At 37.2% G+C, this 72,089-nt stretch overlaps 2 protein-coding genes, 3 non-coding genes and 1 pseudogene across 6 annotated transcripts; 3 read left to right on the top strand and 3 right to left on the bottom strand.

The window, feature by feature from the left end:
- The first annotated feature begins 7,326 nt into the window (after positions 1 to 7,326).
- On the top strand, positions 7,327 to 7,433 carry LOC125578736. Its single transcript, XR_007316819.1, has one exon. It is a non-coding gene; the product is annotated as a small nucleolar RNA R71 (small nucleolar RNA).
- A 4,268-nt stretch (positions 7,434 to 11,701) lies between these two features.
- Positions 11,702 to 11,808, top strand: LOC125578700. The gene has a single exon (XR_007316783.1). It is a non-coding gene; the product is annotated as a small nucleolar RNA R71 (small nucleolar RNA).
- An 8,906-nt stretch (positions 11,809 to 20,714) lies between these two features.
- On the top strand, positions 20,715 to 24,727 carry LOC106359885 (protein indeterminate-domain 5, chloroplastic). The gene is made up of 3 exons (XM_048740702.1): positions 20,715 to 21,038; positions 21,329 to 21,725; positions 23,342 to 24,727. The coding sequence occupies exons 1-3, from the start codon at positions 20,852 to 20,854 to the stop codon at positions 24,525 to 24,527; spliced, it is 1,770 nt and encodes a 589-aa protein (XP_048596659.1). The 5' UTR covers positions 20,715 to 20,851; the 3' UTR covers positions 24,528 to 24,727.
- Positions 24,728 to 38,177: 13,450 nt separating this feature from the next.
- Positions 38,178 to 38,284, bottom strand: LOC125578722. The gene has a single exon (XR_007316805.1). It is a non-coding gene; the product is annotated as a small nucleolar RNA R71 (small nucleolar RNA).
- A 14,236-nt stretch (positions 38,285 to 52,520) lies between these two features.
- LOC106391298 (protein indeterminate-domain 4, chloroplastic) lies at positions 52,521 to 57,595 on the bottom strand. Of its 2 annotated transcripts, none has more exons than XM_048740704.1 (4): positions 57,550 to 57,595; positions 55,470 to 55,693; positions 54,778 to 55,174; positions 52,521 to 53,687 (listed from the first exon to the last, which is right to left on the bottom strand). In XM_048740704.1, exons 2-4 carry the CDS (start codon positions 55,657 to 55,659, stop codon positions 52,772 to 52,774), a joined length of 1,503 nt encoding a protein of 500 aa, XP_048596661.1. In that variant the 5' UTR covers positions 55,660 to 55,693; positions 57,550 to 57,595; the 3' UTR covers positions 52,521 to 52,771. The 2 variants fall into 2 exon arrangements, with proteins under 2 accessions (XP_048596661.1, XP_048596660.1); XM_048740703.1 differs by lacking the exon at positions 57,550 to 57,595 and adding an exon at positions 57,361 to 57,497.
- A 9,206-nt stretch (positions 57,596 to 66,801) lies between these two features.
- On the bottom strand, positions 66,802 to 68,048 carry LOC106393996 (annotated as a pseudogene).
- Positions 68,049 to 72,089: the final 4,041 nt, after the last annotated feature.

Genomic DNA, 72,089 nt, shown 5'->3' on the forward strand with positions numbered 1-72,089 from the left:
GGTCCATTGGTATGTCTGAAGTGAGGCCATGATGTTAAGAGTTTTCAAGGTTCCTAAGACAAATGTTGTAGTATAAAAGATTGTCGAACCAGTTCTGAGGGATATCAAAGCACTGAGAATGCAAGTACTCACTTAATCTAAGTGCAACCAATGATTTAGATGGGTTTTAAAACTATGACTAATTAAAAGGAATAACTAAATGATACTTTCTTGACTAAGGGAAAAGAGAACTCATGGGCATAGGGATTAGACCTTGGGTGATCAAGTATCAAACTAAGGATGGCAAATGATCAATCAAACTATCAACCTTAAGCATAGACACAATTCTAAGCAAGCTCTATGTCTAGATGAATGCTCATTTGCTAACACATCTCAAACATCAAATGTCTTTGGTTGAATAATATGAAAGCAATCATTACCAACAAGTCTATTAGCTATCTTAGCACCTTTAACAACAAATGTCTTTGGCAAAGTATACTAAAAGCCTAGGAGAGTTGTCTCGGGCATTTCATCGAACACCTTTCGGGTGAGAAATGCCTAAGGATCAACAACTGAGTGGCCAACTCAGAAGATGCATTATGATTACTCTACTAGCAGGGAAATATGAATGATCTACACTAAAACATCCTAGCTCTAACCTAATCACCCTTAATCTCTTTAACCCATGAGTTCAAAAGGTGATTACTCACTAATCTCCATGATTCCTCTTAAACCCATATTGGATTTTAGATTAACCATGTAGAGAAATAGATAAGAAATCAACAAGAACACAAGAACATCACAAATCAAAATCCAAGAGATGAACTTCTCAAGAGAGTTCTTGTGTATTTCTCAATAGATCAAAAGATAAAAGATAATCTGCCTCTGGTGGCTACAAAAGATGTTTAAAACATAGGTTTTAGAAATGTAAAACGTGCATAATGAAATGACCAAAAGGCCCTTAAGTAAAATAGAAATCGAGCAGATAATAGGCGCGGAGCGACCTCGGCATGTCATTCCGGCAAGTCGCTCCGGCCTTCGGGAGCGACCTCAGTGGGTCGCTCTAAGAGGTCTCTCCAGGCTTCGCTTCGTGTCGTCTCGCCATAGAGACGCGAGCGACCTCGGGGTGTCGCTTTGGGAGGTCGCTCCGAGAGGGGTGTGAGATGCGAGCGACTTCGTGGTGTCGCTCCGGGAGGTCGCTCCGGGCTCGTTCTCGCGTCTCCGAGTGATGAAACCGCGAGCGACTTCTCCCTGTCGCTCTGGTAAGGTCGCTCCAATAGGGAGGTCAGAGCGACTTGGTGGTGTCGCTTTGGGAGGTCGCTCCGAGAGGGGTGTGAGATGCGAGCGACTTCGTGGTGTCGCTCCGGGAGGTCGCTCCGGGCTCGTTCTCGCGTCTCCGAGTGATGAAACCGCGAGCGACTTCTCCCTGTCGCTCTGGTAAGGTCGCTCCAATAGGGAGGTCAGAGCGACTTGGTGGTGTCGCTCCGGACTGGTCGCTCCATGCCTTGCTCGCCCAATGACCACTCTAAACACTCCTTTTTGAGCTCCAAATGCACCCAAATGTCTCCAGAAACTCCATGTGGTACTCAAATACCTGATAGAGACATATGTATGCAAAATGCAACCTAAAAATGTCTAAATCCTAATCTATATGATGAAAATGTTTATGAATGAATGGATAAAACAATGTAAATATGCAAGATATCAACTCCCCCAAACTTGTTCTTTTACTTGTCCACAAGTGAACTTTCTAGAACTCATAGGGAGAGATGTTGAAGGTGGGAGCACATAGCCAAAAGAAACACAACTAGCACACTCTCTTATTACACTCTAGCTTCTCTAGGCCTATCTTAACTCTTTTTGTTCTTACACTCATCATCAAGCATCCACACATTCAAATCAACCAACTCTCACATTCATTAAGCACAAAACATCAGGTGAATTCTTGCAAATGGTCAGTTGGTCCAAGTCATTTGGTTGGGTAAGGGAAGGCTTTTATTCAAGTGATTCAAGAGGTTCAAAACATATGATCTTTAAGGTGGTTTACTCTCAAAACAAGTAGCCTTGACATTGCACATAATATATCTAAGAAAGGGACCAACTCATGCATACAATGCTCAATCTCCATTGTTCTACCCTTTTCCCAAACATACAATTACACAATCATTCCCAAATGTCAAACCCAACTCACATCTCTCACCAAAAGATCCTAAGAACTTTAACTCCTTCTCTTTGAAATCTACAAGGGATTTTTCACAACCTCAAAACATTTCTTAGCTCCTAACAACTTTGCTAGCCCTCTTTTTCTTTTCTTTTTCTTTTTTTTTCTTTTCTCTTTTTTTTTTCGTTTTTCTTTTTCCCTTTTTTTTTTAGGCTGGGGGCCAAGACTTTTCAAAACTTGAGCTAGAGGCTTCTATACTGGTCCCAGTAAAACAATTCACTTAAGCACAAAGAGTCTATTCTTTTCCTTTTTCATTTCTCCTAAATCATAATCACAACACTCACCCCCACCTATAGCTAGACAATAGAGTGTCCAATCTAGCAAGAATGAAGATCAAGCATTGTCGTTCCCGATACTCTCAACATTATGCACATGTAAGACTTTCCGAAAAAGGCCTCACTCATCAAACAATGAAAGCTTAAAAGGAGGAAAAGGTTTTGGGAGTGGTCTACCACTAGAGTTTTGATATTACGTGTATACGCACACCAAATAACCTAATGTGCACACTACCACAATCGAATGGTATGTCGATGTAGCACTTTAGGATCGAATCCACAGAGACCAACTGTTACACTTTATTTCTGTAGGATCAATATTAAGCTAAAACAATATGGGGGTTTTAAGATTGAGGTATTATAACATAAAATAAAAGACTAGTTAAAAGGTTTTCAGATGATTAAAAGAGCTAGGTTCAGGGTGATTCATTGGGATACTTAGGATCATGAGCTACACAACTATTCAGGAAAACAATACGAGCCAATCTAGAACTTGAACAACAAGAATAGATAAACCCACTGTCGTGGTGTCTACCAATTTATCAAGCAATCCTAATGCCTAAACTGTCGTTTGGATCAGAGAATGATGACAAGCATTAAGTTCAGATTCAATTGGTTCACGATTCGCCTTAACATCAGCTTTCGTTGGCTAAGGACAAATCGCCTATCTATGCTATTTCCAGTAACCTAAAACACTTTTGATGAATAGATTAAACTTGTGATCATATGCTAAATGGCCAGTTTAACATAAGCAATAAGCATAACAATAGACAGAGATATCAAAGAATAACAATCCTATTTGTGTCTAGCTCATTGATCCATGATCCTTAACACCCTAAACCTAACAAGCGACTACTCAGACATGGACAAAGAAATCACGGAGACAAAGACTGAATAAAACATCATGCAATTCAATAGAATAAGAATAGGGTTCAGGATAATCTTCTCTATGGTGAGAGAGATGGAGCCTTCTCCCTTTACAATAAGCAAATCCTCAAATTCTAAAGTCTCCAATGGTTTTCTTCTGTCTAGAATAGCGTAGTATGATAAAGAGAAACAGAAAATATGATATATCAAAGCCACAGGCGGCTGGGAGAGAAAATATGGATAACTAGGGGAAATCCCGTAATGATTGTAGTTTCCTAAAAAATCTCTGCCGCTGGAACACTCACTCGGAACAGTCATCAAGACTGTTCTGCGTGAAAACCACCAAATTGCATTGTTTTCTGCCTCTTTTGTTCCAGCTGATCCATCTCCCATCAAATGCAACTCCAGACCTGTAATGACTCCAAAAAGACTAGGAAGACTCGATAAAGACTTGAAAACTAATTTAAAAGCATATATACAAGATGTATAAAACACCATATATCAATTCCCCCAGACTTAGATCCTTGTTTGTCCTCAAACAATGTCAAGTATCAAGAACATGGAGAAAGGTTTGAAAGTGTGGGAACTCTCCTATTCTCAGCAACCATACTTTAACCACGAATCTCTGAACCATACAAGCAGTAAAACTAGGACAACACACCCTTACCGGAACCCCACTGACTGCTGTTCAAAAATCGGCTCCATACTCTTCATCTCAAACCTGAAAAAGCAACACTATCGAGACAGAACTCCCTACATTCATTTAAGAGTAGCGTGAGCTTCTCATCACAGGCATCATTCAGGGTAGACGGTCTAAATGTGGAACAGGCTATTTAATGGTGGAGTTAAGAGTGTTTAGGGGCTACCATTTCATTTAAGAGGATGCAGGATATCACACAAAATGGCAAGAGAGGATAGATCCATTGATGTCCACAGCCTCTACTCGTTTTTGCTCTATCTGGTGCGACTGTTCTGATGACGGAACAGGCAACTGATTGTTCTGCTTTCCACTTTCCTCTACACACTCTTCAATACTTGGTACCAACTTCTTGCTCGACCTTTCCAGTGGCTCCATGTTTCTTTTCTTTCTTCTCCTTCTCCATCACATTAATCTCGTTTTTTTTTTTTTTTTTTTTTTTGAAGACTGATATGGTGATGTGACGAAGAAGGAGGTAACACATGATCGTTCTGAGTGCCACTGGTGGTTTTGATTTCGCGACCATTCTGGTTCTCCACCCCTGCTCTTGCGCAGTTCATTGGTTATAGAGCGGTTGCTCCCATAATCTGCTTGTTCTCCGTTCTGACATAATTTCTGCAGCAGTAACGAGTAGGAGGCTGCGTTGATCCTTTCCTCTCCGACCTTTTTGCACATATCTGCACATATGACACTGAAAAACAAATGCATGAAGGTGGAATAAAGGCTAAGGTGCAGGGTGGGAACTAGCTAAAGATGAGCTAGCCACTCAGGATCAGCAAGATGGATAAAAAGGATAAGAAGTCCTGAGTGTGTTCTCGTTTCCCTGATCTAATGCCCATAACAAGAAGAATTTCAGTCAAGATTAGGTTCAAGTAAGGTGGAGTTAAGTCTACCCAGTGTAACCTGATCGGCTGAGAACTTCTGGAGAATCAAGTGAGATATGTCAGGGTGTTCCAGGTCCACATGTGTGTCTTTCGCCACTGCTAAGGTCACTGAATAAGATAACTAAAGCACGAGGTGGTCAGTGATCAACACAGAATAAGGTCCTAATTCCCACAAAGTTTTGACTGACTCAATAAAAACTGACTCAAATTGACCCAAAAGAAAAACAAAAGAAAGAAACGAGTTAGTAAACGACGAAAACCCTCTCCCAGACTTACTTCACAACGTCCCTGGTGTGAAAATAAATCAGAGAGAAGGAGAAAACAAGAATAATTTTTTTTTTTGTTCGAGATACTTACCTGGCGCGGAGCAGCCTGACAGAGCAAGACGCGGTTGCTCCAGCAAAGGATGCTCTGGAATGAGAGCTGCCAGCTGCTTGCTCCAGTCAAGGGTCTCGGATTTTCTGATTTATGACCTGAGACTCAACAAACTAAAAACAAAAATAAGTGAAAAAGAAAATCCTAATGTTAATGACACTCACCAGTGGGTTGCCTCCCACCAAGCGCTTGGTTTAAGTCTCTAGCTTGACTTGGTGACTGGGATCAGTCGGGTTGAGCAGGAGGGCTTGTTCCAAAACAAGCTCCACAATCAGACATGTTCAGCTCCAGAACTTTGCTCAACAACCCTTTCACAGCAGCTTCCCCTTTCTCCTTCAGCTCATGTGTGAGAATAGCTCTGACTTTAGAGAACGGTTTAGAGGTACCTTTGCACTTTACCTCATACTCAATGGAGTTCTCATCACACTTGAGAGGTATCAAAGTCAATGTAGGATCTCCCTTGACCTTTTCTTATGGACTTTCTGTTTCACCCTTGAATTCCCTCTGATTTTAGTAGGATCAGTGCATGGATCTTCATCAGATAACAGCCTGCTTTCACCCTTGTCACCATGCTCCTTCTCTGGAACAACCTTCAGCTTTTCCACATCAAACACTGAGATGCGAGAGGCGTGTGATGAGGAAGATCTGGTGGGTACAGCCTTGTAGAAAACTTTCTTGTTGATGTTGGAGAAGCAGACTCTCTTGTTGGGCATATCGATGGTTGCTCCAACAGTAGCCATGAATGTCCTTCCAAATATCAAAGGCATCTCATGATCCTTGTTCATCTCAACAACTTGAAACTCAGCAGGAACAATGCATTCTCCTACTTGAACATGAAGGCTGCGGATGGTTCCATATGGGACTGCTCTGGAAGAGTTTGCAAAGGTCAGGGTCAGCTGAGAACGCTCAACATCAGCAATACCCAAATCGTCTACAATAGCCTTTGAGACGAGATTCACACAAGAACCAGAGTCACAAAGAGCATCCTTGAAGGTTGTTCCTGCGATGGAACATGGGAAAACAAACTTTCCAGGATCATCAACCTTAGGCAATACCTTCAGTGCTGGTGTAGACAGTGCTTTGGTATAGAGGACCTTGATCTCCTCTTGAGTCTCTCTACAGTGTTTAAAGAACTGGAGCAATGGACGAATCTGCAGAGCATCTTCGAATGCAAGTTCTTTAGGAAGCCTTCTCACCATCTTGTTAAAACCTATCAGCTGCTCTTCACTAATGGGATCCATCAGATGTCTAGGTGGAATTGGATAGGGAACCTTAGGAACATAGACTCGGACTGGTGGAGTTTCAGCAGGTTCACTAGGAGCAATCACTTCAGAGCTAGCAGACTGCTCTGTGTTCTCTTCTGCGACTAGAATAGTCTCAGCAAACGACTGCTCTACTGCATTACAGTGCTCAGTCCTTGGATTTTTATCAGTTCTTCCAGGGAGCGTCTCTTGTTGCCTCTTGACACTCTCAACTGTTTGAGCAAGCTGAACATCGATCTTTCTCATATGGATCGCAAGATTGTCATACTTGTTATTCAGCTCAGTGAACATGTTGCCCATCCTGGTGTCTATTTCCGTGGTTACCTGATTCAACGCCTTGGCCTGAACCTGCTGACCCTGCAACAGCTGTTGCATCATCATACCCAGACCCATCAGCTCATCTGGTTGACTGTTCCCGGTAGCTGGAACAGCATGCGGATTGCTCTGCGGTTGTCGCTGGTTCTGGTTCTGAATATGCCCGGTCGTAGGTTGTTCCATGCTGAAAACGTGTCCTTGGTTGTTTTTCAGTAGCTGATCAACCTTGGCAGTCAGCTCATCTATTTTCTGGGCGTCGGAACTGTTTCCTTTCTTGGAGCAATCACTCTCCTCTTTCTTATTAGCTGAGCTAGCAGCCATGTTCTCAATCAGCTTAAACGCTCCATCAGTGGTTTGAGTCATGAAGTCTCCATTGCTCGCAGAGTTTAGAGCACCTTGGTATTTCCAGTCCACTCCATCATAGAAAATGTCCAGGAGGTAATCATCATCAAATCCATGGTGAGGACATTCTCTGCGATAGTCATTGAAGCGCTCCCATGTGTCGCAGAAAGGCTCATCAGTGAGCTGTTTGAAGGAGGTGATCTTGTTCCTCAATGCAGCTGTTCTCGCCTTAGAGTAGAAATAGCTGAGGAACGCTGATCGGACCTGTTCCCATGAAGTGAGAGAGCCGGTAGGGAGAGAGTTCAACCACCGTGCAGCTTTTCCATCAAGAGAGAATGGGAATAGCATGCACCTGATGTAATCTGGTGGAACACCATTCGCGCGAGTGAAACTGCAGACTTTTTCGAAACTCCCAATATGCTCCATTGGAATTTCTGTAGAGAGACCAGAGAACACCTTTCTCTGTACTAGACCAATCAAAGCAGGCTTGATCTCGAAGTCCTGCCTGGTGCAGAGTGGAGGAACAATGGCAGAGCGCGTAGTAGGGATGTTACGCGGAAGGTTTCTCTGCCCGATTGGGACAGTCTGCGCCTGTTGTTCTTGCTGCGCGAGAGCAGCCTGTTCAGCAGCATCCTGCTGAGCTTGGATGGTCTGCTGCATTTGTAGCATCTGCTGCTGCATGAGTGCCATAGCCGCAGCGAGATCATCCTGATTGGCGTGATCACCCATAGTGGTGTCAGTTTGCCTTGGCTGTTGACGATTTGTTCTTTCTAACCTTGCTAGCTCGTGGTTGGTAAATGTAACTAACTCTCCTTGTGCGTTTCTCCGAGTATGTCTACTGGTCATGCACCTGGAACATTAGCTGCAACAAAAAGGATAAGGCAAGTTAGAGGTCTTAGACTAAATAAATAACCGAAAAATAAAGGTAAAAAGATGGTCCCCGGCAACGGCGCCAATTTGATATTACGTGTATACGCACACCAAATAACCTAATGTGCACACTACCACAATCGAATGGTATGTCGATGTAGCACTTTAGGATCGAATCCACAGAGACCAACTGTTACACTTTATTTCTGTAGGATCAATATTAAGCTAAAACAATATGGGGGTTTTAAGATTGAGGTATTATAACATAAAATAAAAGACTAGTTAAAAGGTTTTCATATGATTAAAAGAGCTAGGTTCAGGGTGATTCATTGGGATACTTAGGATCATGAGCTACACAACTATTCAGGAAAACAATACGAGCCAATCTAGAACTTGAACAACAAGAATAGATAAACCCACTGTCGTGGTGTCTACCAATTTATCAAGCAATCCTAATGCCTAAACTGTCGTTTGGATCAGAGAATGATGACAAGCATTAAGTTCAGATTCAATTGGTTCACGATTCGCCTTAACATCAGCTTTCGTTGGCTAAGGACAAATCGCCTATCTATGCTATTTCCAGTAACCTAAAACACTTTTGATGAATAGATTAAACTTGTGATCAGATGCTAAATGGCCAGTTTAACATAAGCAATAAGCATAACAATAGACAGAGATATCAAAGAATAACAATCCTATTTGTGTCTAGCTCATTGATCCATGATCCTTAACACCCTAAACCTAACAAGCGACTACTCAGACATGGACAAAGAAATCACAGAGACAAAGACTGAATAAAACATCATGCAATTCAATAGAATAAGAATAGGGTTCAGGATAATCTTCTCTATGGTGAGAGAGATGGAGCCTTCTCCCTTTACAATAAGCAAATCCTCAAATTCTAAAGTCTCCAATGGTTTTCTTCTGTCTAGAATAGCGTAGTATGATAAAGAGAAACAGAAAATATGATATATCAAAGCCACAGGCGGCTGGGAGAGAAAATATGGATAACTAGGGCAAATCCCGTAATGATTGTAGTTTCCTAAAAAATCTCTGCCGCTGGAACACTCACTCGGAACAGTCATCAAGACTGTTCTGCGTGAAAACCACCAAATTGCATTGTTTTCTGCCTCTTTTGTTCCAGCTGATCCATCTCCCATCAAAATGCAACTCCAGACTTGTAATGACTCCAAAAAGACTAGGAAGACTCGATAAAGACTTGAAAACTAATTTAAAAGCATATATACAAGATGTATAAAACACCATATATCAAGTTTGTCAAAAAAGATTGGTATAAAAGATGTGACAACTCAAGTGTGTATAGCCATGACTCAGTACACAAGGGACCATGAGCAAGAAGCATTAAGTTCGTTCAGTTCAAATAAGGTTGTAGTTGGCTTCAAAGACTGAGTTTCAGCAATCAACAAGTTTCAGGAAGAGTTTTCAAGGCTCGAAACATACAAGTCTTTTTGAGAGGTGCAAAAGCTAGTCAAGTGCAACGTAGTGTTCTTTACAATGCATTCAAAATCATTGCTCCCAATGCAAGTGAATGCAACCTATATGCTCTAGACTCTCCTAGAAATGCAAATGATGCAAACTAAATGATTGATTTTTTTTTTATTGCAAATAGGTATGCCATGCATGACTCAATGAAACAACATCAAAGCAAACATGATCAAATACTTGGTACCTCCCCCAAACTTGAGTTACACAGTCTCTGTGTTGTCAAGTAGAGAGAGAGATACCGAAAAGAAGACTAATATGCAAAAATAAAATGGTATATACAGGGGAGTGTGGTGGGTTACCTTCTATGGGGAATGAGTAGAGGGAGATGCTCCCTCCTCGTCGTCTTCAGGTGGTAACTCTTCAAGGTGCTCATCAGCAGGAGTGTCCATCTCTTTAATGTAGAAGGCTTGCCCGAACACAGTTGGTTTCCTCATTTTCCTCTTGATGTCAAAGTGGAGGATGTTCTCTTTACCCAAATGGAGATCAATCGTGCCTTCCTTCACATTAACAATAGCTCCTGCGGTAGCTAAGAATGGTCTTCCTAGAATCAATGGGTCTTGAGCCTCCTCACCCATCTCAAGCACCACAAAATCTGTAGGTATCTCATACCTTCCAATCTTCACAGGGAGGTCCTCTAAGATGCCCACAGGGTACTTCACTGAACGATCAGCTAACACTAGAGACAGTCTACACTTCTTGTACTGAGTGAATCCAAGCTTCTTTGCAACATACAAAGGCATCAAGCTGACACTAGCTCCCAAATCGCAGAGACTTTTCTCAAATACCATAGGTCCAAGAGCACAAGGTAGTGTGAAGCTTCCTGGATCCTCTAACTTCTCGGGAAGATCAAGCCTCTGGATGATGGCACTGCACTCATGGGTAAGAATCATCATGCCTTCCATCTCCATCTTCTTTGCAGCTACAGTATCTTTCAAGAACTTGATGTATTGAGGAATCAACATGAAAGCATCGATGATGGGCATTGCAACCTGAGCTTCACTCATTTGCTTCTCAAACAGAGCCTTGTACTTCTCTAGCAGCTGCTTCTTGAATCTACCAGGGAATGGAAGTTTGGGTTCATAGGGAGGAGGAACAAAAGAACTTTCACTTGCTGGAGTAACAACTTCACCATCTTTTACTGTCTTCTTCTCTTCCCCAACCTTTCCTTTACCTTTGGCTTCCACTATCTTTTCCAAGATCTCGTCATTGATCTTCTCATCAACAATCACCACTTCATCATCTTTGTTGATGGCAACCCCCTCACTTTGTTTCTCAGCATCCTTGGTGAGAGTTCTCTGAGGTAACTCCTTACCACTCCTGAGAGTGATGCTTTCATGGTTTCCTTGGGGTTTTGCTCAGATTTTCCAGGTAGAGAACCTTGCTGGCGATTCTGGTGAGTGTTCATGGAAGCAAACTGATTCTCTAAATTCCTGACTGTAGAAGCAAGGTGTAAGAATTTGTTGTTGAGCTCATTGTAGCTCCCATCAATCTTGGTATGAAGGTTCTTCAACTCATAACCAACATGCTTCTCACTTCTAGTCTGAGACTCCAAGATTTGTTTCAGTAAGGTATCAGTGCTGCTCTCTTGAGGAGCAGAGGAACCAGACGAGGGATTTTGCTGAGGCTGATAGCTGCCTTGCTGGTTGTTTCTTGGCGGATAGCCACTCTGTTGGTTGTTGGGATAGGATTTCTGTTGGTAGTTGTTGTACTGAAAATTGGGCTCCTTTTTGTACCAGCTACCATTGTTGTTGATGAAACACAACTCCTCTTGACTTTCCAAACCCTCAACCTCATTGACAGCAAGTGGATCTTCCTGCTTGGAGTTACCAACAAACTTCAGCTGCTCTTGGGTTGCTTTTTCAGCAATGAGTAGGTCGATCTTGTCTTCCAAAGCTTTGATCTCTTTCCTCGTCTGCTTATCATCTGTTCTACTGCCTCTGTCGTGGTCTCCACTGTAGACTGCATCACTCTTTACCATGTTGTCAACCAGCTCTTCTGCATCCTCCTCAGTTCTCCCCAAGAAGAACCCATTGCTAGCTGTATCCAGTCTGGCTCTGTACTTAGGAAGAGCACCACAGTAGAATATGCTCAGTAAGCTCTCCTTAGAAAAGCCATGGTGTGGGCATTGAGCTTGGTAGCCCTTGAATCTCTCCCAGGCTTCACTTAAGCCTTCCAAGTTCTTCTGTTGAAAGCTGAAAATCTCGTTTCTCAGCTTAGCAGTTCTTGAAGTAGAGAAGAACTTCTCCAAGAATGCTTTCTTGCAGTCATTTCAAGTAGTGATGGAGTCACTGGGTAGAGACTTCTCCCACTGACGTGCCTTATCCCCCAAAGAGAAAGGGAATAGCTTGAGCTTTAAGGCATCTTCGGACACACCATTGGTTTTTGACAACCCACAGTAGCTGTCGAACCTGTCCAAGTGATCAAATGGGTCTTCTAGTGCCAAGCCATGATACTTGTTGTTCTCGATCACATTGAGGAGTCCTGATTTGATCTCAAAGTTGTTGGCTGCCACAGCGGGTGCTCGGATTCCCAATCTATGACCATGAATGTTGGGACGGTCGTAAGTGCCAATGGGTCGAGCTGCTCGTTGTTGGTTAGCTGGAGCATTGTTATTAGCGCCATTTACGCCTGCATCATGCTGATGTATGTCTCCCATATCAGTGTGCAATCTCTGCAATTGAGCTTGTTGCTCTTCTTCTCTTCTCTTTCTAGCACACTCTCTCTCTAAAGCTCTGATATCTGCAACTCTTGGAACTAGGTTTGATGGACCCCTGCTCCTCAAGTGCATACACCTGTAGATTAAAGGGAGGTGAAGAAGAATCAGTAACAAAAGAAAATAAAAATGACTTAGTCTCAAGTAAGTGACTAAATCTCAATGTTGAAATCTACTCAGAATTTAGCAACGGCGCCAATTTGATGTTAAGAGTTTTCAAGGCTCCTAAGACAAATGTTGTAGTATAAAAGATTGTCGAACCAGTTCTGAGGGATATCAAAGCACTGAGAATGCAAGTACACACTTAATCTAAGTGCAACCAATGATTTAGATGGGTTTTAAAACTATGACTAATTAAAAGGAATAACTAAATGATACTTTCTTGACTAAGGGAAAAGAGAACTCATGGGCGTAGGGATTAGACCTTGGGTGATCAAGTATCGAACTAAGGATGGCAAATGATCAATCAAACTATCAACCTTAAGCCTAGACACAATTCTAAGCAAGCTCTATGTCTAGATGAATGCTCATTTGCTAACACATCTCAAACATCAAATGTCTTTGGTTGAATAATATGAAAGCAATCATTACCAACAACTCTATTAGCTATCTTAGCACCTTTAACAACAAATGTCTTTGGCAAAGTATACTAAAAGCCTAGGAGAGTTGTCTCGGGCATTTCATCGAACACCTTTCGGGTGAGAAATGCCTAAGGATCAACAACTGAGTGGCCAACTCAGAAGATGCATTATGATTACTCTACTAGCAGGGAAATATGAATGATCTACACTAAAACATCCTAGCTCTAACCTAATCACCCTTAATCTCCCTAACCCATGAATTCAAAAGGTGATTACTCACTAATCTCCATGATTCCTCTTAAACCCATATTGGATTTCAGATTAACCATGTAGAGAAATAGATAAGAAATCAACAAGAACACAAGAACATCACAAATCAAAATCCAAGAGATGAACTTCTCAAGAGAGTTCTTGTGTATTTCTCAATAGATCAAAAGATAAAAGATAATCTGCCTCTGGTGGCTACAAAAGATGTTTAAAACATAGGTTTTAGAAATGTAAAACGTGCATAATGAAATGACCAAAAGGCCCTTAAGTAAAATAGAAATCGAGCAGATAATAGGCGCGGAGCGACCTCGGCATGTCGCTCCGGCAAGTCGCTCCGGCCTTCGGGAGCGACCTCAGTGGGTCGCTCTGAGAGGTCGCTCCAGGCTTCGCTTCGTGTCGTCTCGCCATAGAGACGCGAGCGACCTCGGGGTGTCGCTTTGGGAGGTCGCTCCGAGAGGGGTGTGAGATGCGAGCGACTTCGTGGTGTCGCTCCGGGAGGTCGCTCCGGGCTCGTTCTCGCGTCTCCGAGTGATGAAACCGCGAGCGACTTCTCCCTGTCGCTCTGGTAAGGTCGCTCCAATAGGGAGGTCAGAGCGACTTGGTGGTGTCGCTTTGGGAGGTCGCTCCGAGAGGGGTGTGAGATGCGAGCGACTTCGTGGTGTCGCTCCGGGAGGTCGCTCCGGGTTCGTTCTCGCGTCTCCGAGTGATGAAACCGCGAGCGACTTCTCCCTGTCGCTCTGGTAAGGTCGCTCCAATAGGGAGGTCAGAGCGACTTGGTGGTGTCGCTCCGGACTGGTCGCTCCATGCCTTGCTCGCCCAATGACCACTCTAAACACTCCTTTTTGAGCTCCAAATGCACCCAAATGTCTCCAGAAACTCCATGTGGTACTCAAATACCTGATAGAGACATATGTATGCAAAATGCAACCTAAACATGTCTAAATCCTAATCTATATGATGAAAATGTTTATGAATGAATGGATAAAACAATGTAAATATGCAAGATATCAGGCCACTGAATGTGCTCTTCTGTACCAGACCAATTAGTGCAGGTTTGATCTAGTAATCCTGTCGAGTACAGGGTGGAGGGTTGATGGGGGAGCGGTTAGTAGCAAAATTCCTCGGAAGGTTTCGCTCCCCAATAAGAGCACCACGCTCCTCTCGCGCAGCGTTCTCGGCTGCTTGCTCTTGTGCAGCTTGTTGCTGATTCTGGATGGTTTGCTGCACCTGCTGCATCTGCTGTTGCTGATTCTGCATTTGTTGTTGAATGAGTGCCAATGCAGCAGTGAGGTCATCCATATTGCCATGATCACCCATGTTGGTGTCGGTTGTTCTTGGCTGTTGACGGTTCTGTCTTTCTAATCTTGCGAGTTCTTCGTTAGTCAGCTGATGTAGTGGTCCTTGTGCGTTGCTCCGAGTATGTCTACTGGTCATGCACTTGGATCATCTGTTTCAACAAAGAAGTAAAGCAAGTTAGATATCTCAGACTAAATATTAAACTGAAAAATAAAGGTAAAACCTTAGTCCCCGTCGCAACGGCGCCAAAACTTGATACACTAAAAATGAATCCTTGCTACTGTCAAGTTAACAGTGGTAATTGTAATATTTGAGATTCAATCCAGAGGACCAGTTTACTCTTTACTCTTATGAGTTCCATGTCAAGCTGAGAAACAAGTGGGTTTTGAGAATTAATTGCGACAAAAGTAACAAGAATGCCTAGGTAATTTGAATTCAATTTAAATGAAGTTGGCTTAGGGTCAATAATCGGATGTTACTTGCAGAACTGAACAACTATTCAAGTGCGATGAAATGCGATCTAGAACTCAGATCACTCAGCTGGAACAACTCACTATCGTGATCTTATTCCCTATGCGAGTCGGTCTTGAATCCTAAGCTCTCGCTTGGAACAAGACGCGAAAGCAAGCTTTAGATGCGAGATCTGATTAGTTCACTTAATACCCTAATATCTACTCTCACTGATTAGAGATACTAAGCTCATTCAATATAGGTCGACTTATCTCCTAACGGTTAGCTAGAGGATTAAATCATAGATCCAACATTAAGTGATCAGTTCAATGCAGGCAGTAAGATCAATATGAATGAAGATAGTTGAGATCACTTATTTGTGTTCAGTTCATGCGGCTAACACCCTACAACCCTAAGCAAGCTTTGCCTACTACTCAATCATAAAGCAGGATGACATAAGCAAGATTCCTGAATAATACTGCATATAAAATAAGTAAAAAGACAAAGGGTTCAGGGTAATCTTCTCGTGAGAATGAGAGATGGAGCCTTCTCCCTTACAAGTTGCGTAAAATCCAAAAGAGTAATCTAGGTTTCTTGTAAAACTCGTGTGTCCTTTAAGAAAACGATAGCCTCCCCTTTTATAGGGAGGCGCTGGTGATAGGAGAATAAGAGAAAGAGAAAGTCGAAACTAGGGCAAACTCCAGAATAGGAAGTTTCCTTAATGAGCGGGAGCAGTCTAATGCTTGATCTCTTCGGGAGCAACCCTTGGGTTGTTCTAAATGACTGTTCCACGTTGAATCCTTCGAAACAGCATCAGACTTCCTGAAACTCTCTCCTTTACTCTTTCACCTGTTCCCAACCTAGAATGATGTAAATTAAACACGAATTAGGACTGAAAATGAGCTCAAAGTGCACATGTATTGGTATTAAAAACACCACATATCAATATGTTCAATAAATATATCAATGGCATTCTAATGTAAATAAATGGTAAAATTAAAGGAGGATTCGGTTTCAGGGATTTGGAGAAATTTAATCAGGCGTTACTTGGAAAACAAGTATGGCGTATAATGCAGTATCCAGAATGTCTAATGGCTAGAATTTTGCGAGCACGTTATTTCTCTGATGGAAATATACTTACGGCGGTGCAAAAAAAGAAGGCCTCCTATGCTTGGAAATCTATTCTCTACGGAAAAGAGTTGATTGTCAAAGGGCTGAGATATATGATCGGAGATGGTAAGACTATTAATACGTGGACAGATCCTTGGATCTCTGACCACTTACCTCGACCACCGAGACAGAGAGAAGGAATGCTGAGAGATGGGAAACTACATCAGTTCTTCAATGAAGCTAGAGATGGGTGGAATGAACAGAAGCTACGAGAAGAAATGGTCGATGAGGATGTGGACAAAATATTAAGAATCAAGATATCCAGCTCTGCAACTATAGATATGCTTGGCTGGCACTATACAGAACATGGCCTCTACACAGTAAAGTCTGGATACTGGTTGAGTACTCATCTACCAATGGAGGAGGGGTTTCAACCAACTTTCGGTAATACTGACCTCAAAAGAAGAATTTGGAAGACTAGAATGCCATCAAAACTTCACCATTTCTTATGGAAAACATTATCTCGGAGTCTAGCTACTGGAAGCAATCTAAAGAGACGACATATTACTACTGATGATCTGTGCCGACGGTGTTGCCAAGAACCAGAAACGGAGAAACATCTTTTGTTTGATTGTTCGTATGCCCAAGCAGTATGGCGGGATTCAGGGATAGATAATAGAATACTTATTGATCCTTTAGCTTCACTGGAAGAGAAAATTGAAGCGTGCCTACAATGTAGTCTACACACAAGATTGGCACATCTACAAAATCTCCCGTTCTGGATTATGTGGAGATTATGGAAAAACCGAAACATTCTTATTTTTCAAAGGAAACATATAGATTGGAGATGGGTGTTGAATCAAGCAAGAAGAGATGCTCAGGAGTGGAAAGATAACAGTTCGGAGAGTATGCAGAGAAGAGAACAAGTACACCATGGAAGGAATTGTTGGAAACGACCAAGAAGAGGTTGGCTAAAATGCAATGTGGATAGCTCGTTTATTAATTCACAGACGCCATGCAAGGCTGGGTGGATAATATGAGATGAAGATGGATATTATACAGGAGCTGCACAAGGATTGGGAAAAAGAGTTAATAACCCTTTTGAAAGCGAGGTACAGGGGATAATAATGGCTATGCAACATGTTTGGAGTAAAGGATATCGAAAGGTAATATTTGAGAGTGACTGTAAAAAAGTTATAGACACACTCAATCGGCGATGTCTACATTTTGATGGTCACAATTGGATAAGGGATGTCTTATGGTGGAAGCAAAAATTTCATGAAGTGGAGTTTGTATGGATAAACAGAGAGAGTAACAGAGTAGCAGATAAGATGGCGAAGCAACAAATTCCTTATGATCAATCTTTCTTTTTTCATTATTATGTACCTTCATCTATTACTTTGGAGCTCCATAATGATTATGTAAACTCTTAAAGATTAATAAGAAAGACGTTACAAAAAAAAATGGTAAAATTAAAGGATATTTTTATTTTGTACTTCTGTTTTTTAATAATATATAGATAGTTAAAAATTCATTAAGACACACTTAAAAATCACTTAAGGGTTTTACCAATAAACATGTTCTTAGAGACTAGAAACAGACAGCAAGGCTTGAAAATCTTACCAGCTACCTCAAACTCGACGGAGCTAAAAGAGGCGAAGTTCTTTTTTCTACCATTAATTTAATTCTTGCCTTGTTTTAATATGTTTATATACTTAAATGTTGATTTGAAATAACATTTGTTTTCGAAACCTGCCGGCAACTTAGACGTGTTCTACCATTAATTTAATTCTTGCCTTGTTTTAACAACTGCTATAGCCTCCGAGTGCGCTCGTTCTGGATCAGATCTGAAATTCGAAACCTTCCGGCAACTCAGACGTGTCGCTGCCGTCTCCGCTCTCCTGCCTCGCCGTCTCGCCCAGTTGGTCTCCGCTATTGGTTTGTTTTTAAAGCTTCTCCTCTCAGTCTCTGAGTGAAAGATGATTAATTATGAGGCAAATCATCGAGGACATCTATTTCCTTAGTTCGAAAGACAACAACCTTGGTGGTTTCTGGTTTTAGCTTGGTAACTCCTTCTTGCTACCGATGTTGTTCACTTAGGTCTTGAGAATGTCACCTGCTTCAAGGAGGAGCTTTCATCTACCCTGAGCCGTCCGCTTTCAAGGAGTATTTACACTTCTTTTGTTCGTCAATTCCATCCTCCTAAGCTCCGGTTCTATCTTATGTGTGTCTTGAAGTCGTTGTTGTACCCATTTTGTCAAGTAGCCGGATAGGAGGCCAAAACGACCATATGCGCTTGACCGTAGACAATGCTTCATTTTAAACGGCGTCGAAGTCACATCTACATGTTAGAAAACTCCGAGAAGGCTTGAGCTTTGTTGGCCAGCGTCCTTCTCCAACGGAGCACCGGGATGTGAGCCAGCTGTCGCCGTCGATACGACGATACCTGCTTGGAGCCACTTCAGTGAGACCTGGCTAATCATCTCTTATGGCTTCACTCTTATTGTCTTTAGTTGCTCCATTAATATGAGAAGTGCTTGGGAAAAAGCGATTAAATTATTAGTATTTTGTTCTAGTTTGGTATTATGTCTAACCTTCCATTGTTCGGTTAAGATTGAACATGTTCACTTTAGAGTTTAAGGGTTTTTAAAAAACATTTGCACTTCTAAGCTTTCAGAGGATTACATTAACATTTAACCAAACTTTCATTCTTTGCAGTGACATTTACAATTTATCAAACAAAAAAAAACAAAAGTTCATTTGCGAATCTCCTTTAACAAGTTAAGAACTTGCAATGTTTTTAGCAATCACAATATTTTTTCTTTGAATAACACACTATATTAGATTATATTGTTCTCAATATATCGTTTTCAAATAACACTATATCATTTTCTTTTTCAGTTTAATAGATAGATCAAAGTTATAGAAAAGTATGTGTTAACCTAGTTGTTTAATTTGTTTCTAACGAATTGCTTGAATATGGGAAGAGACACGATATATAGTTAAAAATGGAGTGTCCTTTTTGGTTTTTTTTTTACCACATACATTAAAATAAACCAATCATTCTTCCTTTTGTCCTTTTTATCTTTGGAATATCTCTTTTCACTTTCAACCGTCCATGACACGCAGAGAGACATACATTCATATATGTAAATCATATGATAGGAACTTAAAAATAAAAAAAAGACCCATATGAGATGATGATGATGATGATGGCGATTGTGACAAATAATCGTATTTTGTAAGAATATAAAAATACTAGATGTTTTGTGACCTTTGAAATTTTGAGAGATTTGTCTATATATAATATAATACACAGATACACACACACATATGTATATATATACATATATATATATATATATAAGTATTAGATAGGTTTGGCAAAAATAATTAATGAATAAGATTTAGTTAAAAGATAATGAAATTATCGATTTTAAGTGTTTGTATTATCATTTAAGCATTAACTGCTTATTAAGAAGATGAATTCTAATAGAATTTTAAATATCAAATTAAGTATAAATTTATTTTGAAAATAAATTTAAAATATAGACTATTTTATTAAATTTAGTATTTTGTATCAGCACACCAAACATGAATTATACATTTTCATTTAATAATATAACTAAATTGACGTTGTTGATTAGTTCAAGTTTTTTAAATAAATATATTATACTATTTTATACTTTCATTTTATTTTTACAACCCTGAATATTAGAAATATAGTTTATTTAATAATATAAGTAAGTTTTATTATTTATTTAATAGTTAATATTTATACCTAAATTAAATATTTTATTTTATTTTTAATTATATGATGTAAATATTATATTATATACTTCATTCGTTTCATATTAATTTTTATTATATAATAAGGTTTTATTATAAATAAGTATTGTTTTATAAATTTAATGTAAAATTGATTAATTTTATATGTTATAATTATTTATATTTTTTCGTTAAAATATGATTAGGTATATTGATAATGATGTTATATATTATTTAGAAAATATATAAAATCAAATATTTTTTAAATCTGTGTGACACAAATCTGTTCTGCATTTTTAGTGTTATAGTTACACTATGTAATCTGTTTTAGAAAACTTTTTAGATCCATGTTATTTTATTATTCACATATGTTAGCGAGAGAGGAGCTGTTGAAAGTTGTCTCACGCACCATCCACTGTCGTTTTGTTGCAAATGGATTGGGTCCACCGACCTCTGTAGTTCTCATACTTTCTTTTTATCTAAAATTTGATTTACATATTCAGAAAATTTTTTTTATCGGTTTCTCTGTATAGGTGTTAGTGTATACAGTCGACACCCATTATTTCTAATAATTTTAATACAACTGCGTAATAAACAATCAAACTTTTTATTTATACAAAATGTATATAGTTTTTAGTATCCTATGTATAATATAGATCAATATCATACATAAATTTAAAACTACACCAAACTAACCAAGCTAAGATTGATCTAATTTAATTATCATACCCATAAAAACGAATAAGAACTCTCAACTCTCAAGGCTTTTAAGTCGGGTGAGCACAGTTTTTTACTAGTCTATAGCACTCGTTTTCACTTGTCATTTTCATCTTCTCTCTTCTATTACCTTACATAAATTTCTATTTTTTAATTCTTGAAAATTTAATAACAATTTCTTAATTTAATATCTGGAATACCCCTTTTTAGGGCTTTATTGAGATAAGATATCAGTGGAAGTCAAAAAAGAATTTAATGTTAAGAGTTTCTTCTCTCTAATTTTATTTTATTTCATTTCTTTTTTTCTTTCTTTCTCCTCTCTTTCTCTCACCATCACACATAACACAGAAGAGTCCATGGCTGCTTCTTCATCCTCTGCTGCTTCCTTCTTTGGAGTTCAACAAGATGATCAATCTCACATTCTTCCTCCTAATTCCTCCGCAACCGCTCCTCCTCTTCTTACTCACCACCAGCCACCGCAGTCTCAGCAGCCCCTTGATGCTCCACCGCAGAAAAAGAAGAGAAACCAACCAAGAACTCCAAGTAAGTTTTACCAAAAAAAACTCCAAGATAATTATCATCCCTTAATTGAAATCTTAACATCTTAAGCTTACGAAATCATGGGATCAATTTTAAAAATATCGATTGGTGAAAACGAGAAACCCCTTTTCTCTCCCTTTTCTCAAATTCCGAATCTTGAAATTAGTAAATTAGCATGACCCTAGTTATTGATTTTCCAAAACTGATATTTTAATTAATTATATACCATGCAATATAAGAAAATCATTTAATAGTAATAACTTTACCTTCAAATTTTTTTTGCTCTTAATTAGATTCCGATGCAGAAGTGATAGCTTTGTCTCCAAAGACACTAATGGCTACAAACAGATTCATATGTGAAGTATGCAACAAAGGGTTTCAAAGAGAACAGAACCTACAACTTCACCGAAGAGGACACAATCTTCCATGGAAACTTAAGCAGAAATCGACCAAAGAAGTGAAGAGGAAAGTGTATCTTTGTCCGGAGCCCACGTGCGTCCACCATGACCCGTCACGTGCTCTCGGAGACCTCACCGGAATCAAAAAACATTATTACCGAAAACACGGTGAAAAGAAGTGGAAATGTGAGAAATGTTCTAAGCGTTACGCTGTTCAATCGGATTGGAAAGCTCACTCCAAGACTTGTGGTACCAAAGAATATCGTTGCGACTGTGGTACACTATTCTCCCGGTAAATGTTCTAAATTTTTTGAACTCTTTAAATTATAGTTAATCATATATATATATACGTGTGTGAATATGTATCTGAGTCATTCTCCATGGACTAGGGTTTTTTCTTAGGTTCACTTTCTGTTTCGCCTCGAAGTCTTCGATGCTCTTATCGCTTTATTTCGAACAGTAAATGCATTTTTATTTAAATTTTTATTTTTTGAAATTTTTTGAAAATTAAAATTTAAAACAACAATTGATACATGAACACACGTGAATGGGTGAGCACATAACTATATCTATATACGACACTGAAACTGCCATATATTTCATTAGATGCTTTCAAGCAGAAACTCAAAACCATAGAGGACCAATTTCAATTTCCTTTTCTTTTACGATTTTCTATATATTTTTCCTTGGAAACACCGCCATATTTTCTGTCATAAAATAATTTAATGGATTTTTCAGGATTTTTCTTAGACTTCAAAATTATTCTTACACTATGGGCAATTCACGTGCTGCTAAACTTTATATTATCTAGAGAGGTTGTTGTTACAGTGTTTGTTCTCTTAATATGTAAAATCTTACTAATATATTACCCCTTTATGATTCTTTTGTACTCTTCACCATAACTAAACATACCACATAATTATTTTGGCTCATTTTATATATTTTTGGATAATATGACTTTAAGCTGTATTTATAGAAGTGACAACTAATATTTTAAAGCATTTTCGAATTTTAAGTTTTTTTCAGTCTTGGTTGCCATTGCGGTGTTTATGTGTGTGCGTGCATTTAGAGTTCTATAAATGGAATAAAAGGAAATTAAAATTATGGTGGTATAGATATATACTTACATAAGTAGTTGTTCAATCATTTTGTATAGCATTAAGTCTTTCATTGAAGAGATGCTAAAGTTGCATTTATTGAACTTACATGATCTTGAATTAAATACAGGAGCAGATATTCATTTGACAATCATTCTCTCCATATACTACTGCTACTATTATGAAACTTAACTTTTTCCACCTACCTCTTTAATTCTTTGAATGCCCATCTATTTATATATATACACATTAACATAATGTTGACAAAAAGACACATCAACACATTCATAGACATTTATTCAAAAAAAAAAAACAAATTTATAGACATGAAATTACGAGCATAATTTACGCGTGATATTTTCTCAAATTAAATAATGTTTATGTTCATTACTTATTGATTGCATATACTGATGATATAGACTGCAGATTTATACATTTGTTCGTACGAATCATATAGACATACATCATCATAGTTGAAGTGTGACACAACATTGTACTCCTATTTATGTATATACGTGCATTATTTGTATTTGCATCAATGCATGTGAGTGTGTAGTAGGATGTATAATCAATAGAGTACGTAGTAGACTGACTGTCTAGCCATCTATCAACTTTTCGAGATCCCATAACTGCACGCGAATCTATTTGTAGCTGCATGACATGATGAGTCTCTCTCTCTATTTATAATTTCTTATTTCACATATGTCAAGTTCTGTTTTCACTTAATTTAAATATATACCTGACGAGACAAAGATTTCATTGTTATATTAATATATATATATATATATTTTTTATTTTTTTTGTGTCGCAGGCGAGACAGTTTCATTACACACAGAGCCTTTTGTGACGCGTTGGCTCAAGAGAGTGCGAGGCACCCAACTTCTTTGACTTCTTTGCCAAGTCACCACTTTCCATACGGACAAAATACCAACAACTCCAACAATACTTCAAGCATGATCCTTGGTTTGTCCCACATGGGGCCCTCACAGAATCTTGATCATCAGTCCGGCGACCGTCTCCGACTCGGAAGCAGCGGAGGAGGAAGTGCAGGAGCCGCCTCACGCTCTTCCTCCGATCTCATTGCTGCAAATGCTTCGGGTTACTTCATGCAAGAGCAAAACCCTAGCTTTCATGATCAACAAGACCATCATCACCAAGGGTTTTTGGCTGCAAGCAATAACATCAAGCCATCACCAATGAATTTTCAACAAAGTCTGATGCAGTTCTCACATGATAACCATAACTGTCCTTCCTCCAATGTCTTCAATCTCAGCTTCCTCTCTGGACGCAATGGAGTTGCTTCTGCTACAAGCAACCCTAATGCTGCTGCTGTTTCATCTGGCAATCTTATGATTTCTAACAATTTTGATGGGGAAAATGCTGTTCGAGGCGGAGGAGGAGAAGGAGAAGGAAGTACAGGTCTCTTCCCTAACAATCTGATGACCTCGGCGGACAGAATCAGCACAGGAGCAGTGCCTTCACTCTTTAGCTCATCAATGCAAAATCCCAATTCAACAACTCACATGTCAGCCACTGCTCTTCTTCAGAAAGCTGCTCAAATTGGTTCAAGCTCGAGCAACAACAACAATAGTAACAATGCTTCATCGATTCTAAGAAGCTTTGGGAGTGGAATGTATGGAGAAAGCGAGAGTAGTCTTAATGATTTGATGAACTCATTCTCTAACCCAGGCGCAACGGGAAACAACGTTAATAGAGTAGATTCTCCGTTTGGTTCATACGGAGGAGTGAACAAAGGATTAAACGCTGATAAACAAAGCATGACCAGAGACTTTCTTGGGGTTGGACAGATCGTAAGAAGCATGAGTGAAAGCGGAGGGTTTCAACAACAAAAACAACAACAACAACAACAACATGGGAATAGTACAGAAAGAGTTGGCTCCTCCTCGGATTCCGCCGATAGAAACAGCATAAATGTGAATCCTGGTGGTGGTCCAGCAAGTTCACCACCCTATGGAATCCATCGTGCTAGTTTCTAGCTAAGACGATTTTTTTTTAAAAAGGTTTTTAGTTCATCAAAGTACATATGCTATATCTTTCAGGTATGCATATTGTCATCAAACCCCATTTGAAGTAATTAATTATATTTTAGTCGCAAAAAGTTGCAATCTATCTACACTCACCTCCTTTTTTTCTTTTGTAAAAGATCTACCTTTATATAAATGAATTTCCTCCTGAATTCTTTTATTCAGAGTTTATAGTTATGGTTTGAAAAAAAAATAATTTACTTTATTTCAGTAATTAGTGGGATTTTTAATATTTGGTTTATATCTTTTTGGCTTATGAAATATTAGATATATTAAGGAACTTTATAAAATTCATGGCTTATATATAGTTTCAGATATATAAGTTATTTATTTATGTGTGGAATTAAGTCTAAACCTTAGTTCTATATATATATATATGGGTGTGTGTGTGTGTGTATTAGGGTCAGATCTTAAAAGAACACTATCTGACGGGATATAAATAGTTTAAGTGAATAGGTTTTGGTATCATTTTATTTTGTAAACCAAAGTTTTATTTTTGTTTTTGGCTGACACATTTATCGTCTTATCATTGCATGGGCAGTCAATGAGTTGGAGAGTACAAGCAGCCTTTGCTAAGTTTCTTTGTCTTTTTGTTTTTATTTTCTTTTATTTGCCTTTTTATTCTTTAATCTCTTTTCATTTGTCATCCTCACTAGCTGGCAATGTCACGAGTGTTTGTCCTGTGATCTCCCTTTCTAAATATCTCGATACATGTATACATACATGTCACATGTGCATATATATTATATATATATATATGCACTTGTATAGTTTTGTATGCAACATGTTCCTACCATATCCCAAAAGGTCCCATCATATTTAAATTTAACGGTCCAAAATAAACATTTCTGTTTCGACAATCACGAGTCTGCATTATTGATGCTAATTTTTTCCGGTTAAAAACATCAGTATTAAAGTAATTCTTACGCAAGCCTATTTGGTACGATTTTGATTTTGGTTTGATAACATGTTTTCATTAAATGTATCATTTTTCGTTCAAAAATTGTTATTTTTGTTTGATTTTCTTTTCAGTGTGTTCGAGGGATCTGGATTTTGTTTTGTGCTTTATTTCACATATCTTTTTTTTTGTCACTGTATTTCACATATCTTTAAAATTAAAATGATCTAATCAAATTTGAAAATCGTTCAATATTGTGATTGTTTTTAAAACCTGTTCGGTATGTTAATACACTTTTCTTTTCTTTTTGAGGGAGAGGAGGGGATGGATATTTTTTTTTTTTTAAACTTTAGTTCATTTCTATAATTTTGGTTAAAATGTATCCATTTAGTTTGTGTGAATATATGATACATCTTATTATATAAACCTTGGTTCTTCAAAATTGCTAAATAACATGATCGCGACATGTGTCAATAAATTTTTTAAAATTGTGACATGTGTCAAAAATATGACATCATTTTTTTAAGATTTAAAAATATTATATATTATTACAAAAATATCTTTTTGCAATTCTTTTTAAGATTTTAGAAAAGAACAATTACTATTACATAGTCTTTTACAATTATATATTGTTAAAATTATAGGATAGTAATTTTTATGTTTTTTAAAATCCTAAACAAGTAAATAATTATTAAAGATTATTTGAAAGTAAATTTATTTTTTGTTTAAAATATGTAATTTTCGTTTTTAAAGATACTAAAGAAAGAAAATTGTGAAAGAAAAATATTAACTAAAAAAATTAAAAAAATGAATAATCAAAATCCTACAAGTACAAGAAATTATTTAATAAATATCATAAAGTAAAACTAACTATAAAATAAGTAATATTTATTTTTTAAAAGCCTAAACAAAAGAAAATTGTAAAAGTATTACTATTATTTTACCATAAATAACAAACTTTCCTTTTTTTATAGGTAATTGTATGTTAAAAAATTATAAACCAAAAAATAGCTACAAATATTTCACAACTATATTTAGGTTTAAGTTTTCACATATTATTTTCACCTACAGAAATATTATTTACGAGAAAAGTATTACCTAAGTATTTTATTTTAATTTTTTGATTAAACTTAATTTTTATAATCTTATTACATTTTATGATGCTCTCGGACACAACCGTCTTTCTTCGTACACATGGATGCGGAGTTACCACATTGGTTTACAGAGTCTATATGAGTCTGTAAATTTTCTTGCTGTCAAAAAAAAAAAATTACATTTTATGATGCTAACGCAATGTTTTTCCAATTATGATGTGTTGTCATACATGAGTATGTGTGAATATGAAAAATATTAAAAATATGTGTTTGTATGTATAAGACAAAATATAAAATCAGTTAAAAAGAATATTTTATTAAAAATAAATTAGTTGTACAAAAATTTTAAGTAAAACTAACTATAAAATAAGTAATATTTATTTTTTAAAAGCCTAAACAAAAGAAAATTGTAAAAGTATTACTATTATTTTACCATAAATAACAAACTTTCCTTTTTTTTTAATAGGTAATTGTATGTTAAAAAATTATAAACCAAAAAATAGCTACAAATATTTCACAACTATATTTAGGTTTAAGTTTTCACATATTATTTTCACCTACAGAAATATTATTTACGAGAAAAGTATTACCTAAGTATTTTATTTTAATTTTTTGATTAAACTTAATTTCTTATAATCTTATTACATTTTATGATGCTAACGCAATGTTTTTCCAATTATGATATGTGTTGTCATACATGAGTATGTGTGAATATGAAAAATATTAAAAATATGTGTTTGTATGTATAAGACAAAATATAAAATCAGTTAAAAAGAATATTTTATTAAAAATAAATTAGTTGTACAAAAATTTTAAACAAAAACGAATTAAAGTATCCTACCAATACAAGAAATATTTTAATGAAAAATATTAAAGAAAAATAATTATAAAATATGTAAGTTTCCTTTTTTAAAATTTTAAATAAAATCAAATTGTAAAAGAATATTATTTTTCTTATAAGTAACTAACTTTCTTTTTCATAGGTAATTTTGTGTTTTAAAAATTATACACCAAAATAAATTCAAATATTTCACCCGATATGATTGTTACATGTGCCAATAAAAAAATTATATGCTAATGTGTCAATAAAAATCTGCCATTATGTGAAAATAATTTTCTTTTTTTCTAAAATCCTAAATAAAAGAGATTTGTGAAATAATTATTCTTTTTTTAATTTTGACCAAATAAGATTTTTTTTTTTAAAGAATCCTTACAAAATATAATTGTAAAAGTCTGTTTAATAGTAATTTTCACTTTTAAAATTTAAAATTTAATCATAAACATGATACTAAAAATTATTTAATTAACAATGAAAAATTGTTACAATATTAGTGATATTGAAAGAATGAATATTGAAAATAGCAACTGCTAAAATAGTTAATTAACTGAAAATAATTATTTGATGGTAATTTATTTTTATAAATCGCAAAAAAAATATTAAAAAATTATTTAATATTAATTTTATTTTTTAAGCCCTAAAAACTGTAAGAGAATATTTGATATATTTTTAAAAAATTATAAACAGAAAATTTTTGTATCATATTTTCCTTGTTCGGAAACTCGCTAGGCGCTACGCGTGCGGCACACTCAGGCCTAGCGATTTATTGAAAAATCGGAAAAAACTCGGGGAATACGCGGGGAGGAATTTTTTGTACTTTTATATGTATAAATACCATATTTTATACATATACTCTACATTTTAGTTGTAGTCCCTATATATTTATGGTTTCATACTCTTACAAATAATTTACATATAAACTACTCCTTGTTATTATAATTAGATATATTTAGAATTAAAACAGAACATTAAACGTTTAAATGGTATATTGGCTCGTGTTGTTTACATATTATGCTCTGGCCTTTTGTTTAAAGCCCAAGCTCTGTACATTTTTGTATTTTTTTTTTCTTTTTAATAAAGGAGTATAATTGTAAATATGAATTCATCTTCTTCCCTGCCAATTATGAAACCTAAAAAATGGCAGCCGACTGTGTTTCAGTTTTGTTTATTGATTTAACATACTTTTCATCAATCTGTCACTTTAAAACTCAAATGATTCACACATTTTTTCTGTATTTACTCTTGAATAAGGTTTAAGAACAACAATACAGAAATAATTATGGATTTTGAACAACACCGTTCAAGTAAATAATCGGCCGCGTTTTGAAAAGTGACGCTCTACGCGGTTAGAAATCGGATTACTGTATAACACAACCGAATCAATGCAATTCGCCACGGTGACCTAACGTATTACGATTTCTCGGACGATAAATCGTCTACGCGGGCAATTTTTAGAACAAGGCATATTTTTAAGTTCTAACCAAAATAAAATTGTAAAAATGTATTTGTTAATGTTTTTAAGAGAGAATTTGATGATGAACATGATACTAAAAAATTACTTAATCTGTTTCAAATTAGCTTAGATGCGAATTGTATAAATAGTATTTTTAAAACTTATTTAATGGTAACTAGAAATAGTTATTTGATAACAATTTGAGTTTTCTAAAATGTTAAACAGAAGACAATTGTAAAAGGTTATATGATAGTAATTTTCCTTTCATAAAATCCTAAAACAAAAATGTAAAAGAGTATTTGATAAATATAAATATAACTTTCAATTTTTTTATATTCTAATTCTTAATTCGGGTTGGGTTGGATTTAAAGTTATAGGTATGAGTGTTTTGTCTACCACTTAGTAGAAATTGATAAAAATTCACATATGTACTATGATTATAAAATACAAATATTAATTGTAATTTATGTGTAAAAACGAGTTCTTAATTATAAAATAAGTCTCACACATCATATGCAAAAATAATCCTAAAAGTATAATAAAATTATTTATTTCTTTATTAAATTAAAACATCCAACAAAAATTGTTGCAACGCACATGCTCATATCTAGTTATTAATAATTTCTTGATCTAAAAAAGAAAGTTAACATTTTTGTTTAAAAGATCTATAATTGTTTGAATAATTAGTCATATTAATAATAGTATTGGAAATGTCTTTGTCATAATAATTTATTTGGAGAATAACAAATAATATTATATATATACTAATACAATGTAGGACATACCTACAAGTGATTCTAGTAAGGAAGCCCATTGACATGCAACGAGAGAGATGATATAGTTGTCTCACCAAAAACAGACACCTCTTCTCTCATATTTTTGTAATTTTATATGTATTTTTTTTTTTGGAAAAAAATATATGTAGAAAACTAACTTGTCTTTACAAATATGTGAATGTCATCGTAAGCAAAAGTTGAATACACAAAAAAAAAGTTGAATACACTTGAGAAAAAATGAATCTTAATCACCGACTATAAAATATTTCTTATAATTTGAATGGAAATACTCAGTGTTAAAAAAAAGATCAATATTGTTGAACTGTTTTTTTTTTCTAAAACAGTTTCATTAATGTAAAGTTGCTTTTTCCAACAATACTCATTATACTTTTTTTTTCTAACCTAAGTGTATACCGAACCTGTAAAAAAGCCATGACTAATCTCCAATGGAAGGTGTAACCTACATATAAACTTTTTATATGGCTATGCATATATATTGGCAGTAAACAGATGCTCGTATCTGTGTAGGTATCCAGAACAATGTGACTTAATTTCACGCATCATATGGATCGAACTTGAAACGTATTGGCGTCCCAAGCACTTATTCTTACCATTTGATTACAAGATCCCAGACAATACTCATAATTCTTTTTATCTAAAATATGTCCAATAGATCTTTATTTTAAATAAAGAAACTCTAATGTATAGTATTATTCTGTTATAAATCACTAATTATGTCAGTTTTTTGGATTTTTTTTCTCGATTTTTTTATAATATAGAGAAGAATTTTTAAATAAAGAAGAATTTAAATTGGTCTAAAAAATAAAATAAAATAAAAACAAAATTCAATGGATATCACTCCACTATAAATATTCAGGGACTAAGAAGTTGGTGTAATTTCTCTCGAAAGAGACTGGATGATATTAAAGCAACCCTAATAGAGACTTTTCAAAGAAAATATTTAGCTATATGTATATATTTATATTTTATTAAGAGGTTGCCAAAATTATGAAAACTCTTTTCAAAAATATAATGTTTTTTTTTGTTTAAAAAACTTTTGGGAGAATCTCTCATTAAGATTGCTTTTAGTAAGACAGTTTCTTAGTAGAGTATCTCATGAATTTGATATTAATTAATATAATTTTATTGTGTAATTAAAAAAGTAAAATCATTCATAATTGGCATATGGCATATGAGTCTCTAATAGTTTTAGCTGAGTTTCTCAAAGAAGAAACGAATGTTTCTCTCCATTTTATACTCTACCTCTTACTTTGTTAGTTCTTGTTATTATAAATGTGAGAGATTTCATGAGATACTCTCACACTGCTAGTATTCTTAGAGCAGCCTCATCAACAGATACTCTATTAGTATCTTGTCATTTAATGTTAATGTTTCTAATACAGTTAATTTAGTTATGATATTTTGTTTTAGATAAAATTTACAACATAAACCACTCAAAATGATCTATCTGGTATATGGGTATACTATAAGGTTCTGACAGTGTGTAAATAAAAGATCGGTTTTAGTCTTTTCGCTTACTCTTCCTAATTTGTATTATTATTTAACTCTTACAAACTCTCCCTCGTACCAACGTTGGAAAAGGTCGTAGAACAGCTCTTACCTTTAATACTAACTAGATTTTGACCCGCGCAGACGCGCGGGTGTATATTTTAAAAAATATGTTGATATTTGTTTTTCATGTAATTATTAGAATTTGGAAAAATGAATCCGAGGAACATAACCGATACCGATCCAAAGATATAGTACCAAACCCAAACATAAATTGATTAAATATTCTAATTATTCAAAATTTTGTTATTTAGAGAACCGAATCTGATCCGAACCGAAGTATTTGGGTATCCGAATTTATCTAAAAATAGATTTATATACTTATATATATTAATTATTTTTAGATTTAACGTATATAAAACATCAAAAATGATACTTTTAAATTGGTTTAAATACTTGAAAATATATATAGATAGTCAAAAGTAAATATCTGAAATAGTTAAAGTATACTCAAATCACCAAAAATACTTAAAATAATTATTGATTTCGTATCCAAAATTTTAAATCAAGCCAATTGATATGTTAAGCTTAAGTATTATGACATATGTTATTCAAATTTATACGTAATATATTATTTTATTTATACATTTTGAGAAATTTAAAATATATAATGATTTAAGACTTTAAAAATAATTTAAATTAGTTATCCAAACCCAAACCAAACCCGCAAAGATCCAAATCGAACTCAAACCAAAATTTAGAAACATTCTAATAAGACTGAAATCTTTGACCCCGAAAACCCAAAATACAAACCGATCAGAACTAAACCCGTATGAGTATCCAAAAGCCCATCCCTAGTCATTATTATATATCGTATTTTATCATCATATAATTAATCGTATTTTATATGTACCATCATATAAGTAATCATATAATTAATAGTATTTTATACATACCATCATATAAATAATTACATATATTATATTTTTAAAACTTAATATGAAATATGAAAACCATAATTTGAGTTGGTATTTCAAATTGGGCTTTGTATTATATTTTTCTTATATATATTGACAATATTTTTTTATAATGGTTATTGAAAAATAGTTTATTAAAAATCCATTTTTGTATATATGTATATTTTTGAATCAATTTTTGATATAAATCAAATTTGAATTATTATTTTGATTTGAAATATGTATATAAAGTTTAAATTTTGTTTTATGGTTAGTTTAGAAAAAAAATTTTTAGGGAATTAGATTGACCCATTTTGGTATATTTTAAAAGTGGCCTAGATAACTTTCAATTTTTAAAAAAAAACATAAGCCCATTAATTTTTTTCTTAATACTACTATCCTTGTTTTCAAACAAAAATATTTTTTTTTAAAAGACTGCAATCCATGTTTCCAAACACTCCAAATTTTTAAAAGTCCTATTCAAGTCTCCAAACACTCCAATTTTGTACTTGAGTTTTAATAAGATAGACTAGAGATTGACCCGCACGCCCGTGCGGGTGTTAATTTTTACGGTTTTATAAATTATTTGTTATTTTATCATTAGTGTTATATATTTAAGATGTGTCGTCGTATAACTAATTGTATTCAAAATATTTGGATTGAATCGGGTAATAAGATTATTTTTGGTACAAATATACACTCTTTTCAGATACATTGGTTAATTAAATATTTTTATATTTCTACACATCAAAATCAAAATCATTCAGACCCGAGAGGATCCAACTCAAGCATCATACATAAATTTATAATATCCAAGTGGCGCCTAATTTAAAAATCCAAAAAAATTAATCCCGAAAGAAACAACTTGTACCTCAATGAGTATCCGAATGTCCATACTTAACTGATTTTGCAAATAGATTAAAAAGGAAACTCTTTCTATATATTTGGCAAAAATAAGAAAAATAGAAAGAATTTTTTATTTAATAAAATAGTTATATGAAGTGAAACATTAAGTGATAATAAATGTATTACTTTTTTATTATTTTGATTTAAATTATTATCTTGTTCATATAAACTATGCCTTTGAATTATGTGTTTTGCTATGTAATTTTTCACCAATTGGAACTAAGACAAAAGAAAGTTTTAGTAAAACATATTAAACCAAACTATTAACCATATGCAAAACTCGGTTATCTTACATTTTTATTTTTTTTATAATTGCACAAAGTTAATATTGATTAACTAATAAATAAAAATCTACATTATTACTTTTACGGTAAATATAATTAATGATGTGATATATTGTTAAAGTAATATAATTAATGAAATTACTAAAATAAAACTATACTTATATTTTTATACATTAATATTTGTTTTTCATAATTAGTGTTTTATATTTTAGATATGTCGTAATATAACTAATTGTATTCAAAAGATCCGGATCGAATCAGATAATATGGTTATTTTTGGTACAAATATCCAAACCCGTTTCAAATACATTGGTTATTTAGATATTTTAGGGTCATATACATCAGAACCAAACTAATCCAGACTCAAAAGGATTCAACTCAAAACCTACACATAAATTTATAATATTCAAGGAGTGAGTAATTTTAAAACAAAATAAAACGATACCCGAAAAGAACGACTCGTACCTAAGTGGATATTTAGTGTTCATGCCTAACTGATTTTATAAACTAATATAAATGATATTTTTTATGTGTTTTGCTAAATTAAGTGAAACTGAAAGAGTTTTTTTTATTTAGTAAGCAATTATATTGAGTGAAAAATTAAGTGACAATGAATGTAATTCATTTTTATTAATTTGATTTAAGTTATGATTTTATTCACTAAACATGTTTTTGAATTATGTTTTTGGCTACATAATTTTCCACTGATTGAAAAAAAAAATGTTATAGTAAAACAAATTAAAACAAACGCTTAACCTTATGCAAAACTCAGTTATTTTACTTTTTTGATTTTATAATTGACACAAAACTAATACTCCCTCCGTTTTTTAATATAAATCGTTTTACAGCTATGCACGTAGATTAAGAAAACCATTAATTTTTTATATTTTCTAAACAAAAATATCATTAATTATTTACCTAACCACAATTCAACCAATAGAAAAATAGAAGATATATTACCATTGGTCATACAACATTAATTATTAATAAATTTTATATAGAAAACCGAAAACGACATATAATTTGGAACAAAAAAATTTGTCTAAAACGACATATATTAAAAAACGGAGGGAGTATTGATTAATTACTAAATAAAATCTACACTATTATTATTATGGTAATATAATTAATGATGTGAAATATTGTTAAGACAATATAATTAATATGAGTGAAATATGGAAATACAATTAATGTAATACTGCTATCTTCGTTTCCAAACAATTTTCAGTTATAGTACTATTCATGTTTCCAAACATTACTAAAGTGTACTTCAGTTTTAATAATATAGATATGAGTTTTTTATTGATAAAGTATTAGTATTTGTAATTCAAATAAGTTATATATTTAAATTTAAACTTTAAAATAACAATTGACTATTAACTGATAAACACACATTTAAAGTTTCTAATCAGGTTCTCTTCGGTGCTTGTTTGAGAATTCTTTCAATTTTTCTTTCTTATTTTTCTTTTATTTTTAAATGTTTACTGTATGAAAACCCCATCTAAAAACCACCGATGGTGGTGCTCTTAGGACTTCTCTCATTAGGGAGCCGACATAACTCCATCTTTAAGCTACTATGAGTATGGGCCATTGCCTTGCTGCGGCTTATCCATGAGAATAGACATCTGGGAAGCGTCTTGTTTGGTTTAAAATATATTTTCCAACATTTTTTTTGTCACGATAACATATTTAACATATGCATATTGATTAACAGAGAGATGAATGAGAATTTTAAACATTATAAATGTCAAGAGGGCATAAAAGAGAACAAATGGGAGATTTCCTCCTATAATCTTTGGCGATTAAGTAAGAATAAACTTATCAAAAAAACACCTTGGTTGGAAGGTCATCTTTGGCCGGCTTCATAGCAACCTGAATACGGTAACAACCTTGTGAAGATGATGGACCTAAAAACTGAGACACTCGAGACCAATCTCCTGAAATTATATGGGAGACGACATGATATGCTTTGTTCTGATTGACACGGTATCCACGTACCATGGTTTGTTTGACTATCTCAAATATTGTCTCCATCCCTTATTTTTATTGATGTTAATAGTTATGCACTCGATCCAAATAATTAACTGATAGATCAAATAGAATAAATAAGCAAATTATCAATGCACCTAATAATTCACGTATGTGTGGCCCAGTTTAAGATTTCCCATAATGAAGTGGACCTAGAATAAGCAGAAAAAATCCCAATAATTTTTGAAGTATTCATAAACTTTTCTCGACAATCTCTTCACGGACCAATTTTTTTATATTATAACTTTCACATGAACGACAACTCTGCTATTCACATGCTTTCCCCTTTTTATTTTTTTATCCGTTTCTATTAATAATTTCTCCCATTCACAAACATGTAAAATTAATTATTTACTATTATTTGAAAGTAATCCAGGAGCGGAAATTTTTCCCTGGGAAACATATATGCTGTTTTTGTTTTTCACGGTTGTAACTCCATACGCACCCCACTAGAAACTAAAACGTATTTCAAGATCAATATCATATCGACCTGGACCTTTCCCTTTGGAAAAGACTAGTATGAACTAAATTGTGTTAAACTTAGTGACATCGATTTTTGTTGTCTAATACGAAGTTTTAGTATAATATAAGCTAAATTTCACTTGCAGATTTCCAGTTACGGAGACATTTTAGGATTTTTGGTCCTGACGCAAATCATTTACATATACAATATTTACAGTAATATGAAAATATTGAATTTTTATTTTTTTTGTTAAGAACACACTAGAGCTACCGAAATTCAGTTAAATATTGAATTTTTAAGAACCTTTTAATTGGAGAAACAAATATTTTACCTAATTGTATTCAATCTCATTGCTCTCACGCTAAATAAGAATAACCCTAAATCGAAGTAACATAGTCAACGTTTCCAATGTACCAATGACGACGAAAAGAAACGAGTTGAGTTATGTCAGAATGTTAACACAATATTTTTGCCTTAACTTTAGCGTTAAGTCCTGATATGTGGTGTTTTTAATACCAATACATGCGCACTTTGAGCTCATTTTCAGTCCTAATTCGTGTTTAATTTACATCATTCTAGGTTGGGAACAGGTGAAAGAGTAAAGGAGAGAGTTTCAGGAAGTCTGATGTTGTTTCGAAGGATTCAACGTGGAACAGTCATTTAGAACAACCCAAGGGTTGCTCCCGAAGAGATCAAGCATTAGAATGCTCCCGTTCATTAAGGAAACTTCTTATTCTGGAGTTTGCCCTAGTTTCGACTTTCTCTTTCTCTTATTCTCCTATCACCAGCGCCTCCCTATAAAAGGGGGAGGCTATCGTTTTCTTAGAGGACACACGAGTTTTACAAGAAACCTAGTTTACTCTTTTGGATTTTACGCAACTTGTAAGGGAGAAGGCTCCATCTCTCATTCTCACGAGAAGATTTCCCTGAACCCTTTGTCTTTTTACTTATTTTATATGCAGTATTATTCAGAAATCTTGTTTGTGTCATCCTGCTTTATGATTGAGTAGTAGGCATAGCTTGCTTAGGGTTGTAGGGTGTTAGCCGCATGAACTGAACACAAATAAGTGATCTCAACTATCTTCATTCATATTGATCTTACTGCCTGCATTGAACTGATCACTTAATGTTGGATCTATGATTTAATCCTCTAGCTAACCGTTAGGAGATAAGTCGACCTATATTGAATGAGCTTAGTATCCCTAATCAGCGAGAGTAGATATTAGGGTATTAAGTGAACTAATCAGATCTCGCATCTAAAGCTTGCTTTCGCGTCTTGTTCCAAGCGAGAGCTTAGGATTCAAGACCGACTCGCATAGGGAATAAGATCACGATAGTGAATTGTTCCAGCTGAGTGATCTGAGTTCTAGATCGCATTTCATCGCACTTGAATAGTTGTTCAGTTCTGCAAGTAACATCCGATTATTGACCCTAAGCCAGCTTCATTTAAATTGAATTCAAGTTACCTAGGCATTCTTGTTACTTTTGTCGCAATCAATTCTCAAAACCCACTTGTTTCTCAGCTTGACATTGAACTCATAAGAGTAAAGAGTAAACTGGTCCTCTGGATTGAATCTCAAATATTACAATTACCACTGTTAACTTGACAGTAGCAAGGATTCATTTTTAGTGTATCAAGTTTTGGCGCCGTTGCGACGGGGACTAAGCTTTTACCTTTATTTTTCAGTTTAATATTTAGTCTGAGATATCTAACTTGCTTTACTTCTTTGTTGGAACAGATGATCCAAGTGCATGACCAGTAGACATACTCGGAGCAACGCACAAGGACCACTCCATCAGCTGACTAACGAAGAACTCGCAAGATTAGAAAGACAGAACCGTCAACAGCCAAGAACAACCGACACCAACATGGGTGATCATGGCAATATGGATGACCTCACTGCTGCATTGGCACTCATTCAACAACAAATGCAGAATCAGCAACAGCAGATGCAGCAGATGCAGCAAACCATCCAGAATCAGCAACAAGCTGCACAAGAGCAAGCAGCCGAGAACGCTGAGGAGCGTGGTGCTCTTATTGGGGAGCGAAACCTTCCGAGGAATTTTGCTACTAACCGCTCCCCCATCAACCCTCCACCCTGTACTCGACAGGATTATGAGATCAAACCTGCACTGATTGGTCTGGTACAGAAGAGCACATTCAGTGGCCTCACTTCAGACATACCAATGGATCACATAGAGGCCTTTGAGATGATCTGCAATTTCTCTCGCTCAAATGGAGTGCCACCGGATTACGTCAAGTGCACGCTGTTCCCATTTTCTCTTGAAGGGAAAGCTGCACGTTGGCTGCAATCTCTCCCAACCGGTTCTCTAACCTCATGGGATCAGGTTCGATCAGCATTCCTGAGCCACTTCTACACAAAGTCCAAAACCGCGGCTCTAAGGCATAGAATCTCCAACTTCAAGCAGAAATCTGATGAACCCTTTTATGAAGCTTGGGAGAGGTATAAAGAGTACCAGAGGGAATGTCCACACCACGGGTTTGATGACGATTACATATTGGAGGTGTTCTACGATGGAGTGAGCTATGAGTACCGGAACACCCTCGATTCCTCTAGTAACGGAGACTTCATGACTCAGACCACCCCTGGTGCATTCGCGTTGATTGAGAACATGGCTTCCAGTTCACTCAACAAGAACAAGGAGCATGATCGCTCCAAAAGTGTGAACAGCATAGACGATCTAGCGGCGAAGGTGGACCAACTGCTGAAGGGAAACCAGAGCCAGGTCTTCATAATGGAAGAAGCAACTCCTGAGAAGGGACAAGGCGTTTGAAGCTGAGCAGGCAGGAGACGATCAGCAGGAAGTGAGTTACGTAAATGGACAAGGGTGGCAGCTGAAGAATTATCACCCAAACCCTAACGTAAGGAACAATCCACAACTTTTCTGGCCTAAGCAGGACAAACAAGTTGATCCGGCGCAGAACAACCAGGGCCAGTATTCGGGATATCAGAAGAACTATCAACCCCGAACATATGTTCTAAGCCAACCGCAGAGCAATCAGCCTCAAATACAGAACCACCAGAACACTCAAGTCGCTACCTCCACCCCTGTCGCTGTTCCGCAAGATGAAACCAAAACCATGCTGCAGCTCCAAGGACAACAGCTCCAAGGGAAAGCGCTGAACCAGGTCACTACCGAGATCAATACTAGGATGAACCATATGTTCGGAGACCTGAGCACCAAATATGATAATGTCGCAAGCCATATGAGACAGATGGACATTCAGATAGCTCAGACTGCCGAGAGTGTCAAGAGACAGCAAGGTACTCTACCTGGTAAAACAGACAAAAACCCCAAGGAGTGCAATGCGGTTCAGCTAAGAAGCGGGAAGCAACTTTCCGAGCCAGAAAGGAGAAGGTTCACCGCGGCTGAGAAAGGCAAGCAGAAAGAGTCAGAGCAACCACCAGCCGACCAAGCAGATGAGGGGAATACAGAGCCGGTAGTTGAAACAGCCTCGCCACGCTCAGAACAACCGGCTGAAGCAGTGCGCCCGATTCCAGAGGCTGTTCCTCCTCGCGAATACATTCCAAAAGTCCCTTACCCTGTTCCAGCGAAGGTCACTCGTAAGGACAAGGAGGAAATAAAATGCAGAAGATGCTGGAAGATCTAACCGTCCGACTTCCCCTGATGGATGCGATTCAGATGATGCCCTCCATGCGTAGCTTTATGAAGGGGTTGATCTCAGGGAAAATATCAGACGAGAGCGAGTTCATGACAGTTTCCAAGGAGTGCAGCGCAGTGCTTCAGAACAGGCAAATAAAAAAACGAGGAGATCCCGGCAAATTTGTCCTCTCTATCCAGATTGGGAAGACAGTTTTCGCCTGCTCCTTGGTGGATCTTGGGTCTAGCGTGAATCTCATGCCCTACTCTGTCGCTTTACGACTCGGATACACGCACTTCAAACCAACTAAGATGTCCTTGGTTTTCGCAGACAGATCAGTCAAATCTCCTGTTGGTATTGTAGAGGATCTCCAAGTGAAAGTAGGGAACACCACTGTTCCAGCAGACTTCGTTGTTCTGGAATTGGAAGAAGAGTCTAAGGACCCCCTCATCTTGGGAAGACCATTCTTATGTACTGTCGGAGCTATCATTGATGTGCGAGAGGGAAAGATTGATCTGAATCTTGGGGACATAGTTATGCAATTCGAAATGGATGAGTTGCTAAAGAAGCCGATGTTGGATGGACAAACCTTTGAGGTCAATGAAGGGGTTGATCCGCTCCAACCACAAGAAGGAATGATCGAGGAGATTCTTACCGAAGACCCACTGGAACTTGCACTGGTGCGTGCTGAAGCCGAGCAGAGTATGGTGAACATTGATGCTGATGGATATGCCAAGATGCTTGACTCCGCAAGGAGTATGGGGAGAATGGTAGCGAGTCTAAGTCTGGGGGAGGATATCAACAGGTGCGAGACCACTCCATCTGGAGCGACCCCTAAACCGGACCAACCAGAGGATCCCTGGAGCGAGCTCAAGGCTCCCAAAGTTGAGCTAAAACCCCTTCCCAAAGGGCTCAGGTACGTTTTCTTAGGTCCGAATTCCACATATCCTGTCATTGTGAATGCTGAGCTGAATAATATGGAAACTGCATTGCTTTTATGCGAGCTTAGAAAATATCGTAGGGCATTAGGATATTCGCTAGCTGACATCCCTGGGATTTCGCCTGATTTATGCATGCATAGAATCCACTTGGAAGATGAATCAATGACTTCTGTCGAACATCAGAGGAGGTTAAACCCGAATCTAAAAGATGTCGTTAAGAAAGAGATAATGAAACTTCTTGAAGCAGGTGTGATCTATGCGATTTCTGATAGTAAATGGGTCAGACCTGTTCATGTTGTACCTAAGAAAGGTGGGATCACTGTTATCACAAATGAAAAGAATGAATTGATCCCTACTAGGACGGTGACAGGACATCGCATGTGCATAGATTTCAGGAAATTAAATGCAGCAACTAGAAAGGATCACTTCCCACTCCCTTTTATTGATCAAATGCTTGAGAGATTGGCTAACCACCCATATTACTGCTTTTTAGATGGTTATTCAGGTTTCTTTCAGATTCCCATCCATCCAGACGATCAGGAGAAAACGACGTTCACATGCCCCTACGGAACGTACGCTTACAGGAGAATGCCATTCGGCTTGTGCAATGCGCCAGCAACATTCCAGCGCTGCATGATGTCGATCTTTACTGACCTGATTGAAGACATTATGGAAGTTTTCATGGACGATTTCAGCGTCTATGGAAGCTCCTTTAATGTCTGTTTGTCAAACTTGTGCAGGGTTCTTAAAAGATGTGAGGAGAAACACCTCGTACTCAACTGGGAGAAATGCCACTTCATGGTCACAGACGGGATTGTTCTAGGGCACAAGATCTCCGAGAAAGGAATTGAGGTGGATAAGGCAAAGATCGAAGTGATGATGAGTTTGCAACCACCAACAAACGTGAAGGCCATCAGGAGTTTCTTGGGTCACGCTGGGTTTTACCGACGGTTTATCCAGGATTTTTCAAGGATAGCAAGACCACTCACCAGACTGCTCTGTAAGGAGATCAAGTTCGATTTCGACAGTGAGTGTCTAGCTGCTTTCCACACCATCAAGGGAGCTCTAGTCAGTGCACCTGTTGTGCAACCACCAGACTGGGACCTACCCTTTGAAATCATGACTGATGCAAGTGATTTTGCAGTTGGAGCAGTACTTGGGCAGCGTAAGGACAAGAAACTTCATGTGATCTATTACGCTAGCAAAACTATGGATGAAGCTCAGTGCAGATACGCTACAACTGAGAAAGAGCTTCTGGCTATTGTTTTTGCTTTCGAAAAATTTAGGTCTTACCTAGTGGGATCTAAAGTGATTGTGCACACAGACCATGCTGCTCTTAAGTATCTGCTCACAAAGAAAGATGCGAAACTGAGGTTGTTAAGGTGGATTCTTCTTCTCCAAGAATTTGATCTAGAGATAAAAGATAAGAGAGGTGTCGAGAATGGGGTCGCTGACCATCTGTCCAGAATGAAGATTGAGGACGACACAACTCTTGATGAGGAACACCCAGTTGAACACGTCAACGCGATTGGTCTGTGTTACGCGGAACAATCTCTAAGAACCATGTCAGACTGTTCCAGCATCGCGGAAAAACCTCCGAGGAAAGCGCCCGATTGTTCTCACATCTCGAAACATCATGTCGCCTTGATCCAAAAGCAATATCCTCACCTCCCATGGTTTGCTGAGATTGCTAACTTTCTAGCTGCTGAAAAACCACCACTTAAGTTCACAGGGAACGACAAGAGGAAATTCCTGAGAGAGGCAAGGCGTTATGTTTGGGATGAACCGTTCTTGTACAGACAAGGCAAGGATGGTTTGTTCAGAAGGTGTGTTCCAGAAGCAGATATTCCAGGAATTCTGCACCACTGCCATGGTTCATCTTACGCAGGTCATTTCGCTGCATTCAAAACGGTTTCTAAAGTCCTCCAAGCAGGGTTCTGGTGGCCGACTATGTTCAGGGATGCTCAAGCCTACGTAGCCAGGTGCGATGCATGCCAGCGACTTGGGAACATCAGCAAGAGGAATGAGATGCCTCAGAATTACATTCTAGAGGTTGAGGTATTCGACTGTTGGGGAGTCGATTTCATGGGACCATTTCCTGCGTCCTTCAAGAACGAGTACATCCTTGTCGCCGTTGACTACGTCTCTAAGTGGGTAGAAGCAGTGGCAAGCCCTACGAACGATGCAAAAGTGGCGACTAAGATGTTCAGCTCAATCATATTCCCAAGGTTCGGAGTGCCTAGGGTCGTAATCAGCGATGGTGGAACACACTTCATCAACAAGGCATTTCAGGGCCTTTTAAAAAGAATGGAGTGAACCACAAGGTGGCAACTGCTTACCATCCACAGACGAGCGGACAGGTTGAGGTGTCAAACAGGGAGATCAAAAGCATCCTGCAGAAAACTGTCAACACATCGCGAAAGGACTGGTCGCTTAAGCTGGACGATGCGCTATGGGCCTACAGAACAGCCTACAAGACGCCGCTAGGAACGACTCCATACCACCTGGTGTATGGTAAAGCATGTCACCTACCCGTCGAGCTTGAATACAAGGCTGCATGGGCAGTCAAGCTACTGAATTTCGACATCAAGCCAGCAACCGAGAGACGCATGATCCAGATTCATGAACTGGAGGAGATAAGGCACCTCGCCTATGAAAGCTCCAAAATCTACAAAGAGAAAACCAAGGCCTACCATGACAAGAGGATCATTGCCAGACAATTCGAACCAAACGATAAGGTCTTGCTTTTCAATTCGAGGCTGAGATTATTCCCAGGGAAGTTGAAGTCTAGATGGTCCGGGCCTTTCACTGTTAAGGAAGTTCGACCCTACGGAGCAGTTGTGTTATTAGACAAAAAGGGGACGAGTTTGTAGTGAATGGACAGCGCGTCAAGCACTACCTTGCTGGCTCCACTATCGCAGAGGGAGAAGAAATTCCCCTAAGCGAGCCCCCATCTGCCTGATCAATTGATCCAAGTCGAGCTAATGACTTTAAACAAGCGCTTGGTGGGAGGCAACCCACTGGTCAGTACATACATTGTCTACATAGTCTGTTCTTTTCCTTTTCTAATTTGTTTTGCAGAAAAAGAAAATCGGACTCTTCACTCAGAACAACCAACGGACTGTTCTTCTGTTAGAACAACCCATCGACTGTTCCAGGTAAGTGTTCCGAACAAAAAAAAAAAATTAATAAAAAAAAAGAGCATAATTTCGGGAGCAGTTAGGGTTTTGCCTATTTAAGGCTTCACCCTTCACTTTCCCTTTCAGTCCGCCGTACACTGATCCCCCACTTGCGATTCTCTCCAAACAAACCACCAAATCTTTGATTCTCAACCGTTTTAAGTGGTTTTGCTTCTCATTCGTTTGGAATCTCGAGTTCTCTCTGTTTTTGCAGATCACTATACCAGTTTCCACAGGTGCGAGGCCCGACAATCCCAACTCGGTTTGCAAATTCCTTTCTAAACCGCTTTCATAGATCGATTCTTGTTTAACCACTTGATATCGATCCCCGCCTCGTGCTGTTAGGGTTGATTTAGAATATGAACACTCTCCTATTTCACGATTGCGATTTGAGTTTGATTTGGTTGAAATTTGTTGAAGTGAACAGCGGTTTGCAGTTCGCACAAGGAGAGATGGGAATACCTCGATTCCATTTCTTCTGTGTGATATAATAGAACTAATGCTTGACCTTGTTTGCCTTGTAGATGGCAAGAACTAAGCAATCCGCCAAGCGAACGAGAGCCACGTGCAGCACGCCATCCCCGCAAGCGCAGAAACAAACGTCCGCCTCCTACCCATGGCCCCGCGAGCAAGAGGGTGAACTGATTGATCTCGACAGCCCATTGCTCCTGGACTTCAATTGCGAGGGGTGGGATAAGGGGACAGCAGCTCGTTACAACGCCCTCCTCAGAGTTGACATGCTACCCACTTGTTTCTGCCACACAAAAACTTTGGCTGATCTTGGGATCGACGAGGATGTATTCGAAACGCTGCACGCCATCGGGATTGCTCCTCTGTGCTACACAACGCACGAGCTCTATCCAGACCTTGTTCGCCAGATGCTCGCCACGGCCACGATCACCTACGAGGATTCCGACGCACCCTCCTACGCCAACTGCTCGTTCTCTTTCATGGCGGATGGAGAGTACTGTCGCTTGTCCCTCGACAAGCTCAATGAAATCTATGAGATGGCCGCTGAACCAAAGGGGGTAGCGGTGGCGAAAAAGTTCTCTCCCTCTAACGCCTTTTGGGACTGCATTGCAAATGGGAACTTCACAGCAGGGAAGGTCTACCAGTCGCAGATTCGGAACCCCGCGCTTCGTGTCATCGCGAAGATCATCTCAAACCTCCTGTTCGCCAAGGATCTGACATCGAAGGTCACCAACGGGGAGCTGCAAACCCTGTACACTGGTATTGAGGATGAAATTCGCGCCTCTGGTTCCGGAATTCCCATTCAAAGGGTTAAGACGAATCCCGGTTTCAACTTCATCACCATGATATGCGAGCGGCGACAGTGCCTTATGCACGGCTCGAAGAAGAAAGACAGGAGCGGCAGCCTGCTCACACCGCTTTTCAAGCATTTCGACATTGATCTCACCAAATACAGCGTCAACAAGGAGGTCCAGTACCTCGACATTAGGTACCTAATGGCGTGCCACATCATGCGAGATGAAGAGACCTACAGCTTTTACGATAAAGCCGGAACTCAGCTATTCACCAAACTGCCTCACCCCGAGATCACCAGGTTCAGCGTGTTTGAGAACATACGGTTTCTTCCTCCCCCCGAGCTCCTTTGCACTGATCCACGTGCTGAGGTCCTGACGAAGACATGGATGATGTTGAGGACATCACCCCTGAAGCCGACCCATCGTACGACCTAGGAGAGCTCGCCGATGTGACCGATGATCAAGCTTACAGACGCTGGATGGTGGACTCCCAGCGAAAGAACAACAGCCTCATGCGGAGGATACTCCACCTCGTCACTGGGGGATGCATTGGAGGGAGCGCCCAGCGCCAGTCTACGACAGATCGACCACCAAGATCCCACCGACCAGGCAAGGAGCCAATGGGAACTGGCCCTTTTTCAGAAGAGGTTCATCGCTCGCGCAACAGGCGATCCTTTGACCCAGCCGAGAGCGGCGAGTCCGACTGAGTCCGCAAGGACTATCCTCTATCCATTGTTCTATCCATCTGAACTTTTTATTTTTATTTTTTTTATGTTTTATGCTGTGTTGCTTTTTGGCTGACCTCAGCTTCATTTCCACCAGGGATGGTGTCGATTAAGTCTGGGGGAAGCACTGGGTGCTGAAACTCTATTTCTTTGTTTCTTTGTTTTTGAGTCAGTCCTTACGTCATTTTGATGTTTTATCGAGTCAGTTTAGGATCGAGTCAGTTAAAACTCTTGTGGGAATTAGGACCTTGTGATATATTCTTTTAACCACCTCGTGCTCTAACATTCTTATCCAGTGACCTTAGCAGTGATGAAAGAGCCCATACTTGGACCTGGAACACCCTTTGACTCATCTCATTTGACTCTCCAGAAGCTCTCATCCGATCAGGTTACACTGGGTAGACTCAACTCCACCCAACTTGAACCTAATCTTGACTGAAATTCTTCTTGTTATGGGCACTAGATCAGGGAAACGAGACCAACGCTCAGGGCTTCTTATTCTTTTTACCAATCTTGCTGATCCTGAGCGGCTAGCTCATTTTTAGCTAGTTCCAACCTTCTACCTAAACCTTTATTTTCACCCTCATGCACTCTGTTTTTCAATGTCATATGTGCAGATATGTGCAAAAGGGCCGGAGAAGATAGGATTGACACAGCCCCTTACTCGTTGACGCCTGACACTCAGAGAGAAGAACAAGTAGATTGAGAACAGTCGACAAGATCAATCCTTAAAGAAAGGAACAGTCGAAGGCGCATGGAACAATGGCACCCCGTGAGAAACAGAGGATAGACCCCCAGCGGCTGCAAAACATTCGTCCCGATACCTCCCTCCATCTCCACTCCAGAAAAAAAAATGCTTTAATTTATTTATGATGGAGAGGGTAGATTCGAGATGCATGCTGCTGGAAAAGGGTGAGCAAGAAGTGGGCGCAGATTTTGGAGGAATAAAAAGAAGTCAAGAGCTGGAGAACAGTGGCACGATTTATCCACATTGTAGAACAATCTAATCCGTGAGGCAGAGATGAGTAAGGGTTGTGGGCTTCAACAGATCCGTCCTCTCTTGCTATTTTGCGCGATATCCTGTATGCACTCAAACACGGTAACCCCTAAACACTCTCAGCTCCACCGTAAAACAGCCTATTCCTTATCAACCCGTCTACCCTGAATAGTGCTTGTAATGAGAAGCTCACGCTGTTCTTAAATGATTCTTAAGGGAGTTTTGTCTCGAAAGTGCAACCTTTTCAGGTATGAGATACAGAGTACGGAGCTGATCTTCGAACAGCAATCGTGGGGTGTTCTGGTAAGGGTGTGCGATCTGATTCTACAGCTTGTATGGTTCAGAGATGTGTGGTAAGAGCATGGTTATTCAGACAAAGCGAGTTCCCGCTCCTTCAAACCTTTCTCCCTGCTCTTGAGGCTTGGTCTTGTTCGAGGACAAACAAGGATCTAAGTCTGGGGGAATTGATATGTGGTGTTTTTAATACCAATACATGCGCACTTTGAGCTCATTTTCAGTCCTAATTCGTGTTTAATTTACATCATTCTAGGTTGGGAACAGGTGAAAGAGTAAAGGAGAGAGTTTCAGGAAGTTTCGAAGGATTCAACGTGGAACAGTCATTTAGAACAACCCAAGGGTTGCTCCCGAAGAGATCAAGCATTAGACTGCTCCCGTTCATTAAGGAAACTTCCTATTCTGGAGTTTGCCCTAGTTTCGACTTTCTCTTTCTCTTATTCTCCTATCACCAGCGCCTCCCTATAAAAGGGGGAGGCTATCGTTTTCTTAGAGGACACACGAGTTTTACAAGAAACCTAGTTTACTCTTTTGGATTTTACGCAACTTGTAAGGGAGAAGGCTCCATCTCTCATTCTCACGAGAAGATTTCCCTGAACCCTTTGTCTTTTTACTTATTTTATATGCAGTATTATTCAGAAATCTTGTTTGTGTCATCCTGCTTTATGATTGAGTAGTAGGCATAGCTTGCTTAGGGTTGTAGGGTGTTAGCCGCATGAACTGAACACAAATAAGTGATCTCAACTATCTTCATTCATATTGATCTTACTGCCTGCATTGAACTGATCACTTAATGTTGGATCTATGATTTAATCCTCTAGCTAACCGTTAGGAGATAAGTCGACCTATATTGAATGAGCTTAGTATCCCTAATCAGCGAGAGTAGATATTAGGGTATTAAGTGAACTAATCAGATCTCGCATCTAAAGCTTGCTTTCGCGTCTTGTTCCAAGCGAGAGCTTAGGATTCAAGACCGACTCGCATAGGGAATAAGATCACGATAGTGAGTTGTTCCAGCTGAGTGATCTGAGTTCTAGATCGCATTTCATCGCACTTGAATAGTTGTTCAGTTCTGCAAGTAACATCCGATTATTGACCCTAAGCCAGCTTCATTTAAATTGAATTCAAGTTACCTAGGCATTCTTGTTACTTTTGTCGCAATCAATTCTCAAAACCCACTTGTTTCTCAGCTTGACATTGAACTCATAAGAGTAAAGAGTAAACTGGTCCTCTGGATTGAATCTCAAATATTACAATTACCACTGTTAACTTGACAGTAGCAAGGATTCATTTTTAGTGTATCAAGTCCTAAAAAGAATAGTACGTATGAAAGATAAAATTGATAACTTTGAATAGTTTATAAAATGATTATGTACTTTAATGTAATTTTGTATTGTATTTACATGCCATATTGAAGCGGGTGACCGACTTCTTTTGTTATAATTATCACTTAGTTATGCATATGTGCCCACACATGCACACACATTTAGGCCTGTGAGTTCGGTTCAATCAGTTATTTCGGTTCGAGTACTACGGTTTCTCGGTTCTTTCGGGATTAGAAAAAGTTACCGGATTGAACTAAAATCTTTCTAGGTTCGATTCGGTTAGGAACCGGTTATTTCGGTTCGTAACCGAAGTTAAAATCCAGAAATCTTGTTTAAACGCTTCAAATTCACACATATTAGGTTGTTGAAATGTAAAAATAAAGGGAAATGGGATTATGGACCAAGAATTCGAAGTACAGAAGAAGATGAAACATAGGATAAATGAAGCACAGAGAACGACAAAGCAAGAGATGAAAATAAAAATCCAAATGCGTGTTAATCGAGCCGGAGAAGAAGATGGAGCGACAAAGGAACAACAGGAAGCACGAGATGAGATGAGATGGAGATGAAATTCAATAAAGAGATGAGGTTAAGGAGATACAATGAAAGAGGGAGGCGGCCATTTTCATCGCTCCAGACAACAACAATAATGAAAGGCAAATTACGTTTAGGCTTAGGTGAAATTTCTCCAAGCCAAACCCTCTACCCATGCTAAAGGTTAGGTCCGAGCATTTTATCTGGACCCGAAATCTTGAACCGATCCGAAAATACCCGATCGAAACCGAACCAAAAATTTACAAGTACCTATTGGGTCCAAAATTCTTCCACCCGAAAGAACCAGAACCAAAAAAACCCGGACCCGAAAAAAGACCCAAAAAGAACCAAATCGAATAGACCCGACTCAATAAGAACCGATTAGTCCCGACTTAAAAGCAAGAGTATTCAATATTATGATTTTTGTGTTTTATTTTATGATTTAGTTGAAATTATTTTTGTTAACAATCTTTGTTATTATTTTTGGTAGTATTTTGAAGTAATAAGAAACTTTAAATGTAAAGTTTAAAAATGTTTTATTTTAATTGTCAATATTTTTTTTTGAGTTATTTTGTAAAAATAGATACATATGACATATTTTGACTAAATTTGATGGGATTTGGGTATTTCATGTCCTTTTCAGATCATAAATACCCGAACCTAGATCCGATATGGATCCAAAAATTACAAATAATTTACAGGTATATTAATTATAGATCCGAACCGATCCGGACCCAAGAAAAACTGATCCGAACCCGTACTGAAAATTCACAAGTACCTATTGGATCCAAAAGACCTCCGGTCCGGACCCGATCCGAAGATCCGAACTTCCAGGCCTACTAAAGGTAATTACCCTATGACTCATTTGTAGCTTCCCTGATAAAAAATTCTGATACCTTACACAACTTGAGATTACCACTGTCACCTTCAGGACCTTCTTGGTAAATTTGTTCGCAAATAGCCACACCTGGTAATCCTTGTAGGCAAAATTCAAATGCTTCTTCATGTTAGAGGTTTTCCAGATTTGATTGGACATAAGAGCTCTTTCCCATAGTGATTGCAACTGGCTTTGTCGTAGTCATCTTTCTTGAGTTTGAACCACGGCCTCCTTCTACTTCTTTATGTTTTCCTTTAGTACGAGTTCTTGGGGTCTGAGCTTCATCTGTTGAACTATCTGAATCATCATCAACACCACGATTATGTTCATCTATTCCCTCTGGATTATCACAAGATGCCATCTGCAATACAAAAAAACCACAATAGAAGTTCATATCATAGTATGCCAAACAAGAATGAAAACATCAAAAAAAAAAGCAATAAGTCTAGAAAAAAAAGGTAAAGAACAAAGTACAAACTACAAAACTTTCAAAGTTCAAGATAAAATATCACAATGAATCAATAAGAATCAACAGCAAGAATAACATAATCACTTCAAGTTATGTGTCTTTGGTCCCCTGTAATCGACACAGAGCAAACATAATAACTTAAACATATAGCGACAATGCAAGCCATAGCAAGGCACAACAAGAAGATAGTACATGAGAAAAAGATCAAGCAAGGCACAACAAGAACAACATAATCACTTCAAGATCAAGTCAAAGTCGAACAAAAATCATGTCGAACTTGAACAAAAAACATAAACAAACTCGAACAAAAAAACATGAATAGAACACAATTTCGAACAACAAACAACAAGAACAAACTCGAACAACAAACAAAAAAATAATCTCAAAAAATTAGAGATTAGGGTTATCCGAGATCGATTTCTAGACGCTTCTGGTGGAGGAGAATACTTTCAGTTTGTTATATGCGTGATTTTCGGATTTATGGTTAATAAATCCAATTTTACTATCTCAATCGTCGAGATATTCAGGGGAATAGAAACATTGACACATACAAGGAAAAGTGTGAAGTGGGGCATTGGGTTTCAAGAGTCATTAAGTCTAATAATTTTCCAGAAATACCCGCTCGGGTCCCGGGTTGGTTATGGACCCAAATCTGCTACTCACAGGTCCTCCATCATTAATTAGACTCAATAGGATAAAATTCTCGGTTCCGGTTTTGGACCTGAACTTGCATCTTTGGTTCGGTTCTGGATCGTCCGAGTAAAATGCTCAGGCTTAATGAAAGATTTCACAATCCGAATTCAGACAGGAATTTAGTTTCAACAACTTAAAACTCACCATCTAAATCCAAACATAGACTTCTAAATTTTACTTTTTTGTACTTATTTCAAATCAAATCAGATGATGCCAGATTATGATTTCATGATATATAGTAGGAATGTCTAATCAACAAATAAATCATCATTTAAAGCGATTCCCTTGTTACATATACAAAATATATGTCACTGATTTTGAAATTCACTACACCCGCAATCAATGTTTTAAATATTTCAGTAAACTTATATGCGGATTTGGAATAACTAACCAAATGGCCAAATGGTTCAAAAGATATAGATCTAGTTTATAAATAAGGTCAAACTTTTATAAATTAATAATGTTGGGACTACACCAAAACTATAATTTTTTATTAATTTATAAAGATTTTAATTTATCGATATACTAATTGAACCAAAAAGTTAATTTGAGTAAAATTATACTATTTTATAAAAAAAATTAGTGTATATTAATTTATAGATTATTAATTTAAAGAGGTTATACTGTATATAGAAATCATTAGTTATATAATACATGATAATGAATAATACGGAGATATTGGATGCTTCTGTTTGGACTATACTTTATATTGGAATATAACCGCTACGATTGGCGTATTATTATTCACGTCGAATATGCTCATATATTTTCCATGTGCAACGTGGGATGTGTAATCTAGTTTATAAATCAAATCTAGTATTTATACATCGTAAGTATGCATTTGTATGATATTCAGACACTAACAAATATTTTTCTTCGTTTTTTAGTATACTAGATCCTTACCCGTTTTAGGGAGAAACAAATTTATAAACGTAAATGTCTGAATGTTATTACATATTTTTTCGGTGTAAATAATTTTATTATATTATTTAAATAGATTTTAAGTTAATTTGTATATAGTGGAATTTATTTATATGAGATACTATAATAATGAACAAGACATACATAATCATAGGTTGAATTTCTCATTTATTAATATTATTTTAAATATAAAAATGATCTTATATAGAGTGTACTTTGACTTCCATTTACAATTTTATAAATTATAAAATATTTATGTAATACTAGCTAATATAGTAATACATATATTTTGACATCCGTTTTATTTAAAATTTTCATAATTAGATGTGGAGGTTTTATCTGTTTATGGGGTTGTGTTATTTTATTTTATATGATTTTAGTATATCTTTTTATCAAAATGAAGTTAGTATACATTTTGAATATTTTAAATAAGTAATCTAGAGTACATATATATATAGTTATGGAACTAGCCGTATTTAAAAGTTTGTATTTATTTTATGGATTTTGAAAACCAAAGAATCAATATAGAAAGCTGAACGAATGTGTACTTTGAAAATGTGAGAGCTGTGAGGATCCGTGTTGAGATTTCATGGTTATCACGTTCAGAACCTATAAGGTTTGGGGCAAAAAAAAGTAACGTATAAAGGTAATTCACAAGAACGTTAATTTAAATATCCACATATGAATTATACGATTTTTTGGCCAAAATAACTTCTTTTTTGGCCAAATAACTTGTTCATATTAAAATTCTTTGAAGTTTGTACCAACTTTTCTCCAAATAACCGCATCATACCTCTTCATCCATTCCGTTTAACCCACTTTTTTATAAAATATTGTTTGTCAAAATGCAGAATAAAAGTTGGCATATAATTAAGAAAGTTGCAGAAGCAATAAATTGGCATAAAATTAAGCTAATCGTTTATATTCAAACCATAATAGTTTATACTATTCAGTTATAAACAATAAATTAAGTAGCAAACTTCTATATAACAACTTAACAAAAGACAGACTCTAATGATGAGAGTCTCAAACTTAATAGAGTTCAGTGAAGATCTATTATATGTAGACTATGAAAGCAACAAAGGAAGATAGCAAAATTATCACCTAACTAGTTATAGGTGAGTAGGTTACAATAATAAGATATTTTCAAGATCTTCCAAATGGATGATTTTGCTCCGAAAACTTCAGTTCACCATCCAAAGAAACGTCGCCACGACCACGGCCGCGATTTACATTTCTAACCATTCCTCCAACTCCAAGAAAATCTAACGTTAACTTGTCCGAGCCGCTCATATTTCCATTGTTTCCGAAATGAACATCGAATATATTGCCACCGGATCCGCCGGCACCACCATTTACTGCGACTAGTGAGTTCATTAGACCTTGAAGATTACCGTTATTATCGTTCCCCATAATCTGCCCTTCTCCAAAATCATTACTTGACGAAGAAGCTAAGCCTCTGAATAAAGCAGAAGGATCGTTGCTTGTGATGGAACCCATTTGAGTAGCTTTCTGAAGCAGTGCCGTGGCTGACACGTTAGAACCCACGTTCAAGCTTTCTTCAGGGTGATTAACAAGAACGTCGGAGCTATATAGAGAAGGAAGACTCGTCTCTGAGTTCTTGATGTTTTCTTGAAAGAATCCGAGGTTGAAAAAGCTGTTGTTCGTGCTACTTTTGGAGTTTATGTTGTTGACTGGATCAAACTGGTTTAGACCATGATGGTTCATGAAACTCTGATCGTTGTTGTTCGGTACAGTCAGCATTCCTTGGCTCGATTGGATTAAGAAGTTAGGGTTTGACGTCTGCGGAACAAAGTGTCTGCTATTTTCAGAAGATGCAATGTTTAGGTTGTAACCCGCGAGAGGCGAAAATCCAGAGTTTGGATGGCCACTCAAATGGTGGTGGGATAGAGTCCTGCCACCGTCGAGTCTCCCGTACAATCCACCGGAGCCGGCGCCGCTGCTAGCAGCTGCCATTGACGTGAAGCTCAAGGTAGGGTTTCTTGCAGTCTCTTGTATCAATGCATCACAGAAAGCCCTGTGTGTAATGTAACTATCGCGTCTGCAAAAGAAACAGCCCAAACATATGTTAGCTTATTGGATTATATATATATATATGTATTTTGCAAACTATATATTATGTAAATGTTGCATAATCATCATTAATGAATGCTATAGTTATCATGGCTACCATTTATAGGAGAGAATGATAGAAGAATATAAAGGTCGAGTTAATTGCTACTTTAATGAAAGACCTTCTTCATTTAATATGTTGCATATATTGACGTGAATCATCATCAATGAATGCTATAGTTATTAATTATGGTTACTATTTATATATAGGAAAGAATATTAGAAGAATATAAAGTTCGACTCACTTGCTACTTTAATGCAAGACCTTCTTCATTTAATGCAAAACCCATGAATGTTAATATAAGTCAGTCACATTCTACAACAACGTATTTAACTCAAACCATCAAAATAAAGAAAGAAACCCTAGAACAGCATTAAAGTGTTTAGCAGAACACTATAATGAAATAAGTAACGCACTTTAACCAAACATATATGTATTTATGTATGCATGTGTCTAGAGAGAGAAAGAGATAAGACAGGGTCCACAAAAGAGGAGGAGTTTCATAAAAAGGGGAACCTGCAAAAGTGAAGAAGAAGAAAACAAAAGTGGAAAATGATAAAACAGATCTAACTCATACATGTGACCAAATTTAGCATCTTTTAAATTTTCTCTCTTTCTCTTCACTGTGTTTCTCTATTCAGTACTCATCAACAACCAAACAAATACAGTGATAGATCCTATGTACATAATCACAATATACATTTTATGGGCGATGTACTCGAGGTTCAAATTCCATGGCCAAATATATACGATTTCAGTTACAGTTCATATTATATATTTGGTATTTTTCATGTAAAATTAGTAAATAAGGTAAGTTTTATATGCAGTGTTGAATGCAGCTTTTTACTTAAAATAGATTTTCAATACCAAAAGAAATGATGGTCCATGGTATCATACTTTACCTAGATAAGAGGGTGTATCTAGATACTACATATATTAATATTATATATACGTTTCATCACTTAATTAGCCCAAATACGAACAAATTATTTAAATGAAATGGACAGATACTAGTTACCTAGAGAAGATGGTACCACAGTCACATCGATACTCTTTAGTACCACAGGTCTTAGAGTGAGCTTTCCAATCCGATTGAACAGCGTAACGCTTAGAACATTTATCGCACTTCCACTTCTTTTCTCCATGTTTACGGTAATAGTGCTTCTTAATTCCGGTGAGGTCTCCGAGAGCACGTGAGGGGTCATGGTGGACGCACGTGGGTTCCGGACAAAGATAGACTTTCCTCTTTACTTCTTTGGTTGACTTCTGTTTGAGTTTCCATGGGAGATTGTGTCCTCTTCGGTGAAGCTGTAGGTTTTGTTCTCTTTGAAACCCTTTCTTGCATACATCGCATATGAACCTGTTTGTAGCCATTATTGTCTTTGGAGATAAAGCTACCACTTCCGCATCAGGATCTATTTGATAAATTAAAGTTAGTTACCATTCAAGATCTCGCAATGTTAATCTATGAGGAGTAAATCAAGAAATTGATAAAGACATTATATAGAAAGAAAACCAAATTTTACATATATGTAATCTAATGACGGTCGTTAATAATGAAAATACGAGTATAAGAAAAAAGGAAGAAAATTAATTAGGGTTCTTGTTTATTTAGTTTTCTCCTATAAGGGTTATCTTTATTTTTTCTCAAAGCTAGTGATTTTAATAGAAAATTTTATTAAAAATATTTAATATGTAAGAGGTACTTGCTTGGGTTTCCGGGTTGGTTTCTTCGTTTCTTGGGTGGTGGAGATGAGGAGTTAGGTTGTTGAATCATTGACACAAAAGTATCTTTCTGGCCAAAGTCGTTCTCTCCGACGCCGGAGCCAGTGAGGAAGAACGGCTGAGCAGAGGATGATGATGAAGGAACAACGCTTGCGTTATATGATGATGACGCCATCTTAGATCTTCTTCTTTGCGTGTAAGAGTATAACCTGTAAGAGAATAATCCATTTATTAAACATGTTAGAAAGGATTGCGAAAAACAAAAATCAAATTATCGTTTCAGAAGAAAACGAAAAGAGGAATGAAGAACAGCAATAATCCATTGAGATTGACGACATGGAATTTTTTTTATAAAAACAATTCACTAAAATACATGAAGAGAACAATAAAAACAAATAAAAGTAAATAGCTTCTAGAAGATTGTTAGAGAGAGGTGAGAGAGTGGATTCTCTCTTTTCTTTCTCTCCCCACCGTTCATCTTCTACTCGACAAAGCCACCGCTGATTCTCGTTCCGGTGGCCGACGGAGGGTCTCTACCCGTCGGTCGCCACCCCAATCGCTCCTGTGTCCAGCTTCATCCCCTCTCTAGCCTCGATTTCTCCATATCCTCCTTGCTCTTCTTCTCTGGTTCTTCGTCGGTTTGCGGCCGGAACCGGCGAATCAAAACGGTGACTGAGTGTGTCCTCGGTCTCCCTGGAGTGATGGCGAAGATGTGGATAGTCGGATCTGAGCAGGAGGCACTGTCTAGGTGGTAGATCTAGGGTTTTGATTTCGAGCGGATCTGGGTCAGTTTCTCTCTTGGAGGGTCCGACGGAGTGGCTGAGCGTCGCTGCCTTCGCCTCTCTTGTTGCTGCCTCCTCTGTCTCCCCTTGTCTCCTCTTCCGGCTGCTATTGGTAAGAACTTCCCTCTCTCGTTCTGAGTTAAAAAGACGATACCGAAGCTTATCGTTGGGGACTTCTTTCTGGTTTGGTTCTTCGATAATCACCATGGCGCCTAGTTAGGTTTTAGAACTGTCTGGGGTTTGGGTTGACTCAGAGCGTTCGTGCCGTTGCTCTGCTATGTCCCTACTCCATTCGATGGGTCTTTTCTCCTCTTCCGCCTGCTGATGGGAGCTTCTTGTTCCTCCGCTTCTCAAGTTTCAGAAGGTTGATAGCCACTGTCCCCTGCCTCTCTTGATGTTCTGTAACTGGTTACCTTTTGTGCTCTGCTCGCGGGATGGGACCGGAGTTCAGCCGTATAAACCTCCGCTTCCATCTGCCAGTACTCCACCTGCGTTTCATCTGCTGGTTCCTCCTCATCGGTTTGGATTCTCAGGAGTGCAGCTTGCCGTCTTCTTGAGCTAGCAGCGTCTGGAGTGGACTTCACTGGTTAGGAATGGCCGGACCAGGACTTGCCGACCCTGCTTCGCCTGTTCCACGGTTGGAGTCGCCCTCGGGACGGTCTGCGGTCCCTCAGACTGTTCTCCGGCTGTGACCTCTTTGGACTCGTGCGGTTTTGATGCAGGTCCCGGCATCATTCTATTCGCTGTGGTCTGCTGTTAACTTAATGGTTGTCAATTGAACCATAATGTTAGTCAAGCTTTAATCACATCCATATGGCTGGGATTGAAACTTTGTTTGTCTTAGTGAGTTCTTTTTAGCTTTTTTTGTGGCTCCCTAAGACACACTTGCTTTGAGTAGCGACTTAGATACAGTAGGTTTTGATTCATCAAGCTGAATGTATCTCTCTGCATCATTATTGATTTAATGAAAATTCATATACTTAACAAAAAAAAAAAAAACAATAAAAACAAATTAAGGGCTTATTTTTATTTTTTGTTTGTAAGCTTTTGAAAGAATTAAGAAGAAAGATTTCTTAGTTGTTTTCTTTTGGTACCTGATAGATCAAGAGAAAGCAACCAAGAAGAAGGAAAAAAATAGTCAAAACGCTATAAATCGGAGGTTAAGAAAGAACCAAGAAGAAGATGATATATGTATGATGATGATGATAACAAAGAAGATGATGAAGAAGAAGACACTAGTCCACTATACATGTAAATGTTTATTATATAATACAAAGACAAACCTCAAAGCCCTCTCTCTCTCTCTCTCTCTCTCTCTCTCTCTCTCTCTCTCTCTCTCTCTCTCTCTCTCTCTCTCTCTCTCTCTCTCTCTCTCTCTCTCTCTCTCTCTCTCTCTCTCTCTCTCTCTCTCTCTCTCTCTCTCTCTCTCTCTCTCTCTCTTGATTTTTGTTCTTCTTCTTCAACTATTTTTTAATATGGCATATATGGATCTTGAAAAGTATATGTAGGTAAGGTCCATCTCTGTCATAATTTATTGTAATGAAACAAACTTTAAATTTTATTTTTACAATTTAGAAGAAGGATGGTTACGGTTTGGGTGTCACTGTCAAAACGGTGAAATGTGTCCACATGCGGGGTGTGATGTGGGTACCACATTTTTCTCATTCGTATCTTTCTGATGGGCTTTAAGACAAAACCCTCGTTTTCTCTTCATTTAACTGATTAGGTTTTGTTGTACTAACTTTTTTTTTCCTTATCTAAAAAATGTTAATAATTCAATATACAGTATATCTGTATATATTTACATTCATATATACGTTTATAAATGTTAGATGTGTGAAGAGTAATGTATTACTTTGTCTTTGTTATACAGCGTTAATATAAATGGCAACATATTTATAACATTCAAGAAACTTAGTTTTGCAAAACCAGAAAACCTAACAATTGGCTTAACAAAAACATAATCTTGAACTAGTAGTCTAATCTCCAACCATTGAACTTAAGAATCACAGAGTTGGCATCTTCAATACATAGATTTGTCGCATTGACCATCTATATCTTCATAACTGCATTTGCCATTGTGTCGTTGAGACGGCACAGAGAGAAGCTTCCGGACCTGTAAAATTTGATATTGATTTCTTGAAGCTCATCACCATTTGCAGTGGAGATTATTCTTTTTCCTTTTGAAGCTCATCACCATTTGCCAATGGGATTAGAGTGAACCTTCTTTAACGCTTGTTTTTTTTTTTAATCTCTTTGGTAATCAGAGAGTAATTGCATTCCATTCTAGAGGAACCATGAGAAGTCATAGTTGCTGCTCGAACATTGAGGAAAAGTATTTTATATAAAATAATAGTGATATATTGTCATTATTGGAGCATAATGTTTGAATAATTTATCTCTTATAATAATGATATATATTATTATTGAATCATAGTACGTATTGATTATAGTTTTATAAGATTCAAAATTATGATTTTTATTTAAACAATTATATAATAAATAAGGGTAAATTAATATATTTTATTATTTTCTTAATCTGAGTGAATGTGTCTAAGTGACACTCTTTATGAAACAAAAGAAGTACAATATTTTTTTGGTTTTGCTTTAAACATTAATTATTATGTGGTTTCAATACAATATTAACTAAAATATTGCTATAGTACAAAATAAATAAGTATATGATAAAATAATAACTATTTTTAATATTAAGGTTAATAAAATATTTTGGTTGTATCTAAATTCTAAAATTATGAATAAATTATAATCAAAATTTTGTTTTTTTAATACTAATAAAATTCACTTAATTGTTTTAAAATTGTGTAAAATTTACATATTTTATTGATCATCTAATATTATTTATATAAAAATTAATCCATTATTTTAGTCATTTAAAGTATATTTTAATACAAATAAATAAATTATAAGTATAAATTAAAACAAAAAGATTTTAAAAATAGATAAATGATCTACCAAATTTATAAAAAAATTAAAAATCAGTAGAAAAAATCAAGATCTATAAATTCATCAATAAACCAAAATTTAAAACCAAAACCAAAAATCTAAAATCCAAACACAAACACTTTTGACATATCACAAACAATTGTATCGTCTAATGCCCGATCGGACTTTGAGAGAGAATTATAAATAAATATATATATATTACGTACAAACACACAAATATATGATGATCTCACAAAAAAAAAATCCCGAAATTTTATGTTTACCATTTTCATGGTACCATTTTTCATTTTTACCACCACTAAATGGACATTTTCAAAAATATCTTCTTCATTAAGTGGCAAAAGACTCTTATATCCTTGTTATCTATATATATATAATAAATCATTATTTATATAAATAAAAAAAAAAATTTTTATGTTTTCGAATTATACCTTTTCAAATTCGATTTTTTTTATAAATTTTTCTTTTTTTGAATTTTTTTCGATTTTTTTTTATTTTTTTCAAAATTTCTTTTCGAAAATCGAAAATTATGTTTGAAACTATTTTTTTCTTTTTTATATATATTTTAAGTATTTATTTATATATTTATTAGAATTATAAATTTCACATTCCAAAAACTTTACCCCACCACCCTCAACTCTAAACTCTAAGTTTAGATTAGTTAACCTTAAAAGTATAAATGTATTTTACCCTTCATTGAAAATGAGGCCAAAAATGATTAGTTTAAACATGAAATTGATACGATGAAAGTAGTATTTGTGGCAATTTCCCAAAATAGAAGATAAAATAAAGAGGCCATGCCCAAACTTTTTTTTAAACGGGATACCGTTTCATATTAATTTCCAAGTGAAAAGTTTTTGGTTACAAGGCTTAAAACTATGCCCATATTTAAAAATAGAAACTGAAATGAAGCAAGTTTTGGTGAGAGCATCGATGGCTTGCTTTGAAGGCGTGTGTTTGAAGCTGAGATGATGAGAAGAAGCTGTTTTGGTGAGAGTTTCCCTATCCAGTCCCAAAAGGCGTGCTCGAATCTGAAGGTGAATCTCCTTGATCAATGAGTGCGCCGGCTTGTGAATATTGTTGTGGAGTCTCGAATTACTCTCCTTCCAAGTGTAGTAGAAAACAGCCTGAAACACTAGAAGACGCAAAGGTCGGAGTTTCTTATCAACTGCTAGCGAAATGATCCAATGTGATAAATAGCCCAGGCCCATATGTTTAGGTTCTCCCAAATGTTTCAAATTTGCTTAAAACAAAACTTATGAAAAAGCTTTGCCCAAATGAAAAAGAATAAAAAACAAAGTTCTCCAAAACAGAGTAAATCCATTTTCAAAAGCAACATAATGATAAATATTGTCAATATCACAACAAAGAAGCCTAGATATTATTGTGTAGCCTTTCTGATCATGGAACCATAATGGACAACGAAAAGTACTATTGAAAACAGCCATCTCTTATCACACGATGTCTCAGACTACAAAGTTTGCAGATAGCCATCTCTTATCACTGTTGAATGATAAGTTTTGAAGGCATGAGCATCAAATACACACATGAACCCCGCTCGCTCGTACTTTGTTTATACATTGTGAGTCGAGCTGAAGCCTAAAGAGTTATTAAACTAATGCCTGAATATCAAACTGAACCAATAGTCTATTCCACTATGAGAAAAGTTGATAATAACTTGAAAATTACAAATAGGAAAAAACATATACTTAATTTGATATACATGAGTTTTTGTTACGTTTGATCGTTGTATCTTAGATTCCGTTCGACTTGACTTGGCTAAGTAAAAGAAAGACAAAGCAATTTGTTTGCCCAGTTCGTGGATCCACCACTACGTCTGGGGGGAGGCTCTTGCTCCCAATCCACTATCAGATCACCGGGAATAAGCCTCCGGCGTGATTACACTGCTCCGATCTCACTATCTCTTTGTTTACAGGTTACAATAGAGATAAGGAAAAGAGATTACAATCAAGGACTATAGATCGATGAAGCTATCTCCTGCTGAACTCGATTCCACGCTCGAGGTAAGCCAGCTTCTTTCTCGATCTTTCTTCTTCTCTCTTGATCGCTCTGAGTGTGTGTGTGTAACAAACTCTCTTAACAGAATCTCCTTTCTGTTGCAGGTTATAAAGACGACGGCCCAACATCTGTTCAACCATACTCCTAAAGCCCAATAACCTAAGCTTCCTATTCTTCCTGATAGTGGACGGCCCATGAAGATAGGCCCAGGAGAGTCAAGACATAAGCCCATACAACATTCTCCACCTTGGTTTTACTCTCCCTCTACCTTCTCATTCGGACAACCTAGCTTCCAGTCGCAACTCTCGACTTTTCTCATCTCTTCAGCCTCTGTCACGGTCTTCATCCTCTATCTTCAATCAAGCTCCTCCTCGAAGCTAAAAGACGCCCTTCCTTCAGTGTTTACCCTCTAAACCTCCCGGAAACAGCTCTTAATCCCTAGATTGATCAGCTCACGTCCCTTTGCTCGAACTTTCAGGTAACTCCACCTTTTTCCTCAAATCTTGCTTTTTAACTCACTGATTACTGACGATCCCCAAAAATGACCCTCTGTCCTTTTTTTTTTAAACATGCGAGATAACAACTGAGATATCTCTTCCTGCTGCCAAACGACCCCTCTGTCATCTTCCTCAGCTGTAGGCAGTGAAGCCTACCCCAGAACCTTGACGTTCACTAGACTCTTTTCCAGAGTCTTACCAGGTACACACTTAGTCAGGATATCTGCTAGATTTAGACTTGTGTGAACCTTGATAACTATAACTTCACCTGCTGCGATCACCTCTCTGATGAAATTGAACTTAGTACGAATGTGTTTAGTCCTCTCATGATAACCACCATTCTTAGCTAAGAAAATTGCTGACTGTGAATCACAATTAATCTTGACTGCTTGCTGTATATAACCCAACTCTTCACAGAACCACTTAAGCCATAACGCCTCTTTAGATGACTCTGTTAGTGCCATGTATTCTGATTCGGTGGTTGATAAAGCCACAACTGGTTGGAGGCCTGATCTCCAGCTAACTGTGTTGCTTCCCACTTGAAAAATATACCCAGTAACTGATCTGCTTCGATCTAGATCTGTAGCATAATCCGCATCACAAAATCCTTCCACTTTGAATTCTGAATCTTTAGTAAACGTTAAGCTGTAGTTGAAAGTGCCCTTAATGTACCTTAGAATCCACTTTACTGCTTCCCAATGAACACGTCCTGGATTCCCCATGTAACGACTAACCAAACCAACAGCATGTGCTATGTCTGGTCGCGATCCCACCATAGCGTACATAAGACTCCCAACTGCGCTTGCATATGGGATGTCGTCCATGTAAGCCGCTTCGATCGCACTCTCTTCCTCGTCTAAACTCTTCAACTTAAACTGAGATCCCATAGGAGTTGTAACTGGTTTGCAGTCTGACATGTTGAAGGTTGAGAGTACTTGCTTCAAGTACTTTCCCTGAGACAACTTCAGAAGATCTTTCTGTCTGTCTCTGAAAATATCCATTCCAAGGATTCTAGATGCTCGTCCTAAATCCTTCATCTCGAACTCTCGATTCAGGCTTTCCTTCAAATTTTGAATTCCTTTAACATCCTTCAAAGCTACCAACATATCATCCACGTAGATAAGCAAATAAATCTTATCTGAATTTTCTTTGCCTCTAATGTAAACACACGGATCATAGCTGCTCTGTGTAAACTTCTGATCCTTCATGAACTCATGAAAACGTTTGTTCCATTGTCTTGGTGACTGCTTGAGTCCGTATAACGATTTTTTCAGTAGACACACCCAATTTTCTTTCCCTTTTACAACGAACCCCTCTGGTTGCTCCATGTAGATCTCCTCATCTAGGAAACCATTCAGAAAAGCTGTCTTGACATCTAGTTGCTCTAGTTCTAGGTCCTCATTCACGACTAGAGACAACATCAGTCTGATAGATACATGTTTTACAACCGGCGCAAAAACTTCATTGTAATCTATCCCTTCCACTTGGGAGTATCCTTTTGCCACCAATCTGGATTTAAACCTCGGATCTTCAACTCCAGGAATCCCTGGTTTCTTCTTGTAGACCCATCTACAACCAATGACACGTTTCTTCTCAGGTCGCTTCACTAAAACCCAAGTTCCATTTTTCTCCGAAGAAATCATCTCTTCTATATTTGCTGCAGTCCATTCCTTGTTCTCACGTGTTCTCATAGCCTCTGCATAGGAACGTGGTTCATCTATCTCAATATCTTGTGCCGCTGCCAAAGCGTAAGCCACAACATCAAAGTCATCAAATTTAGATGGCATCTTAGTCTCTCTTCGACTTCTGTCTCTAGCTAGAATGTAGTTACTTAGATCCTGTCCTTCTTCTGTGCTGCTATTTGACTCGTCCAATACTGAATCTTCTTCAGTAACTGATCCTGAAACTACTCCACCTGAAACTGTAGACTCCGTAGTAGTGCCTGAGGTAGATGCCTCAGCATCATGTAGACGACCCGTAGGACCTTCAATCAAATCTGGACTGAAAGAAACTCTTTTACCTTTTCCTTTATCAACTGTCTTCATCTGAACTTGTTCTCCGACATCATTATCACGCTTGGGCTCTTGCTTAGCAGAATCTTTGAAGACTTCTTCCTCATGGAAGACAACATTTCTACTAACCACACATATCCTCTCTTCTGGCATCCAGACTCTGAATCCCTTTGTTCCTTGAGGATAGCCCACAAAATATCCCTTAGTAGCTCTAGTACTAGTCTTTGACTTAACTGAATGAACGTAAGCTGAACACCCAAACCGTCTCAGGTGGGACAGACTTGGCTTAAAAACACTCCATAATTCTTCTGGAATCTTGAAATCTATAGCTGAACTTGGTGACCTGTTGATTAGGTATACAGCTGTAGACGCGGCTTCAGCCCAAAAGCTTTCTTCCATTCCACTTTCTGCAAGCATACACCTCACACGTTCCATAATAGTCCTGTTCATCCTCTCTGAAACTCCGTTCTGTTGCGGGGTGTAGACACACGTCCTGTGTCGCTTGATTCCAGACTCTTTGCAGAACTCATCGAATCTAGTATTGCAGTACTCCAAACCATTGTCTGTGCGTAAACACTTCACCTTCTTAGAAGTCTGGTTCTCCACTTCGAGCTTCCACTCTCTAAACTTTGAAAATGCCTCATCTTTAGTTCGCAGAAAATAGATCCAAACCTTCCTTGAGTAATCGTCTATGAACGTTATGAAGTACCGCTTCTCTGCTAAACTAGGAACAACTGTCGGTGCTCCCCATAAGTCCGAATGAACATACTCTAGAACCTCTCTAGACGTATGTTTTCCTTTCTTGAAGCTTTGCTTGTGTGCTTTTCCTAACACACATTCCTCGCAGAATCCAAGTGATCCCACGTCCTTGCTCTCCAGATAGCCTTGCTTGACTAGAGCTTCCATATTTTTCAAACTTAGATGACCCAACCTAGAGTGCCACTTCTTTGTCGCATCAACTCTAGAAACAGACACATGTGCTTCACCCTTTAGCACGGTTCCCTGAAGAAAATATAATCCGTCAGTGTAGATGCCTGTTACAACTTCTCTACCATCTTTGTAAAACTTTACTTTGAACTTATCTCCAGTGTAGTTGCATCCAGATTTCTCTAGACATCCATAAGAGATCAAATTTCTTCCCATTGTAGGCATGTACTTAACTCCAGTAAGCACAACAATAGAACCATTAGGATTTCGTATTCTAATGTTTCCCACGCCTTTGATCTCGCTGAAGGTATCATTTCCCATTAATACCTTCCCTCCTTCGCCTTCTTGGAAGTCAGACAATACTTCTTTGTCTGGTGTAATGTGAAAGCTAGCTCCAGAGTCCATTACCCACTCCTTTCTAGTGTCCTGAACACTCGCAGTTAATATCAACGGTTCCCTTTTAGCAGCTACATTCGCTGAATTTGAGCTGCGGTTCTTTCCCCTGTCGGGACACTCACGCTTCCAGTGACCTTCCTTTCCACAAACGAAGCATCCTTTATCATTCTTAGAGTTGCCTTGTTTTGAGAAGTTCCTTCCTCTGCTCTTAGAACGGTTTCGGTTTGAATGATTTTCTCTCTTATCATTTCTACCTCGGTCACTGACATATAACCCCTCAGCCTCACCCTTGTTCTTGTGCAGTAAGCCTCTCTCCCTTAACTCTGTCTCTTTAGCGTATGCTGAGGTGATTACATCACTCACCGTGAGCGTATCTTTGCCACTTCCATACTTCAAGGTATGGACCAAAGGCTCAAACTTTGATGGAAGTCCCGTGAGTATTTGAATAGCCTGATCTTCGTCTGAGATGTTGATGTTAAGACTCTCCAAGTCATTAACTAGTTTCAGAAAAACGTCTAGATTCTCCTCTATTGTTTTTCGATCATCCATCTTGTAACTGGCAAACCTTTGTTTCAGGTATATTCTATTTGGGAGAGACTTGGTCTGATAATCCTTCTCCAAAACCTTCCAGATACCAAGGGCGGTATCTTCCTTCATCACTTTTCTTATGATCTGATCACTCAAGCTCATCTTGATAAGACTCCTAGCTATCTTATCTTTTACAGCTCTCTTGGGATCAACTTCTGTCTTTGCATCATCTCCATCTTTTTCAGAATCTTCAGCTTTGACCACTTCTTCCTCAAGAACTGAGTCTAAACCGAGGATCTCTAGCGCGCACAGCATCTTGTGCTTCCAGATGCCAAAGTCTCCCTGTCCATCAAACTTTTCAACCTCAAACTTCCCCCGAGTTGGCTCCATAACTGACCTTCTGTATCTCGATCTTCAAGCTTGCAGGATACAGTCTGAAAACTGAAGATCTCCGTGTAGTTTTGGAAAACAACGGACCTTATCCACAAGAGCTACTGATCGATCCTGCAGATTCTTCAACGCAAAACAACACACACAGATAAACCAGATAAGTTTCGAACCTTGACCTGATCTTTCTTCTTGCTTGCTTGATTCTCTGGTTTGACGATCTTGCTTCTCGTACTGATCCGAATGAGAACTTGAGGCGATGATCTTGATACTGCAACCTTCGCTCTGATACCACTTGTTACGTTTGATCGTTGTATCTTAGATTCCGTTCGACTTGACTTGGCTAAGTAAAAGAAAGACAAAGCAATTTGTTTGCCCAGTTCGTGGATCCACCACTACGTCTGGGGGGAGGCTCTTGTTCCCAATCCACTATCAGATCACCGGGAATAAGCCTCCGGCGTGATTACACTGCTCCGATCTCACTATCTCTTTGTTTACAGGTTACAATAGAGATAAGGAAAAGAGATTACAATCAAGGACTATAGATCGATGAAGCTATCTCCTGCTGAACTCGATTCCACGCTCGAGGTAAGCCAGCTTCTTTCTCGATCTTTCTTCTTCTCTCTTGATCGCTCTGAGTGTGTGTGTAACAAACTCTCTTAACAGAATCTCCTTTCTGCTGCAGGTTATAAAGACGACGGCCCAACATCTGTTCAACCATACTCCTAAAGCCCAATAACCTAAGCTTCCTATTCTTCCTGATAGTGGACGGCCCATGAAGATAGGCCCAGGAGAGTCAAGACATAAGCCCATACAACAGTTTTATTTATTAATCAACATAAACAACGAACTCTTTTGTTTACAAGATAGTAAATAAACTTGAAAAGTAAGGAACAGCTAAACCGTAGTAACAAGATAAATACAGATGATAAACAGTCGAGTGAGGATCAAGATCAAAGGACACTAGGTTATCGTGATAGCTTAGCGAGAGGATGACCTTTTTGTCGTCTTTCAAAATGGCCAAGGGCGTGAGAGGCTGCGAGGTGACACCACCAAACCATGTCGAAGTAGAATTCAAGTCAACCGACAAAATCTTCTCCCACAGTTGGTCTTTAACCCTCCACGAAAACTCTTGCTTACAATCTGCCTTCAGTTCAGAAACGCAGAGACGACCGTCAAGATTGCATACACCAATCTTGTCGCCACACGTGTCACGCGTTACAAAAGGCGGTGTTTCCGTGACTTGAAACATCTCCATATGAATATCAAAAACTATGAGTTTGGTTTGTGTTGTTAGATATCCTTCTTCATCTCCAGTGAGCCAGTAGAAGGATCCGTTTGCAAACGCTGGCCTCTGACTATGCAAGATGTAATGATGATCAAGAGCGGCTGTACTCACGAACCTCCATTTCTTATCCTCAATATCCAAAACCTCACATATGGTCGAACTAGTACTAGCACTAGTAGGAAGTATTTATTATATAGCCAAACAAGCTTACATCTTCTCGTAATGGAGTCTTTCCCAAACCATAACCGAGTAAAAGCACGGAACTGATCTGGTTCCATACATGAAACGTCAACAAGCTCCAGACACGGGTTTGGATGGTCAATATGAAGTCGCTGACAAGACCGTCACAGCTCTCGGAGATTTCGAGATACCTGTGAATTTCTTGAATTTCTGTGACCGTATTTAGTGATGGTCTCGAGAAGCCGTTTTTGTCTCCAGTGTCATTGTCTTTGTATAAAGGGTGTTTTCGCACGGTTTACTAAATCATCGCACACACAAAAGAGTTTAGGGTTCTTGTTGTGCTGAGATGCGTATCTTTCACCGAAACCCATCAGAGATCTCCAGTCTTTCGACACAGTTTTGAACCTGGTGTGCGATATCACCGGGAGCCTCACAAGAACTTCTTCTACAATATCGTTGGGATATGAATCACTCTTCTTCTTCTGCCTATTCTTCTTCGTTTGGTTTCCTTTCCTGACATAACGAAGCAGCAGCACCAGCTTGTTCAAAACTTTGGTCTCTCCTCCATTGATGTAATGTCCGGGCGATTAATGGTATTGTTTAGGGACTTGGTTCTTATTTATAGCCAAGGGTTTGCTTCTGTTTTCTTTTTCCTAACAAATTTTTTTTTACAACAAAAAATATTATGTTATTCAAATTTGAAATAGTTTGGATTAGGCCTGGGCGTTCGGGGTCCCAATCGGGTTTCGGTTTAGTCCAGTCGGTTTTGGTTTTTCGGGTTTATCAAAATCAGCTCCATTCGGGTTATATGGAAATTCGGTTCGGGACCGGTTCAGGTCGGGTTTAGTAAATCTTCAAAGAACCGGTACAACCGGATGTACTTTCGGGTTCGGATCCCAATCGGTTCTTCGGTTTAGATGTACCTGATATATATCTACTTTGTAACCAAAAAGTAAGCAAAATCGATTCTTTGGTTTTAAAATACTTGATTTGTACCTATTTTGTAACCAAAACATAAATAAAATCGGTTCAAAAAAAAGAAAGAAACATCAAATGTGATCATTCAAAATCAAGTGAAAGGTAAACATAGTTATTCATCAAAAGAAAACCAAATAAATGAAAGTATAAAACGAAAACCAAGTTCTCATGAAATAAAAAACATTATTCAATGAATAAAAAACTCAAATCTAAAAACTTTAACCTTCAACCGCCACCTTCAACCATCAATCTTCATATAATAGATAATTATTTTAGATGTTCAATATATTTTGAATACATATTAGGAATCGAGATCATGTTTGGTACAAGTTCTTTTTGGAAATTTTGAATGTTTCGGGTTCTATCGGGTATCCATTTAGGTTCAGGTTCGATTCGGATAATACTCATAACCCGAAATACCATAAAACAAGATCCATTCGGTATTTATGCCTGGTTCGGATCAGTTCGGATTCATTTTTATCGGATTGGGTTCGGTTCAGATTTTTGGATTCGGTTTATTTGCCAAACCCTAGTTTGGATAACTAGACAAGAATAAAATAACTAACAATACAAATAGCCCTATGAAAAGATCGAGCATTTCTAGGTAGAAATCAACAATCTCATTCCATCTCTGTGAAAATATCTTGAAATCATGAAATGTTCTCTTCAGTTCATATATCTCATTCAATTTTCTTGAGTCTTAGCTGTCTGTCCCAAAGTAAGTGCTGACATGTCGAATGATGCAACATGATTTTCATTGTCCAACCTAGCTCTTTAACTCTGAATGCATACAAATTGTCTTCGTCTTTGATTTCTTGTACTCATAAGTTGTGTTATTCATAGCTATCTTTCCAAACCCATCTACAACTGTTAAAGATGGATCTAGACAGTGGCAGAGCCAGAAATATTTTTGACTGGGGTCATAATATATAAATTTAATATGTATATATTATTATTACAGAAAAATATTTTTTTTTTTACAAAATTAAAAGGACATATAAAAATTTATCTAAGCGTAATACTTGAGATGTTACTGTTGGTGTTTGATTGCAATCTGTAATCATGTTGTGGAGGCAGCTGAAGAACATCATGAAATTTTCGTTTTACTATAAACTAGATGAAGTTTTCGAGAAACTTGGAACCAAGAATCTAAATCATGATTCACATTTATGAAAAGTATAAAAACATTCTGACTAACTATCAAAATATGTTTTATTAGCTGATTTTAATTCACTAACAAATTTGAAATCTGAGATCTCAAATCTAGTTAAAATAGCCAAAACCTAGTCCAAGATAAATGCTTGCGATGAGCCGTGATTCGACTTGGGACAATTGAAAAGTTTGGTGAGAACTAAGAGTTTTTTTTAATTATTTATGCTGATAAATCAATTGTTTCTTGAAATTTTTTTCTCAAAAAAAAACAGTTGTTTCTATTTGAAAATGATATAGATCTTTGAAATATAATTAATAAAAAAATATTGATATCACAATACTAATCATACTAATATCTGTTGTCAAAATAAAAAATCATGCTAGTATCCCGTTGACTAAATGATTGTTTTATGTAGGTTTCTTCCATAACCTTCAAGACTTCAACTTCTTTTTTCTGTCATAATTAATAGGCAGATTTGGTCGAGAGAAATTAGAAGCAAGTGACACTGTCGATCAAAAGTTTCTTTTTATAAGCTATGTGCTTGACAGTAATTAAGTCGAATGAATATTCTATCTATCTGCTCGAGTAAAACAAGAGTATTTGCAGTAGAGAGAGAGAGAGAGAGAGAGAGAGAGAGAGAGAGAGAGAGAGAGATAGAGAGTAATTAAAACAAATGAAGATTCTAAGGCCATCATTATCAGGCGTCCTAAGGCCCGTCTTTAGTTTTCTTGGGTCGAAAAATAAATAAAAAAACTTGAATAAACAAACGGACCTTAATTAAGATCTGTGGGCTTCGTCCTTAGGAGCGACGTGGCAGCGTCCAATTGGTCGCGAAATAGGGTTGGGGAAAGTCGCATCGCGTCTTCTTTTTTCTAGCCTTCTCCCGATTCTCTTTTCTCCGCGGCGACAGCTTTGACGATAGCTTCTCCGGAGATTTCAAGGACAATCGACATCCCCAAATCGATCTGCTGCCTCATCCGATGCTTCGCGGCCGATTCAAAGCTAAACAAGGTATGTGTTCCTCCTCCTTCATGGGATTTAGATGATTATGTTGTGATTGACGATTTGTAGCCTCCGTTTCTGGGATCCGATATGACCTTTAGATGATTTTGTTTTGATTGACGATTTGTATCCTCCGTTTCTTGGATTGGTTGCCTATGATGTGATGAATCGGATAGTCGTTTGTGATGAGCGGATTGTCGTTTGTGATTGTAAATGAAATATAGTTAGGGTTTTCTTAATCTTGGTTTGTCTTCCTTGTATACATAGAACAAATCTGACTGTTGTGGTTAATGCTTAAGTGAGATAGGTTTGATGCTTGATTTCATTTAGGATCTGTTTTTGTTGAATGGTTAATGAAAATGTGTTAATCAGTTGTTGGATTTGATTTCATTTCATGCTTGATTTCATTTACGATCTGTTGTTGTTTGTGAAGTTATATAGAGCAGTTTAGCAAGTTCCTTGTAGAAACGCCTTAAGAAAATTAACAGGGCTTGATGCTGGATTTCATGTAGGATCATTTGAATTTCAACAAGGAGAGAAAGTGGGAGCACCATTTTCCGTCAATCTGGCTACAGATTTCGGTAATACAATTGATCGTCGAACGAGAGTTCGGAATAGACAAGCCCATCAACAGTTAAAAAATTATTTGATTGAAAATATATGGGCTAAATTTGGACATCTTCCAAATAACATATAAGTTTCTATTAATTGAATAAAATGTGTGTTTGCTTTTATTTATGATGTTTGTATGATTTTATGTTTTTAATTTATGTCTGAATGTTATCTTTAGTTGAATAAAATGTTTGTAATTTGCTATGAATTGAATAAAATGTTTGTAATTTTTTTTAGGTTTTCAATTTATATATGTTTCTTTTCGAACACATCTTTAATATGAAATTATTTATTAAAATAAATAATTTATTTAACTAAGAGACAAAATAAGTCCTAGCAATAATCTACAATTTAGTTAAAGTCCTTAGCATTGTCCTAACTATAACAATACTAATAAAAAAATTATAAGGACTCAAAAATAAATCCCAGCAATAATGTTGCTCTAATAGTAAAACAAAGAGTACTAAGGACAGTTGCAAAGAAAAAAGAGTGAAAGTCAGAACACTAAAAACTTCATTTAAATTAAAATGTCTTCTTTATCTGTCTCAATAATTAGTCCAGCTGCAGCTTGGTTCTCATAGGTCCCTACAAAATTAAAAATTCATAACATTAAAGCAAACATAAAAGCAATAATATTGAAGCCAAAAAATGTATACCTTTTCACTTTTCATTTTTCATTTTTGGCTTGTCGCCTAGATATGGAAACTCCTCCAGACTTGTACACAAATATCACCTTTCTCTTCTTGTTTTTCGTAGACTTAGATATTTCTATTTCTTCTTTTGGCTTTTCAGAAGCAATAGCCTATACAAACCAAAAAGAAAATGGATTATTATTGAGAGTTTAAACAAAAAAAATCTATAATAATAAACATACCAACAA

Source organism: Brassica napus, chromosome A9, assembly GCF_020379485.1.
Source record: "Brassica napus cultivar Da-Ae chromosome A9, Da-Ae, whole genome shotgun sequence".
Lineage (NCBI taxonomy): Eukaryota > Viridiplantae > Streptophyta > Magnoliopsida > Brassicales > Brassicaceae > Brassica > Brassica napus.

Coding starts and splice junctions, on each gene's coding strand:
- LOC106359885 (XM_048740702.1), top strand. CDS start 20,852: ATGGCTGCTTCTTCATCCTCTGCTGCTTCCTTCTTTGGAGTTCAACAA. Junction 21,039..21,328: donor AAACCAACCAAGAACTCCAA/GTAAGTTTTACC, acceptor GCTCTTAATTAG/ATTCCGATGCAGAAGTGATA. Junction 21,726..23,341: donor TGTGGTACACTATTCTCCCG/GTAAATGTTCTA, acceptor TTTGTGTCGCAG/GCGAGACAGTTTCATTACAC.
- LOC106391298 (XM_048740704.1), bottom strand. CDS start 55,659: ATGGCGTCATCATCATATAACGCAAGCGTTGTTCCTTCATCATCATCC. Junction 55,175..55,469: donor AAACCAACCCGGAAACCCAA/GCAAGTACCTCT, acceptor TTTATCAAATAG/ATCCTGATGCGGAAGTGGTA. Junction 53,688..54,777: donor TGTGGTACCATCTTCTCTAG/GTAACTAGTATC, acceptor TTTCTTTTGCAG/ACGCGATAGTTACATTACAC.